The sequence below is a fragment of the Mixophyes fleayi genome, chromosome 2 (assembly GCF_038048845.1).
Source record: "Mixophyes fleayi isolate aMixFle1 chromosome 2, aMixFle1.hap1, whole genome shotgun sequence".
In the NCBI taxonomy this organism is placed as follows: Eukaryota; Metazoa; Chordata; class Amphibia; order Anura; family Limnodynastidae; genus Mixophyes; species Mixophyes fleayi.
In genome coordinates, this window is record NC_134403.1 from 40,189,187 (window position 1) to 40,243,960 (window position 54,774).

The 54,774-nt window shown below is 40.6% G+C and overlaps 1 protein-coding gene across 2 annotated transcripts; it reads left to right on the forward strand.

Annotated features, from left to right (window-relative positions):
* The first annotated feature begins 6,194 nt into the window (after nucleotides 1-6,194).
* On the forward strand, nucleotides 6,195-52,668 carry CUL5 (cullin 5). Of its 2 annotated transcripts, none has more exons than XM_075198835.1 (19): nucleotides 6,195-6,353; nucleotides 15,783-15,892; nucleotides 17,048-17,147; nucleotides 18,129-18,305; nucleotides 18,894-19,035; nucleotides 20,732-20,877; nucleotides 20,961-21,041; nucleotides 24,733-24,838; nucleotides 25,471-25,601; nucleotides 25,910-26,017; nucleotides 27,596-27,660; nucleotides 29,032-29,164; nucleotides 30,484-30,615; nucleotides 38,136-38,259; nucleotides 38,589-38,764; nucleotides 40,698-40,859; nucleotides 41,042-41,160; nucleotides 47,032-47,155; nucleotides 48,000-52,668. In XM_075198835.1, exons 1-19 carry the CDS (start codon nucleotides 6,330-6,332, stop codon nucleotides 48,192-48,194), a joined length of 2,355 nt encoding a protein of 784 aa, XP_075054936.1. In that variant the 5' UTR covers nucleotides 6,195-6,329; the 3' UTR covers nucleotides 48,195-52,668. The 2 variants fall into 2 exon arrangements, with proteins under 2 accessions (XP_075054936.1, XP_075054937.1); XM_075198836.1 differs by having other exon boundaries at nucleotides 6,196-6,353; nucleotides 24,733-24,826.
* Nucleotides 52,669-54,774: the final 2,106 nt, after the last annotated feature.

A 54,774-nucleotide genomic window follows, 5' to 3' on the forward strand; every position in this document is an offset into this window, starting at 1 on the left:
CTTGTTGATATTTTTTTAGCATAAGCTTCTGATTTTACCAAGAGCTTTCCATGAACTCGCTTCAAATGGCGTAACATGGATGAGGACCCTAGACGGTTAAGGTCCCTACCTCCACAGACTGTGGCTTTACAATGCTACAAATGGCTAGACAACTGTTGTCAGAATTTGGTTAAAATAATTCCACACATGAGGTGGATTTTTTGGTCTTATGCCTAGGCATGACAATGACCTTCTTATCACTGGCAAGAACTGCTGCAGTCTTTGTTTGAAAGTGTATGAAAATAATATTGTGACCTGTGAGGTGGTCAAAATTGCCTGCAAATGACTTGAAATTAGTGTTATTGAGGTTAATAATAATGTAGGAACAAAAGAAAAGCAATATTATGTAATTTTAGCATATTTTAGCAATTTTCCTAAAAAATACAGACCCAAAACCAAAAACAGATCATATGAGGGCGGTTTTGGCAAAATCAAAACACGAAGTTAATCCAGATCCAAAACCAGAACACGGGGGTCAGTGAACATTATAACTTGTCAAGTGACAGCTGCATGTTCTTGCCACTTCCCCCCTCCTCCTCTCTACGTTATTTAAACCTCCTGTGAGTATTAGTAAGGTGCCAGAGTGTTTATCTTAGATCTCTATCTCCATTGTATTATCTATACTTTGGTGCACTTCTGTATCGCTGGTTCCTGGCAGTTCAATATTGCTGGTATCCTGGTGCAGTTCATATACCGCTGTTATCTTGGTGCAGTTCTGTATTGATGGCATTATCCTGATGCAATCCATAAACCACTAGTATCCATGATAGAGTTCCTAAATCACTTACCTCTGGTGCTGCTCCCAGCTAGCTTCTCCTGGTGCTGTACCCTATTGGTTACCACTGTAGCACCTTATTTGACCAGTGTCTGGCCTATATCTAATCCAATACTTCTTTGTTTATACAACTTTGCTGTGGCTGTGTTCACACACACACAAGCCAAGCTCAATAACTACCCCAAGAGCTAAGACCTACGTGGTGCACGCAGCCTATTCTATCCCAGCTTTGCGGCGGGTTCTGGTGAATACCGGTGTCACGTTAGACTCCACATCCTGGAGATAGGTAGAGCAAACCTCGGCTGATTGTAGGATCGATCCTTATGCTTCCGGATACAACAGCTACAGGAGGACATTCATTTTAATGGCTGAAACACTCCTGAACAAAACTTAAAAAGCTTATTCCATTTAACTAAATCTGCTTTGATGGAGGTGTGGCCTGGCAGCCATACTGGTTGGACGCAGTTTCTTTGAGCTCCTCACCAAGAGGTTAAATATCCCTCTCCAACGGACTCTCTGGGCCCTCCACTCAGCCTGCAAGTTCAGCCATCAATTGGGGTTGCCCCCTCTTAACTCTGTGTTTTTTAATGTTGGCTGGGGAGGCTATATACCACAGCATTTTGAATAGGGCCTACTTGGGCGTGAAGACGCGGGCTGCCGTGATATAGTCCTGGAACTCTCACCCTGGCTTTTAACATCCCAGACATGTCACCAGTGGCCAAAGCTATACCCGTGGCCCACGGAAAGTAACTGGGTCTCCTTCAATCTACTAGTCGCCTCACATTGTCACATGGGGCAATGAATTTCAGTCGCCGGCTCTCACGCTCGAGCGCCCACTAGACTCACCTGTCTCCTGCCGACATCTGACTTCTTGTGCGGCAACCTTTTTCTTCCGGCTGAGGCTTCTCTATTGCATAGATTTCTCTGTCAGCAAATACGGAAGTACCCGGCCCTCCGCACTACTGGTAACTACCGCAAACTCCCAGTCAGTGGGACACCTTGAGATATCTCAAACGAAGCGCCTGTGAGCGTTAAGGTTCAGCCTGTCAAGACACCGTTTTATCCTTCTGTCCAGCGATGGTGGAAGCCTCGGCCTAATAAGCCAGTGTAAACATCCAGTGAACAGCTGGGGGAGTCTGTTTATCCGCTGTGTGGTCACTTCAGTGTCTGATTCTGTGCCCCATCTGCTACGCTAGACTTTCCAGTGCTGCTGATTCTCACAGCTTTATATTTAAGGTTCTGCTGCCAGCCTGTGGCGAAACTCAGAGTGCAGGCAACATTGTTATCTATCACATAAGCTTTGCAGAGTTCCACAGTTTGGTGTATGTTACAAATTACTTCAGGCTTCCTGGCCTGAGAGTGTAGCAGGTACGCCACCACACTCCTCACTGAACAAACTGAATCAACATTAACTACTAACCATGTTACAGTGAGCTCAGTCTGTAATCCACATGGCTCCCTAGGCCACTATGTGGGTAATGTGACTAAAGGTAACTACATACTTCGCTCCATCCATGTAACTTACGGCTGTCTTCTCTAATCTAACTAAGGTGCAACACCTGCCTCTCATGGGCAAAGATAGGAGAGGCCCTGCAAAAGGGGACTCCAGAAAACCTGTCGGCATGCCTCAATGCTCTGATCTCAGACAGTTCCTCAAGAGCTCCACACCTTCCACACCTTCCACTTCAGTTGCCTCACCTGCAGTCTCCTCCACAGCTTGATATCTCCTCTGTGGCTGACATGGCGACTTATGAATCTGCCTGTCAATCTAGCCAAGATCTGAGTACTATTCTGCAACTTATTAAGTCTCTTCCACAAAGGAAGAACTCCAGACAAAAAAAGACTTCCAAACCCTTAGAAACTAGACTAAATGAGACTATTCATAAAAAAGTGGCGCATCTCCAATAGGACTTTGCTCAACTTGCCTCAAGGTTGGCCATAGTGAAGGCCCACAGGGAGGAATGTCAAGACAGGCTTCAAGAAGTTCTGGAGAGGCAGGTCCAAGAGTTCCAATTGCTCCTACTAGAGTTGACGACTTAGATAGTAGAGGCCGCAGAAACAATCTACGGATTCGTGGCATCCCGGAAGATATCTCACTCCCGAATCTGGTCCCATTTCTAACTAAACTCTTCAACGAAATTCTAGCTCAGAACTATTAAAGTAATTTCATTGTTTTCCAATAAGCATTGTCTATGCGATTTGTGTGGTTCCAAAGCACAAGCAATTTATTTAGCAAAAGCAAAAGTAACCGTTCAAATAAATAAGTACAATACAGCCGATACATACGCTGCGCTCTGCTGGATAAAGCTACAGTCCTGAATACTGTGGTCGGAGTGACTGACTAGCTGATTCCAGGGAGCAGTATATATACATTTGGTGTTACAGTAAATACAATACAGGTGACTTGGCAAGTTTCCATAGGTTCAGGCTTCAGGAAGGTCCAGTGTAATGCAGTTCATAGGTCAGTTCAAACAACACCCTCCCAGGGTGGGGTTCAGAATTCCAAGGACTAGTTTAAACTGGTCTATTAGGATTACCGAGACAATATCATTCTAATAATTTATTCCCTATCATCTATAACTAGCATACGCAAGGAGCGATCCTTTCGGCGAATGAACCGGACGTATGTGAATAAATAGGGGATTAGAATGATACCAGACATATGTTTACTATGACAAATTCTATAGATTAATGGATGAATCAATATTCTCTTCAGCGAACAAATTTGCAGATTACTATGCCACATGGTGACTCTGGTTTGCATTCCAGGACGCAGGGAAACTAGTGCCGTTGACGTGGTCAAATCCCATCTTCTCAACTGATAATGCCCCATCCTAACTACAACCACAATCATAATCACAATGAGGTACCTCCTCTTATTCCCCCTTATTCCACCCTCCCCTCTCCTTCTCTTCTTCTTTACCTTTACGGGCGTTGCCTGAGTGGAGCCATCTTGTACACTCTCCTATTCTTACTTTCTCTTTTCTTTGGTAAAAATTATGTAACTGATATTCTCAGTAGAAACACATAACCACTCTAGTGCTGTGTTCAATTTGACTATGATGATACAATCCATTGTTAACCATACTTTACCATTTAATAAAAAAATATTACACTAAATCTGCTTTGATGGTAGTCAGGAACATAGAGATTCACTGCAAACAAGTCTGCATAGGAATTGGTAATTTTCACCCAAGGTATTTGGTCTTTGAAAAATGCCAATTAACGTTGAACTTTAGTTGAAGCAGTTTTTTTAATGGAGATGTTACAATGAGAGCCATGACCTCTGTTTTGTCTTCATTAATCTTATAGCCAGAGAGAGCGCTGTAGGTGCTGATTTCCAAGAGGTCTTCAGAGGGTGGGTCAGTTTTAGCAGGAAATTGTCAGGTTTATAGAGCAATTTAATGATGACTTCCATTCTAGTCTGGTAGAGGGCAATGATGCCTTGGAGAAATTCTCCATCAAAGTCCTCTCCGTAAGAGTGCACCCATCTGCCAAAAGTCATCTCTGTGTCTTAGGCTAACAATAAAGTTGGAAGGCCTGTCTGATTGGGAATTTAAATTAAATCTATTATTCTGTAGGTGCACCACCTAACTGGGGACAAATCCCACCTGGTCTGGATGGATAAATTAGGGCATGACTTGACCCAAACTTATTACCAGGACTTTTGAATTTAAATTCGACATTGAGAAACAAAATTGGCCTATTGCTTGAGCATAAATTGGGATCTTTCCCCAGCTTAAGCAGTACTATGATCTGGGCTTGTGTAGAAGTCAGGTTGAGCCGAGTCACCTCTAATAAATAGTTGAATGTGTCCATTAAATGGTATATTTTTTTTTGTATAATAAATGGAGGTAAATTCTTTTCAAACTGGGGTTGGGGTATCTATTAAGAATTCACTGGTCGCAAGGATCTCCTCACCCAAGATTTGCAAATTAGGCATGATCAGTTGGGCAGCTTTGATGCAGGAAGGTGACAATAGCCATCTATGTCCATCTTCGAAGATCTTCGTCATCTATTGCCGACACGGCAGAAGATTAATCTTGACTGGGAACTACTACATTGTAGTAAAGCCAAAAATATATGGGACTCCTCCACTATTTTATTAGGGTCATATGTCAAAGCATCTTCTCTAGTTTTATCACTTGCACATGGTTGCAGTAGTGCTTCACTTTTCGTTTCTCCACAATAAAGGAATCTGATTTGTCATAGAGCCTCTGCTGAAGCTGCTTGTTCTGATAAAATGGTATTAGCTTGTCCTCTAGGAGACAGCAACCTTCTGTAAGTTTTGTTCTTAAGCATTCGTTTGTGTAGGGCAGAGAGCTCTAAAATGTGCTACTCAAGAGCCGCAATTCTCTTCCTGGTGACCTTATCCGAGCAGGCCATAGACTGCTTGTTTTGTCATGCAATGTGGCTATGCACAATGTGTAAGCTCAAGCTTAATGGAAACAGATGAGTGATCTGACCTGATGACTTGAGTGATGTTGGCATCAGAAATATATTTAGTGAGGAGTGCCCCCCCCCCCAAAAAAAAGTTCAAAACTACCCCCCCTCCCCCTAAACAGCTTAAGACGCCAGCATTGCAACCACCAGCAATACAGTACAAAAAAAAAAGATCCATGTGCTGCCCCAATAATGTATTAACATACGTCAGGGGCAAACGCAGGATTTGTAGGGGGGGGGGGGGTTCCACACCAAGCTGCCAGTGGGCGTGACCAGCATGCATGGGGGCGTAGCTATAATTTTAGACAGTGCTCGGCTGCTCTCCAACTCTTCCTATCCCCATAATATACATGGGCAATGCTGCGTGCACTACTGTTAGATGCACGCAGCTCTCCTTTTCAAGCAGAGTTGTGTGAAACGGGAGCAGGTTCCTGCTACCTCAATTATACAATGCTCCATGCTTGGAGAGGGGTTTCCAGGCACTAGCACCCCCCCTCGGTTTGCCTATGTACGTATCTATTTGGGCAGGGATGATGTGAATGACTATATATCCCCTGTATGGTGCTGTGCAATATGACTGGGGCTATATAAATAATACATCACATTTGATGCTATAATGGGGTGTATAGAGGAATTGTATAAACACACAAAACAATAGTTACAAGACATAAGTATCCCTCTTCGGCTATTTCAAATTCTACAATGTACTTTTACCCTTTATGCCACAACAATGTAGTTCCTCTCTATAGGACCGCTTATATAACAGAACGGCGTCCTATCAGCCTCCCCCCCCTGCACAGCCGGGAACCTTCCCCTCACACGACGGATCACGGTCCGCTCTGGGATAACGTTCCCATCATCCCTGACGTCACCCGCTCTGTGCTCCAGTCCCCGCCCCCTCAGTCTGCCATCTGCCCAATAGCAGAGCCGCGGACCGTGATTGACGGCGCTGCGCCCTCGCGAGCCCTCCGCCATGGTCATGTGACCAGCGACCGCCGGAGTGCCTGGAGATCTCGCGGGGCCCGGTGAGGGACATCTCGCGGGATCCGGCGGGAGGACAAGTTGAGGGAACATGGCGACGTCTCATCTCTTAAAGGTAATAACCCCCCTCCTCTTCCCCCCCCCCTACAGCGCCCACAACTCGCGGCCTCGGAGCCGGTCCCTCCCTGCTCTGGTGACGGCCTCCGTCCCCCCCTCGGTTGGCACTGTCTCATCGTACTGTAATGTCACACACAGTCTGCTGTACCGGTGATGTCACTGACAGACCGGCCCTGAGCCGCACACAGACCCCCCCCATATCACTGGAGCTGTCATTGTGCCCGACCAGCAGGGATGGGCTTCTGTGTGTCACTGTAATGCCTGGATATGTGTAGTGCTGGTTATTAGGGTATAGTGAGTGTCCTCATGGTTGTGTGTATATATATATATATATATATATATATATATATATATATACACACATACACATACACATATAGCTAATACCTGTGTATCGTTATTCCCTTCCTTTGTCCTAATGCTGCTCTTCCTCTAGTATCTCTCTTTGCAGAACTGGGAGTTAAGCTGGGTACACACTACACAGTTTTCATCCAATAATCGGCTAAATCAGCCGACATACGACCGCTCGTTCATAAGTCGGGTCAGTGTGTGCAGTGACACAATGGTGGAAAGTCTGCCCAAATGGACGATTGTCGCCTCATTTAGTTGGTCGTACCGTTAAATATTTTCGTTCCAATCTCGTTTCCGCTGTGTAGTGTGTATAAACTTCCGACCGATCCACAACAGTGAGTACGAAATTACAGTCATCGCTCACGACAACATGGCTGTAAAAAGTCGCTAAAGGGACGTCAGCTCTTCCCTTTATCGTCCTAAACAAGGCTAGTGTGTATGCAGTCCATGGACCGAGCGATCGGACCATCGATTGCATGTAAAATCGATCGGCATAAAAAGTTGGTGGAAAATTCTGTAGTGTGTATCTAGCTTTACTAATCCCATAAAGTCACATTTCCTTAGAAACAGTGTTTACTTGTCACCCAGTAGTTCTGGGTGATGGGATTTTTGAGGTGTCCTCTAATATAATTACATTTTTATGTTGGGGGGCGGGGGGGGTAGGTTGTTATATTACATAAGTTTCAAATTCGAGCATAAACAAGTTGCATGTCTGAAGTGATCCTCTTCTCTTAGGTGTGTTTATTCCTCACCTGGCATGGGACACTTGAAATTGCCCAGCAAATATACGAACACTATAATTTATCATTAAAAATAAGGAGTTTTTATAGATATAGTCATGTATTAGAAGAACATTATTTATTATAATAGACTATATTTTCCAACAATGCATTTGTTTTTTATTTTATCTTTGAAAAAAGTGGTATTCAAACCACAACCCTCTTACAACAATTCCAAAAGACAACCACACTCACAGGACCCTTTCATAACTTTCAGGAAAATTTGTTGCATGCACACCCCAAAAAATGCATCTACATCTTGTCCCCAAAAGGACCTTTATTAAGTAATCAGGGGGTCAGAAACATACTTGTATTTTTTTAATACATATTTTTTTTTTCATGTTTTGAGTGCTCTTGCCTATTGAGGGGGGTGTACACACATATATGCAGCACAGTGGCCTAGTGGTTAGCACTTCTGCCTCACATCACTGGGGTCAAGTGTTAAATTCCCGACCATGGCCTTATCTATGTAGAGTTTGTTTGCTTGGGTTTTCTCCCACAATCCAAAAACATACTAGTAGGTTCATTGGCTGCTATCAAAATTGACTTTAGTATCTGTCTGTCTATGTATGTTAGGGAATTTAGACTGTAAGCTCCAATGGGGCAGGGACTGATGTGAATAAGTTCCTTGTACAGCGCTGTGGAATTAGTGGCGTTCTATAAATAAGTGATGATGATATATTAGTTTATTAGACTCATTGGTAACTTTGTTAGGTACACCTGCACAGTGATGCAAATATCCAATACCAGTCATGTAACAGCCACATAAAAGCATGCAGACAGGGTTGAAAGATTCAGTGGTTGTTCAGACTCAACACCAGAGTTTGGAAGAAGAGTGATTTTGGCCATGGAATGATTATTGGTGCCAGACAAGGGTGGTGTGAGTATCTCAGAGATTACTGATTTCCAGGGATCTAGACACACACAACAGTCTCTAGAGTTTACAGAAAATAATGTGCAAAATCAAAAAACAACCAGTGAGCGGCAGTTCTGTGGGTGAAGGCACAGAGATGAGAATGAACAGGAAGGCAACAGTAACTCAATGGTGGTATCCAAAAGATCAACTTTGAACGTACAGCACATCGAACCTTGAAGTGGATGGGCTACAGCAGCAGTAAACCACTTCGGGTGCCAGTCCTGTCAGCTAAGAACAGGAAATTGAAGCTACAGTGAGTATAGGCTCACCAGAGCTGTACAGATTGTAACATTCTTGTCAGGTCTAACGAATCTTGATTTGTACTGCAAAATGCAGATGCTAGGGTCAGAATTTAGCGTAAATAATATGAATCCATAGATCCATCAGGCTGGTGGAGCCAGTGTAATGATGTGAGGAATGTTTTCTTGCCACACATTTGGCCCCTTAATACCATTTAAGCATAATTTAAATGTCACAGCAGGATAACAAACCATGTCACAAAGCGCATCATCCCAAGCTGGTTCCACGAACATGATAATGAGTTCAGTGGACTTCAATTCCGTCCACAGATGTGGCAGAACTGGAGATGCGCAGCATGAATGGGCAGCTGACAAATCTGCGTCATGCTGTTATGTCAATATGGACTGTAATCTATAAGGAATGTTTCCAGCACTTTGTTTAATCCATGCCGCAAATAATTTGTTTTTGGGCAAAGGGTTCCTACCCAGTTCTAGAAAGGTGTGCTTAATAAAGTGGGCACTGAGTATATAGGTGTAAATAGCTATAGCTAGATAGACATATAAACTAACCAGTATTCCTTGAAGCAGACTAGCACCAGCATTTAAAAAAATTTCTTTAACAAATGTATTGAAACATTCAAAGAAGAATACAAACAACAAGTATAACAATCCCAACGATCGATTCAACCCTAGCTGACTTTTACCCTCTGCTGAATGTGATAAAATATTTTTTTGACGTGCGGGTTTGGTGAGTCTATTTCTATTTTTTTGGACCATGCACAGCAATATTTTTTTTTCTTTAAAAATGTGTGCAAATTTGCCATTGATTGTATGTATATGTGTGTGTGCGCGGAGAGATATATATATATATATATATATATATATATTTAGTTATTTAAAGCTGTACTGTATATTTACTAAAGTGAATTGAAGTTTAGAAGGAGTATACTCAGTGGATAAATAAGATTGTTTGTATTATATTTGTAGAAAGCCTTTTGTAAGTGTCATAAGCGCAGAGTTAAAAGTATTGGATTACATATATCGTTTAAATAGAGATGGTATAGTTGACTACTGCAGGCTTGAAGCATGGTTTCCTAGGATCAAAACTCATCTTGTCCTTCCGGTGTCCATAGAAACGCCTAACAGTAACACAACCACTGCTATGTAGCACCATTGTACCCAACTCATTCTGACACAAGCGCTTGTCTCCAAATATGACTTGAAAAAGACTACTTAAGAAAAACACCCGGCTAGGTGTATGTTTACATCTACTCATATATAGGGAATACTACTTGAACAAATAGTTACTTTGGGGCTATAGAGAAAAATATTGTTCCACAGTAGTCACTGTATCTAGTAAATATGTTTACAAGCCTTCTCTCATATCCATCATCTCCTCCTCCTTATATCTGCATACATAAACAGTAATAAAGTATACCTTGCATCAACATCACACACAATATATATTACACTATGCTATTGCACTCATGTATCATATATCTCATCATCTACGTTATGTTACACTTTCTATGCATGGAACACTGGGGCATTTTATTTTGCTACATCAAGTTTGAAGCAAGTTTACTTATGATCTGCTCCAAGTATGATTTCTTATTTTTTTTAAAGCTATATTTGGGGAATTCAATTCACTCTATTACCGTTATTACAGTAAATTTAACCCAGCTTTCTGCCCACAGCTCAGGCAGCTGCCAGCAGAAAGCTGACGTTGAAACTACTGTAGTAACAGTATTTAAGCGCACTATTACTGTAATAACGGTAATAGTGCTTAGGCCAACTGAATTCCCCCCCCCCCCCCCCCCCATGAGTCTGCATTTTTACAATATTTACAGTATGAGTTCATCAGTTTTACAGTGTCTTTAATTCCACTACTGTACTAACTACATCTTATTTTACTTTCACATTCGAAAGCAAGTTAACATTTTTATGTGATGCCTTATCTTTCACAGCTTACATTTTGGAATACAAATTATCTGTTGGAATGTGTCTGCATGTTCAGTGTTTATGGCTTACATAAATGTGTTGTACCTTGTAACATTTTTCAAGTGTTTACATTAGTTGGACAATAAGTGTTGTCATAGCCAATATGATATGAAGAACTGGTGACCACAAATCAATAAAATGAGACTGTTTGAACTTGTCACATGTAGAAATTGCAAAATCAGAATACATTTATTTAAAGTAGCTTCTCAAAATGTGTCCTTTTCCACTGACTAAAATCAAGGCCAAATCTGTGTGGAGTTTGTATGTTCTCCCCGTGTTTGCGTGGGTTTCCTCCGAGTGCTCCGGTTTCCTCCCACACTCCAAAAGCATACTAGTAGGTTAATTGGCTCCGATCAAAATTGACCCTTGTCTCTCTGTCTCTCTGTCTCTCTGTCTCTCTGTCTCTCTGTCTCTCTGTCTCTCTGTCTCTCTGTCTCTCTGTCTCTCTGTCTCTCTGTCTCTCTGTCTCTCTGTCTCTCTGTCTCTCTGTCTGTCTGTCTGTGTATGTTAGGGAATTTAGACTGTAAGCTCCAAAGGGGCAGGGACAGAAGTGAATGAGTTCTCTGTACAGCGCTGTGGAATCAGTGGCACTATATAAATAAATGATCATGATGAAGGCCTTCTGATGTCTGAAGTTGTTTTTAATTCAGTATGGCTTGCAGTATGTGAGCCATAACATATGTATCTCGGCACATGCAAAAGTTGTTATAAAGTGTACCAGGCTGGCAGTAGTTTATTTTTATCACCCCATGTTAATCTCCACATTTTTTAAATAATGTATTAAGTAGTATCTAACACACTGCATGATACCTATCTGTTACAGCTGACAGTCTGTGTATCTTTTTTTTCTTCATACTTTGTAAATGCATGATACCTGATTAATATTTGATTCCATGTGACAATATACAGTGATTGTGTTTATAGCATGAAACTTGTTGAAAGTGCATTGTAAGTGTGTGTAAAATCATTTATAAACAGTCAGGTTTTCTGTAATATACTGAAAAACACAATCAACACTCACAGGTGTATATGGATCTATATGCTCAGCTGTATGGCCATTGTCATGTCTGTTGAATTCTTTCTATATGCCATGCAATTTGTTCCGTCAATGGCATCCATGCATTTAGTACTCCGCTTCATGTATGTCTTTTCATGTCCATTATATCAGGCGCTACAAAATCTGTGGCAGCATACAAATAAATGATGATTGTTTACCAGTTGTACATAAGCACATACAAACTTGAAAGGAAAAAAGGCTTATTCCTAAGGGCTATACTACACTAGCATTTTGTGTTGCGAGACTACACTTATGACTGACATTTATGCTGTTGTGAGACACAGTCCAAGTTGTAGTATGCTACAGTCTTCTCATGTCACATAATCACATGCATTCAGCAGAGTGATGGTGACACCTTAACAGATGTCAGAAATATAACGGAAGACCATGTTAACTGCTATTTGTAGCCATTAGTTGAAGTCTCTGGCCATCAGTGAGGTATTGCCCCACCACAACACAAACCTCCAGCTTCTCCAGACAATTGATGGTTTAAATAGATTTTAATGGAACTAATAAACTATAAACTGATATGTGTACACTGAACTTTTTACACCTCTATTCGCACCACAAGAGAGGTAATTGTTTATATAAAAAATAAAAAAAAGGGAGATTACTATTATAAACGTAAGCCCTCATTGGGAATTTAGCAACCTTTTTAGATTGATTTTTATGCATTAAGTAAATAAATACTAAAAAGAAACTCTATCTAAACGTTTACGTTAGCACATTAAGCATCTGTTCACCCACCTAGCAAAACTACTGAGTTCCTATGCCCAAGATTCGACAGCTAAGAAAAAAATGACCCATGCCAAGGCTTAAAGCTACAGAGCACTCCACATTAAACTGATACCCGAACTGACAGTATAATTGGCCACTTTCTGGGCAGCTATGAATATTAATGAGCATTTGATATAGTAGCAGGAGCTTACTCTGGGGAATTCAATTCCCGGCAATGTGGCGTGTGGACATTGCGCCATGCACATTGCCGGATTGCTGTCAGTTACGTTAAAAATCTCCGCACTTTTTCGAGTGTGAGGGGAAAGATGAATGCAGATTATTGCCAAAATCTCCACCTTGAAGTGTCACCTGAACGTTTGTGAGACACTTTGTGGCTAATTGAATTCCCTCCTGTATGTTCCTGCAAACTCTGTGACATGTTTAAACTAGGAAGTAGTGTAACATTCAATACAGGCTTTTGGTTGGTTGTGATTGATCACATGATCTTCAGCCTACTCCAGCAGCTTCTCTTAAATAACACCTATGGCATTATTGCATTAAGACAAAGTGAGGGGCAGAGACCCATAGCTTATTTTATGAAAAATGTTGTATGTTCATAACTTTACATTGCAGTTTGGAGTTTACTCAAACTACTTCTTAGTAACCTTTACAAGAAGAAGTGCATATTTCCCATTTGTCTAAAAAAGGGGAGCTATTTGGCTAAATTAATTGCATGCTATCTGAATCTGTAATTTTATTTAACCTTGGCATGGATTATACAGTCAAAATATTGCATGAGCTGAAGGGCTTTCCATATTTGTTTGACTTCAATGTATTGTCTTGCAGTGCTTTCCTGCAGCAAATGCAACATAAATAGCTTCCTTTATGCTTCCGTCGTGTATGAATTATATCTTTGTGGTCCGTGCTGTTACCAGGCTACATGTGCTTCAAGGGGCGCCTCAATATTTTTCTTTATTTGTATTTTGCAGGAAATTAAATGTGATAATATTGTCTGTTTTTATATTCTATCTCTCCCTTCTGTGGGAGACTGTCCATTATAAAATAAGATTACTTTTGCGCAAATTTATTTTTATAGGGGTGCACCTGGATTTGTGGGCCTAGACGTCTGGTGAAAAAGTTAGTACCGTGAGAGGAGTTGGATGGATTGGAGGCATTACTTGCTAATTGCAGGTTATAAGTGCGTCTAGTTTTACACTTAGGTGGAAAAATTTGATTTTGATTTGGGGGGGGGGACAGGATTATTTATATGGTGAGGGTAAAGTTGATGTAGTTAAGGAAACCTTCTCCATTGCAAATGTAGATGATGAAGGTGAGGTTGGCACACAGATGAAGGAGAAGATTATATGAGGGCAGAGGGCAAGAATAATGGTGGTGATTCATATTGTCTGTTTACCTGCTGGTTTTAATATTCATTGTCCCATTACTTACTGAATATACACATTTGTTTACACATATATCCATAACTCCATTAGATAATATAGGAAAACTTTGCAGACAAATAGCTGGTGTGCCTTTAAATAGAGATTTATGTGACATGTTCTCATACTATGTATGGGAGTAGAGATGTGGGTTCCGTTCACGGCTAAAAGTCATCTCCCATATGTTTCAGATTTTGTAGTTCAACCAGGCAAACCAAAATAATGGCACACAATCCGTATGAAACATACACACTGCAGTGCTCTGTGCGCAGTATCCTAATCTGCAGTACTTAGTATTTATGTAGCTTACGATATCCTGTTTGATATATCGGAAGGAAAGCAATAACATACTATTAGCAGTTTGGTTTTTCAGAAAGCAGCTCTGTGCAGCGTAACTCAGGCATACATAAGAAATGTGTGTAAAGTCCTGATTACATGAGCACTTTATTCATCAGGTGTTTTGGGGGGTGATTTTTGTGCTTTGATTTTCAGTAGCAGCCTTTCTTGACTTTCATATGTGTTTGTTTTATTATTATTTTGACTCTGAGGGGGGAGAAAATGCAGACAAAGTCCTTGTGTATGTTTGTAGATTAAATGAACAAACTGTTAGGTGGGCTGCATTTGTAAAGTTATACCCTCAGCTAGCATTTGGCATGATGTGTTTTATTTATAGAAGAGTACGTGGCTTCTTGGTTCCTATTTCAGAAATTTGATAGGCAAGTCAATCAGAGATGTACGTTAAAGATGCTTTATACTGAAACATTTCTAATGCTTGTTGAATAAATCAGGGCTATCGCGATGTCTGATAGATTATTTGTTCAAAAATGGTCCTTTGATATATTCGGAAATTTAGTTATGATTTGTCCTCTGTTCTTCTGCCATTTAGGTCTCGCGCTGGTAACAACTTTAGATATTCAGAGGAATCTGCAGATTTATGTCTGTGTTTAATGAATATTTATACAAGTATAGACCACATTTTTATCTTTCTCTCCTCTTTATTCGTAGAATTTGTCTGTCTTGTATATTATTTGACAGCGATACATATCGCCTAAAAGTAAACAATTGTCTTTATTTCTATACTAATTTTCAGAAAAACATATGGACATAAGAGCCCATACATAGTTGTAAACATATAACCTCCATGCTTGGAGCAGCTGTTCTCTTAGACATAACTGACCTTTATGGTAAATGTATCCTCCGTACACGCTCAGAAGCCGGGCATAGGAGCGTTTACCATAGAACTCTATGATCACTGCAGTTACAGCTGCGTTCACCATACAGTGAACAAGTCTTCGAACATACAAGTAAAATGGTTGTCTTTTACGTGTGTAGGAGCTCAAACACAAGGATAACCCTTGTTTTAATATATTTTCCCTTTTTAAAAGTGTTGTGCACATTGAATAACCAATCCGACAATGCAGAGGCTGTTAAGTGCCCCACAATACACCATTTTAAGTATTGGAAGAGTAATTTATTTAAGGAAGAATTTCCATTGTACGTCATGAATAATAATTGTGTCTGAGCCCTCTGATGGGAGTATTGGATTGAATATTGAGTTAAGGCCAGAATGGATGGGCTAGTAGCATTTTATGACAGAAGTGTAAGTGCAGTGGGTACACTAAGGAGTGGTGGTTATCACAAAGTGGGCAATTCCTTTAAATCATTTCCAGGTGAATCACTTGAACTGGATTCTGTAATTCTCTTGATTTTGTAACCCATGCATATTCTACTTCTGTACAATTGGTTGTTTGTAAATGCTGTAAAAAGAATAAAATCCACTTTTTCTGTTTTTCATTTCCAACAATGTCTCTGCAGGTACCCATATTTAACCAAAATTTTGTCTTGGCAATTGGAAGAGACTGTGCAAAATCTACACATTACAAAGCACCCTTGTGTCCTAATAGAGTTTTTTCTTTGTTTTGTTACAGAATAAAGGTTCCCTTCAGTTTGAAGACAAATGGGATTTCATGAGACCTATAGTTCTGAAGCTTTTACGCCAGGAGTCTGTCACAAAGCAGCAGTGGTTCGATCTGTTCTCGTAAGTAATCAGATACCAGCACAATATATTGATGATGTTTTGGAAATGTGATAGAGAAGATTTTCAGCAAAGGGAGATAATGCCTCCCGCACATCTGTTCATCACATATGCTGCATGTTTTAGTTCATATAGTAAATGTTAAATGGTCCCTATACAGAAACCGTTTGATATAGCTTTGTGCAGCTTGATATATAAGGTGCGTGGACCAGGATATGAGCACCTTTTTCATATAGTGTTTCTTCAACTCCTGCTCGTCCGTGATGCCCCAGTTGTGAATTTGGTAGGCGTACAACACACCGTAGTCAATCAGCAGCCTCTTCACTTGTGTGATTGTAAATGAGGACAGGGCTGCATGTGGCATGGACATTGTCATAATGTGGCCAGGAAATTGAGGCAAATGGGAAGCTACAGGCTGATTTTTAGGTTGTGGAAGCAACAGGGCTCCCAATAGTACAGAGAAGTAATATTGAGCTGGTGGAGTAAGACAAACCTCGAAAAAGTTCATACATCCAACTTGTTTTTATATGGTCCTTTTGTAATTGATGGTCACGTTAGGGCTATGACTGCTTCTCTGTAAGTATCGGTGATCATTCTGGCAAGGGCTGTTGGATGTTTTATGTCTTTCATTTCATCCAACCTTCTATTTATCTAGAGACTGATGTCATGTGACTGTTGCATAAGTAATTCAAAATAAAGGACAACTCCACGGAAAAACTAAAATTTATTTAAGATTACGAAGTCGCAATTAAATGCAAACTGTGACTTGTGGTGCTGTGATCCAACGAGTCCAGAGCTAATTCGCTCTCTGCTTCAGTGGCTTACCTTTTTAAAGAGAGCTCTGTGTTCTCCCATGAATGGAAAGGCTCACGGGGATGAGACTTAAGTAACCACTGTTCAATGTTTGAATTCACAACGTAAGCAGAGACCGGAGTAGTGGTGGACTCTTGGAGCCTAAACGGAGTGGGGATCGGATGAAAGGATCGGCCTACCTTTGCAGATATATAACAACAAACCATTTGCACAAAGGATTTGTTTTTATATAGTTTTTCCTTGTCTTCTCCACTTATTTCTTTAGCGACGTTCTTATGCATTAAGTAGAAATTGTTCTGCTCCTCACTTGATGCATTATATAGGAGTTTGCCTCTTATGTTTTAGGGATGTGCATGCAGTTTGCCTATGGGATGACAAGGGTCCAGCAAAAATCCATCAGGCTTTAAAAGAGGACATCCTAGATTTTATCAAGCAAGCTCAAGCCGTGAGTGTTTGTATTTTTGTTTTTTCTTTGTCCTTTTACATCTGATTATAGCATGTAAATTGTTTTATTTGCCTTGGGAAAAGTATTTGCAGTATAATTTTGATAAGTTATCAGATATGATTTTTTTAGTGAAAGCTGAAGTGAAAGGTTACAGGTTCTTTGTCAAACCAAAATATTAGAATGCTTATGTGCTGCCCACCTACATGTTACATTACACAATCCTCCTCCCTCCCCTACTTGGTGCTTTATTGGCTTCACCATGCAACCATTTTATTTATGTCACAAAGCACACATCATCTTGAGCTGGTTCCGCGATATGTCAATGAGTCCAGTGTACATCAATGGCCTCCACAATCACCAGATCCCAATCCAATAGATCATCTTTGGGATGTGGTGTAACGGGAGATTTTCAGCATTAATATGCAGCAACTGGGGGGTCCTACACAGTACTAGAAATGTGTACCTAATAATATGACCACTGAGTGTATATTATTAGGCAGAGTTGCTTATTTGCATTGTCCTGGAATGCTATACAACTGTATCCATTGCAGATTCAACCGTATCCATTGCAGAGGGCAGCCAAGCTGTGTTCTAGTCCAGAGCAATGAAAATAAACAGCTCTGCCTAATGATATAGATACATGGCTCAAAAATACCGGAGAAAACTAGAAATAAAAGCTATGTGTTTAGTAAGGAAGTGCATATATAAACCAATAAATAAAGGCAGAGAGCCCTTGAATTCTGCTAAATTAGTGAGTAACAATGGAAGAAGAGCAATGTGACCCCATTGTAATGAGTCATTTAAGTCTGTATAGTCCTGTACTGTGTATTCATTGCTTGGTTAGAGTTGGATTGACCTTCTCTTCTTTTTGATTGCTAATATACTAAGCAATTTGCAGCAATTCCATGTATTGTTTTAGAGTAGTGCCTGGTGATTTCACAAATAAAATTTAACCTGTGCATTTCTTTTTCTGCCTTAAAGAGAGTATTGAGTCACCAGGATGACACTGCTTTACTTAAAGCTTATATCGTAGAATGGCGCAAGTTCTTCACCCAGTGCGACATTTTACCCAAACCCTTCTGTCAGCTAGAAATCACTTTAATGGGAAAGCAAGGAAGTAACAAGAAATCCAATGTAGAAGACAGTATTGTTAGAAAGGTAAGTCTGGTCCCTGTGGGAATGTTCGGCTGTACTTATATAATTATGTGTACTTTTCAGCAGACACTAGTCAAGTTAGTTTGTCATGCACTTACTGTATGTTATAATGTTAAATACCAACTTCTGTTCTAGCAACAATTCCTTATTTCATTATTGTGGCGGTATCGGTAATCCTATATAATGGAAATTAGAATACAGAGCATCTTATAATATTTACAGATATATAATTGTCACAGATCTGTATGTATGGCTGTTTGCTAATTCATGTTTAAATGCTTGAGTTATAGTCACTAGTGGGCAAAATACTGTAGAATTCCAGCACTGACTATTGTAGTTTTGATGTGTCGGTAGTATACAGATGATTAGTTTCACATGTATGAATAGATGACTTTCACATTGAGGTTTCAAATGGATATTTTTATTCAATTCTACTCTGAAGTTTTGATAACCTCTCAGGATACTGTGTTTGCATGCTTGGAACATACATCTTTTTACAGTTGCTTATGGGTTTTTTTTATGACTCTTATATTTGCTTAATGTTGTTGTACATTGACTTTTCACATGTGTTCTGTTTTTATTGTTGTGCAGCTAATGCTGGATACATGGAATGAGTCTATATTTTCAAATATAAAAAATCGACTTCAGGATAGTGCAATGAAACTGGTCCATGCGGAAAGATTAGGGGAAGCGTTTGACTCCCATCTAGTAATTGGTGTTCGAGAATCCTATGGTAAGGGTTACAAAATGTACCTGATTTAACAAGTGAGAGGTAGGAATACACAATCACTTGCTTGTATTTGCTCCTCTTCATACTTGGTGAATGTCATTGCCCGACTCTTTAATGCTAACAGAATGTGCTGAAGAAATGGCAGCATCTTCCTTACATTTTATTACTTTCTATCATCACTAGAAAAAATTTGTTACAACAAGCAAATATGGCTGCTAACATTAACATTGAAGTCTAAATTTGAGATGGGTCATATTTCTTACCAAAATATTTTAATTAGGAACTGACAATTTACCATTGTGCCGTGAAATTACATAAGTGTGCTCCCGCTTCCTTTATAAAACCCATGATGTGGAGTTATGAACTCTGTGACTCTAGTACAATGAAGTTCTCTATTTTTGAATGTGTAAACTATGATTTTATAGCTAAAGTGGCCCTGCCATCTGCTTGTGAAGCTTTGCTGGTGTCTTAAAGGACCACTAAACCCCAGAATTGCCATTTTCAGATATGAACCATGAACATAAAATGCATTGTTCAGTGTTAACCTGAGATTCCACAACAGCTCTGCTAAATAAGTATTCTCTCCCTCAGCCCAATACAGCAAGGTGAAGGTCGTACCACATCTTCAGGAAAATGTCTTCATGGGCTTGGTTAAAGTTAAAAAATTAAGAATAAAATGCTGTGAATTTGATTTGAGCTGTTGTCATCACTAGCTCTGCCCCATCCAGAGAACTTTTCTTTAGTCAAGTTTAAAAGTCTGTCTGTCACACTCTGTATGCTCAGGTAGAGCAGCATCTCCCTCCTAACATGGTAACCTGCTGCCTAGGAGTGAGAGAGAGCGAGCATGGAGGACAATGTTAATACCAAGTAGTGGTTTTACTTGTGTTTGTATGTAAATTGTGTTTATTGATGTTTTTACATGTAAATGTAGTCTTTCCAGACATATAGTGACAACACCTTGTGATAGACAAGGTTAGTAAAGACCAAAATAGATCCATAGTAACGTAAAGACGGACATAGACCCAAGAAATACATTTTCTTGCTAGTGTGTTTTAAAATCTTCAAATAAGCATCAGAGGTGCACAGCCTGTGGCTTGGTAGCTCAAGTGGGATCCCAAATCCATTTTGCAGTCCCGTATTTGCTAGATATGCCATACATTCAATTGGGAACACCACCACACTGGCACTTAGGGTACTGACTAAATTTGTGAGCACTGGTGCTCTAGATACCTGTGTCGGCACCAGAAAGGGAATTATTTTGCTATCAATGTTGCATTATTCATACATATTGATATGATTCATCAGACAGAAGCAAACAAAACATGAGCAGTTGTATCATAAAATTAATGTAAACTGGCTAGAAAATGCTTGTAGGATGGAATTGCTTGGTTATGAAAGAATATCCTAAGCTATAGGTTATTATAGAAACAGATTCACATAGTGGGGTCTATTTAAAACAAGAATTTTCAATAGAATTTTAATACCTACCGTGATGCTTTTTTGCACCCTGAGAGACACTTTAAAGCTTATGAGTGCTTTATAACTGCAATACTGAGACTATGAACTTGTTAGTATAGCATTGTATAGTATAAAGTAGACTAAAATGTTGGCCGGCATAATAAATATGAAAGTGTGTTGGTGTTTTTGTTTTTTTTCTCAATTAAGTCCATTTGTTTGGGTTTTTGGTTTTGGGTTGCAGTTAACCTTTGTTCGAATCCAGAGGACAAACTCCAGATCTACCGGGATAATTTTGAAAAAGCTTACTTGGATTCAACAGAGAGATTTTACCGTACCCAAGCTCCCTCCTACCTGCAACAAAACGGTGTACAGAATTATATGAAATACGTAAGACGATATCTTGTATATAGAATGTTTGTGTGTAATCTCGCCGCAATGGCAGTTTGTAACGGCTGTTTCACCCTGAACAGGCAGATGCTAAACTAAAGGAAGAGGACAATAGAGCACGGCGGTATTTAGAGACAAGACGGGAGTGCAGCTCTGTGCAGGCGGTGGGTATGCACATACACTTCTAAATAAATATATTATATTCTGTACATTAGCTCAGTGTAACATAGAAAGTGGCTATTTATTCTATTATCTATTAGGGCATATTCAATTGTTGCATAAATACAGAATATTCTGCGCTTGAACTTAAATAATGAGGTACCCTAATAAGTAAGGGATATAGTCTTTATCAAGGATATGTAAAATCATAGGTATACAACAGTATATATAAAAACATTAAATGCAGAATACACGCATGTCATGAAAAAAACCCAATGGACACAAAGAATCGTGACCATTGATATATATAGTGGTGTACTAATAGCCGATGGGATGATGCGATCCAGAGGGGGATCAGAATGGCAATCCTAAGAGATAGGAAATGTCCAGCAAGTTATACGAATGTCCAAATAATTTGAGTTAAATACTTGCGCTTGAAGGCAGTCCCAGATGTGACAACTGTTCGTGGAAATGTCCAGTTCAGTCCAAGTGTGGTGTAGATGATAGCGGGTCTTCCTAGCAATTGATGGTGAAGTGTCCGATAGGGCTGTTAACAAATCGGTGGTAGTCTGTAACTCCAAGTGTAGTGGAGCGCACGCTTCCTGGATGCCCAAAACCGGATGTGCACAAACCGGAAGTAGCGGGTTATAGGCCAACGCATTTCGTCACCTAGGTGACTTTCTAAAGGCGGTGATGTACGTATGCAGACGGGCGGATCTTTTATACGGTGTTCAGGAATGATTGACAATTTATGTTGGATGTTTACAAGAATATCATTCTGCTGCAGATCCTGAATGTTTAGCATATTGCGGCTTGTCACGCCGATCGATAGTACATTGAAAAGCGCATATATATGATGGTTGTCATCTTTGGTGGAATAAAATTGTTATAACATCATATATACTGACACATTGTTATTTGTTATGAATTTAACAGAGGTGGAAATAAACATATAGGATGCAGGGGAGCGGAGCGGATGAGGGATTCTGGTCTATTTACAATTACACGTAGGTGCATTTGACATGCATATATGTGTATATCTGAAAGGGTATATGTATATAGGGCCTCGTGTGCTGTGGAAGCTATATATCTTCATAGAGAAGCATATGAAATCCCTATGGGCTGTATATTATAGCACATTAATATTGTATATAGATCCAGGTTAAAATCAACTGAGTAGGGAGATAGTGTAATAATAAATGAAAAAGGATGTCCTAATATATAAAAACAGGCATATATACATTTTAATTAAGCAGATACTAGACTAATTGGCATCGGTACTATTGATTGAAGTCTTGTAGGGAGGGTTGAGTTGTACATTTTCCGTATATTGTGTGTGTGTGTGTCTGTTCTCTATCACTGGGTAGGGAGGTCAACTCTCCAGAATACGTACTATGCTGGACCTGATATTCCCCAATGTTCGCACATTGGGTACTGATCAGGCCCACCCAGTATCGCTTACGAGTTCGGAATGAGATCGGGCATGGACTGGGTGGTATTGCAGCACGGTGCGCATCTGACCTTGCCGTACGTGATACGAGTATTACAGACAGCTACATACATCAAACTCAATGTTAAGGTCTTTGGGAGTCTGAGTACCTAATTCGAAAATCCATCTGTGTTCTTCTTTGTTAATGATTCTGGTGAGATTCCCACCTCGCCAGTTCCTCTTGATTTTGGAAATTGCCATAAATGTGAGAGATGACGGATCACTGTTGTGTTTTAAGTGAAAGTGATTAGAGACACTGTGGGTGTGCAGACTCCGTTTGATGTTGCGTATATATTCTGCCATTCTTACTTTTAGTGGTCGGATTGTACGCCCTACGAACTGTAATTGACATGAACACTGGAAGAGATAGACTACCTCTTTAGTGTCGCAGGTGATAAAGTCCTTTATTTTGTATGTTTGATTGGTGGTGGTGGATTGAAAGGTGTGAGTTGGCTTAGTGCTTCTCATGCCGCATGTCCTGCATGCTATGCACTTGCCGCAGCTGTAGAATCCTGTCTGTTGTTGGTGTGGGATCAAGGTGGTTTGTATCGTTGTCTTGGGGAGGAAATGGTTCTGAACCAGTTTCTTTTTTTAAATCTGGGGCTTTACAAAAATGATACTTGGTTTCTGGGGAAGAATTGGATGCAGTTCGGGGTCTTGTTTCAGTATGTTCCAATGGGAATTAATGATTTTTTGGATTCTGAACGCTTGGTTATTGTAGTTAGTGATAAAAAATATTTTTCCTTCTTGTTGTGTTAATGTAGTTTGGGGGTTTTTGGATTGAAGTAAGGACTCTTTCCCTAGCTTCAGCTCGATTGTACGCCGATTCAATGGTATCTAGTGGGTATTTCTTCTCCAGAAATTGTTGTTTTAGCTGTTGTCCTTGTTCTGCAAAGTGATGTAATTGTGAGCAATTTCTCTTTATTCTTGTAAATTGACCGTATGGGATATTATTGAGCCATTGTGGATGGTGGTTGCTAGTGGCAAGGATGTAACTGTTTACATCCACGGGTTTTTGATATGTTTTGGTTTCTAGATGATTATTCTGGATGAAAATAAGTAGATCTAGAAATTCTACTTCATCATGACTGTGCTTAGTGGTGAATTGGAGATTGTAGGGATTGGTGTTTAGTTCCTGCAAAAAAAGGGTGAGCGATGTTTCATCGCCTCTCCAGATGGCAATTATGTTGTCTGTATACCTATGAAATCCGGTTTAGTATTACCGTAATAACGCTAATACTTTTTCCACAGTGGAAACCGCCAACAATTGAATATGCCCCATTGTGTAGGAAGCCCATGTATTAATGTTTTTTGTGTAATCTCTCATATATATATATATATATATATATATATATATATATATATATATATATATATATATATATATATATATATGTGTATATATATGTATATATATATATAATGTGTTACTCTGCCAATTGTTCAGTACTTTCATATTTCAACTAAAGCTGTTACAAACTGCAGCTACAACTGTCACCAAGTCAGTACAAATCACAATTGCTGATTGGAGGAATAATCTCTGTTTAAAACCAGCATTATAATTAAGTTTTGTCATTTAGGGGACAATTCATTTCCCCATCATGAGCTGCTGGACACATCACCGTGATGTCAGTCTGTGCTCATTTCCGGGTACTACGGTACCCGAACATCAGAGTTTTCCTGAGTACCTCTAATGGGGTACGAGTTACATCGCTGCGGAGTGCCCCTGCGACCACTCTGGAAACACTCCGCAGAGAATTGAATCCACCCCTTAGAGCAAAAATCTGTAAGTTGTATCCTTGTAAATGATGTACTCATTATGTTTACAAGGTGTAACATAACTCCTCCTGCTAATTAAAATATCTGAAATTATGTCTGAATTCTATGTATTATATTTGAATATAAATCTTTATGCGGACTTTAAATGGTTTTTTTTGTACAATGAGGATACATCCTGCTGTGCTTAAAAGTAGGATTTTATTTTAATTTTTTACAACGTGAAACTTTCCTTGTGTCATCACTTATTTTGTTATTTGATTAATTTATCACTCACACTTCCATGATACAGGTTTTATGGTAAGATGGCGTATCCATCCATATTTAATCTATTTTGCATCCTGTGGCAGTAGAGAAATTCTGAGCAATATGTTGTAATGGAGAGAGTGTCCATCCATGCAGTACAGTGACTTGTATTTTCCCCTTTACAGCTGATGGAGTGTTGCGTGAATGCCCTTGTGACGTCCTTCAAGGAGACCATTTTAGCGGAGTGCCAAGGAATGATCAAGCGCAATGAGACAGATAGTAAGTTTATAAGTAAAACTTGATGAATAATTGCCAGTTTGCTAATACACCACAATCTTTTTCTCCTCATACTTCTTCTCTTGGTTTGAAGTCAGTGGGGATAGAATAACCCGTAGTCCGATCATTGGAATACTCACAACAACGCAGATGGTTTTGGAAGATGGATGTGCTGACCAATCATGTAAATGTTAGTGAGGTAGATGTAATAGTGGCAGCCCTATAATGTGAGGTGGTGAATGAAGTCATGCAAGAAGCCGCAGACTGAGAGTTATACAATGGATGTGCAGGGTCTCCAGTATCACACAAGGGACGTGAGACTCCTGGTACATCTATGCAGAAAGATTATGGTGTCCAAACTCACCTTTATACGAAACAAAGTTCATACATCCAACTTGTTTTAAGTTTTCTCTCTGAGCCAAAATATGGGTTGTGGATGTGGTCCTCGATTCAGGTCCACAACAATGTGTGTGTCGTATATACAGCTCATCTTTTATACATGCCATTATATGGACTCCTATACTCTGCAGTACAGTTCAGGCCTTGGGCTACTGTTCAGTCTTGGATCCATATAGGCTTTTTATGTTTATTTATAAAGGAGTAATTTAATATCCATTTATTATATGTTTACTCTGGTTTCTTCTCAGAGTTGCACTTAATGTTTTCTCTCATGGATAAAGTTCCTAATGGCATTGAGCCAATGTTAAAAGACTTGGAAGAGCACATTGTTAGCGCTGGATTAGCGGACATGGTGGCAGCTGCAGAAACCATTACTACTGTAAGTATCTGACTCTGGCACATGTTCCAGGTAATGCTGGTAATGTTAGAACCGTCGTACCTACTTGTATTTGATGATGAACATCTCTTTATCTGTATGCAATATGTAAGACACTGGCGAGCAATCATTAGCAGAGGAGATTGTGCTGGGAAATGTAACTCAGCAGCCAGAGAGCCACCAGTTGTGGTCCACATGTTTAAATATGCTGAGCATGGCCATTATTTATTTATAAATGTTGGTTTTTTTTTTTCTCCTTTATTGAATATTGTTAGTAATTTTGTGTTTTCTCATGTTTCTCTCTTTAAAAGGATTCAGAAAAGTATGTAGAGCAATTACTGACATTGTTTAATAGATTTAGCAAACTAGTTAAAGAAGCTTTTCAAGATGATCCAAGATTTCTTACTGCTCGGGACAAGGTAAGTTCGTATCCTATCATGTCTTATGCTTTTGGTTAGCAGTTACTTATTTTATATATTTAAAGGCTCTGTGTAAATAATATTTAAGATAGAGATGGACAAGTATGTTTATTAGAAGCCTTTCTTATTTTGCCACTTGACTGGATTCGATCACTTTCTTAATTCCCCACTATACAAACAAAACGGCTTTTTAAATGGCTCTCGCATTCATCAGACACTAGAAGTAATGTATCATTTATATGGTTTTTTTTTTTAAATGGTCCATAGAACTTGTTCAGTTGTTGCCAGATTCTACCATCTTTTCCACATAAAATGACTGTTATTCTTGAGGTCCTTTGCATTTCCCATTAAACACAAGCTAAGGTTACTTGTTATGTCGTGGTACTCTGACATTTTATGTGGGGGTGCCAGTTACTCTCATACATGAACGCTACAGTGGCTCTAAAAGTACTTGCCCCCTCTGCAATTTTTTTATATTTTATTTTCTTACATCATGAAATTAAAATGATTTCGTACCAGTGATCAGCACAAAATACTCTTCTGTCAAGTAAACAAACTAAGGTATTTTTGTAATAACAGATAGAAATGGATAATTGATTATATAAGTATTTATACTCCATGTTTTAATACTTGGTAGAAGTAGCTTTCATTACATCTGGGAGACTCTTTGGCTTTGCACATTTGAACATTGCATTTTTGTTACCTTTTTTATTTTCGATATTGTTCAAGTTCCTTAAGGTTGGATAGGACTGTTGGTGAACAGTAATTTTCAAATAATTGTTGATGAGGTTGAGGTCTAGCCTTTGAGTGAGCAACTCCATGGGATGGGTGTAATATATCAAGATCTTGCATATCTTGCTTTATTCATGTTGCCTGAAACTGTGACAGTATTCCAGTCCCATCACGTCTCGTGGTAGGGATCGTGTTCTTGGGGTGATAAGCAGTGTAAGGCTTGCGTCAAACATAGGTCCTAGTGTTGAGGCCAAAAAAATCCAAGACCATAACATCTTGGTATGAGTCTCTACAGCCTCTAGTCAGTATTTCATGTGCATTTTCTACAACAATTGTCTTCTTTTTACCACCCTTCCACAAAGTACAGATTAGTGAAGTGCTCAGGCACATGTTGTCCCATCTATGAACAATTTATCCAATCTCTGCCATGGGAGACAGTAACTCTGTCACGGTTTCCATGGGTCTCTTGGTGGCCTCGTCTCTCGCACGGATATTCACTTTTTGAGGATCACCTGTTCTAGACATTCGGCTGTGTGACTTATTCTCAGTTTTTTTAATGATGGATTTGACAGGAAATATTCTTTTATGTATTAAAATTAAATGTGAATACATGCCACATGGGGGTTACTAGTTTTTCTAGCAATGTATATAGTAAAGATCAGACAGTAAAGGTTCATTTTTCAGTTGCTAGGAAGTGATATTGTGTTGGTTTCTGTATATGATTAGGAGAGAAAGGAAGGTATTTATGTGAGAAATAAACATTTTATTGGAATGTGAGTATTGTTCCTTTTTTATCTTTTAATGAAAAAATCCTGATTACAATGTATTTATTTTTTTCTTTTTCAGGCATATAAAGCTGTTGTAAATGATGCAACAATATTTAAACTTGAGTTACCACTGAAGCAGAAAGGGTAACTTTTTACATTGTATATTTTACATTTTCAGGTGCACAGTACACACTTGTTCTAAATTTAACTAACCGAGACAACTGAATCAGGATTTCTAGTTTAATTAGAAAATATAAATACATTTCTAAATGATGATATATGTATAAAAATATTTTTGGATACATTTATTCATACTCTTTGAGTATTAAAAGAATTGATGTCATGTAATGTGTTTTTATATTTATACATTTTATATATGATACATACATGCATGCATACATACATACATACATACATACATACATACATACATACATACACTCATACACTCAGTGGCCACTTTATTAGGTACACCTGCTTGTTACTTTAGATGTCTAATCAGTCATTCATGTGGCAGCAAGTCAATGCATAAAAGCATGCAGACATGGCCAAGAGGTTCAGTTGTTGTTCAGACCAAACACCAGAATGGAAGAAATGTAATCTAAGTGACTTTGACCATGGAATGATTTTTGATGCCAGACGGGGTTGTTTGAGTATCTCAGAATCTGCTGATCTCCTGCACAACAGTCTCTATAGAGTTTACAGAGAATAATGTGCAAGCCAAAAATCATCCAGTGAGCGTCCGTTCTATGGGAGAAAACGCTTTGTTAATGAGAGAGGACAGAGGTGACTGTCCAGAGTGGTTCAAGCTGACAAGAAGGTGACGATAATTCAAATAATTATGCGTCACAACAGCGATATGCAGAAGAGCAGCTCTGAATGCACAGCATGTTAAACCTTGAAGTGGATGGGCTACAGCAGCAGAAGACCACACTGTGTTCCACTCCTGTCAGTTAAGTAAAGGAAACTGAGGCTACAGTGGGCACTGGCTCGCCAAAACCGGACTGTTCAAGATTTGAAATATGTCGCCTGATCTCATGATTTTCAATTTCTGCTGCTTTCTGCAGATGGTAGACTATAGATAGTTTAGTGTAAACAACATGGATCCATTTTTCCTTGTGTCTGTGGTGTATGCTGCTGTTGGTGGTGTAAGGGTGTGGTGAATGTTTTCTTGACACACATTAGTCCAATTGAGCATCTTTAAATGCCACAGTCTACCTGAATATTGTTGCAGGCCATGTGCATCCCTTTTGGGCCCCTATCTACCCATCTTCTAGTGTCCTACTTCAAATCTGCAGCACCTTTGTGATGATATCCTGTGAACTGGTCCTGAATCTCTAAAGAATGTTTCTAGCACCTTGTTTAATCCCTTCCACAAAGGATTCAGGCTGTTCAGGGGGCAAAGTGGGGTCCTTCCCAGTACTAGAAAGCTTTATTGAATAACGTGGCCACTGAGTGTGTAGATCTAAACACAGATATTACAAATGTATTTATTTTGTTTAACATTTGTTACAGGGTGGGATTGAAAACGCAGCCAGAGTCAAAGTGTCCTGAATTACTCGCTAATTACTGTGATATGTTGTTGAGAAAAACGCCTCTGAGTAAAAAACTGACTTCTGAAGAAATTGAGGCAAAGCTCAAGGAAGTGGTAAGTTTGTCTCCAGTTACTATGGACAAATCAGTGCTTTAATGACTTATGAGGGCATGAATTTTGAACCCCATATTTGATTTCCCAAACAATTTTTTTTGGTCGCTGTTGTTCGCTTGAGCGTTGTTCCAATGAAAGGACTGAGCTTTGTCCTGGACTGATAAGTCATCATCAACATTTATTTATATTGCGCCAGCAAATTCCGTAGCACTCTACAATTGGGTCTCATTCTCTTTAATGTTTTCTTTAAGATAGTTGTAGTATGCCGTAGCTATTGAGCTATAAAAGAGTGTGTTTTCAATATTTGGATTTGTTCACAGAAAGGATCAACCAAAATCTTTTTGCAAATGTTTCAAAACTGCAACAGTCAAATGACGCTTTCTATTACCTCCTCTTCCAAGTTATTTATCAGTTGTTCTGTTATCTGATCAGAATCTTGCAGCTGACAGTTGTTGCATTCATCTAAATGGCATTCTGGAGTTGCAGATGTACACATTAGTTTTTGCTAGGGATACTTTGTAATCGGTCAGATTTGATCCCTCATCCAATACCATCTCTTTTAATTTGGCTCCACTTCTCATTAATTTTACATTCGGATGAGTGGTACACACGCAAACTGACCCCTTCCACCTGCTAAGGCACATTACTTTAAGTGCTTTATAGACACAGATATGAACATTTTCAAATGTGGTAATAACAAAAATTGCTAGAAATATCACATTTAGAATCCATCCTTTTAAATTTGGTATGGACAATCTTAAAACATAATAGAAACAAGTTTTTTAATTTTTCAATTCAAGTGCTATGGGTTTTTTTTTTTCCAAATCTGTTTTTCAAATTTGTGGGTTTGTAATCTTGAATGGTTTTGAAACATCCCATCACTTGTGTCCCCTACTGCATGTGAAGGAATATTCTGTACTTATCCTACAACCTTGGAGAAAAGGATTTAATGGTGAGTCAGACCAGCCCACACAGGAATACTTGGTTTCTTTTTGACTATGATCCTCTTGTTCGTGTCTCCTTGCCAGGCTTGTGGTAAAGTGAGGATGAGCAAGCAGGTTATAGGAAGGACCGTTTTTTACCACAGTGTCCTGCATTTTAGGCAGGGAAATATAAGCTATTGTCTGTCCCCCTCCATCCTCTGAGAAAAGAATGGTAAGCACAACAACATTTGGTGGTTTCCCAATGTTTTAGGTATAAGGTTTTAGCTGTTGCTATCATGTGTGTCTTGGTTTAATTTTTGGATAAAAGACCCAGAATGGGGGAGGTGGGAACCACGTGATTACCTTGAAATTGTAGGTAATTTCTGTTGTCCACAGCTGCTGGTGCTAAAGTATGTTCAGAACAAAGATGTCTTCATGAGATACCACAAAGCACATCTTACCAGGCGTCTAATTCTGGACATCTCCGCTGACAGTGAAATTGAAGAGAACATGGTTGAGTGGCTCAGGGTAAGAAACAAATTCTTTACCCATTGAATAGAAGTAAAATTGTATCTAGTATAGTTCCTGGAAACCTTTATGTACAGAGTACAGAAGTTTGTGAACTGCTTTGGACCAGCTTTGTGGAAAAGAAAAACATTTTAGGTTTCCTAATTGGCGACATTTCCTTTACCAAAACAGTGATTTGAACCGAACATTTATGCTAGCATGTTTTACAATAATGCACATCAGCTTAGCTGTAGTTTTAATCCATATTCTTACCACTACCCTTTCAGAAAATTGTTAGTTTGGACTGTCTTGAATATCAACTATTCATTTTAAGGTTTTACTGTAAGATCAGCAGATGCCACAGCAGGCACTTTTGGTGGTTACCTGAAATGACATGCTGCTTGCTTGATTATTAATAAATACAATCACGTTTGTGTTAAATTGACCCAAAAATGTGCTGATCCTTAATCTCCTGTACCAGATCAAGTCATTTTGTTTTTTGTCGTGCTGCCAGAACCACTACTTAAGCTTTGGCTACCAGATGGGTTACCTGACATTCTATGTTAGAATTTGTTAATATGACCCATTAGTATTTGTTCCCTAAATGTTTCCAATCAGTAAGGGTCATGGGATTACAAAGCAGACTGAAACCCTTGAGACTTCGACCACTGTATTTGATGGTTGGGTTAAGGAACTTTTGTGGAAACGCTGTGTTTCTTTTAATCCACTTTTATGTCTTCATCTCCTTAATTTTATAGCTGTTATAGTAGGGATCTTTGTGTACTACTGAGTATTCTTTACTCTAGGAGTGACCTTTGTTGACCACTCCTGTGTGTACTTGTGCACAAATGGAGAAAATCTGCTGTTCATGGAACACAACATCTTTGGCACTGGCTTTGGAGCCCTTTTCTAGTATCATGAGCATTGGCTACTATTTTTCTTACGTTTTCAGAAATCTATTTATTAAGGCACAGTTCACTTCCACAACCCTAAGCAGACACTGATGTATTTAATAGCTTCTGCCTCAAGTAACCCCTTTATAGGACTGATTATCCCGGAAGGCCACACCTTTTCCAGCAAATCCAGTAAATGAATCCAGTGTGTAGAATAAAGACATAGATAAGCACGGTTTTCAGTCTTGGGAAATTTTGAATCTCTGTATGTATAAGGACTTAAATCCATTCACATTTACATCTGATTATCGCAACAGTACAGAGAATTCCAAAAACATTTGCTCAGCTCTGTTACTAACAGTTTCTAGTACATTTGTAATGTATCTTTCTGGTAAAATACATTTCTCTCCCCTTGGGGGACACCGGGACTTTGGGGTATAGGGTAGAGCAGGCGAATGCTGGCACTTTAACTTTTAGTTAACTAAAACTCTGGCTCCACCCCTCTATACCCCACCCCCTGCTAGAGGCCAGTCTAGTTCAAGTGCCCGGCGAAGCGGGCTGTGCACAGGGCTGCTTAGCAGCCAGTTTTCCTTTTTTTTTCTTATTTTATTATTTTAATGACAGCGGAGACTGTGTCTCCGAGTTCTGACAGCCGGCGGCTCGCTGAGCCGCGTAGTCGGCTGTCAGTCAGACTCCTGGCTGCAGGTTTATCCATTTTCCTCTCCCGCGGCTGCGGCCGGCGAGGAGAGTGTGAGGCAGCGATGGGGGAGGTCTGTGGAGCGCACAGCACGGACGGCTGTGCGCTGGCTGCGGGGGGGGGGGGGGGGGAGCGGAGGTGCCGTGTAGGTCCTCCTTGCTGCCTGCTCCCCTTTGCCGATTATCTATCCCTCCATTGGAGCCAGACACAGTCTGTGGTGGCTGGGGTCTGTCCTCCAGGTACAGAGAGCATGCTGTCTGCACATACTGCGTCTGGAGGGTTGGCAGCAGGTAAGTAAACTCTCTCTCAGCATAGTGCTGTGAGAGAGATATTAGAAATCGCAGAAGGTTCTCTGAGCTGGCTGTTTTTTTCCTAAAATCAGTCTGTTTAATTGGTAGAGATAAGAGTTCTATTTTTAGCTCAGGGAACAGGGTCAGGCAAGGGTCACTGTCTCAGTGAGCCCTGCTAGGCTGTGGATTGGTTGAGTTGTTTGTCTGTCTTAGATGTTATCCAGTCCAGAGCTGGGCCCTGAGGGGAGGGGGGGTGGTGTTTTAATCCTCTGCACTTCCCCCGTGGTAGTCCTTCACTCCTCGTGTGTGGATACCTGAATAGGCAGCCATATCTAAAGCTCCTGCTTCTCCCCTTTTCTATCCTGTATACTGTAAGGAAAAGGGTTGGGGTTGGTGTGTTTAGCCTTTTGTACCTTTACACAGTTAGGAGCTTTTGGCTGTATTGCAGGCTCACTTTCTCTTGTAGTTTGTGTGCTGCTTGTTATCTGTATTGTGTGCATTTTACTGTACTGTTTTGTCCCATCTTTGAACATGTCTGAGAGGGAAAAATCTACACGTGGCAGGGCTGGTGCTACTATGTTATGTTTCACCTGTGCTGTATGTCATGTTAAGTTACCGTCTGGGCAGTCAGGAACACAGGCTCTGTGTGTGTCCTGTCGGCCCACGGAGACTACTCCTGGTGAAACAGTGGCTGTCTGTTCAAACACGGAGGAGCCTGCTTGGGCTCGGTCTCTATTTAATACAGTGGAACTGCTTGCTCAGAAGGTACAGTCTCAGGCTGCTCAATCTTCTGATTCTGCTTCCTTAGTTCAAGCTTTGCCTGTTGCTGCTCCAGTGCAGTCTGGAGAACCAGCCTGGGTGCAGGGTCTTGCATCCTCAGTACAGGGTCTGGTAGCGGTCTCTTCCTCCTTGGAGAGGATGATGCAGTCGGTCACTCCGCCTTCACTGAAGTAAACGGAGGCGGGTGGCCGCCTCTTTTCCGGAACATGAATCTGATTCTGATTGTGGTTCCCAGGAAGAGGGTGAGTTACCGCTGGGTTCTGACATAGATGCTGTTTCGTTGGTGGAGGTCCCAGCAGATCGTCAGAGTCTGGAAGAGTTAATTCAGGCGGTGCGTCAGGTACTTGAGATTCCTGGGGACCAAGTGCCTGAAGTTTCTGCATCCTCTTTTTGAAAGACGCAAAAAGAGGGAGGTGGTTTTTCCGGCCTCTCCCCACTTGGAGCAGTTGCTGTTGAAATCTTGGTCTTCTCCAGACAGAAAGTTTCAGGTGACTAAGCGACTGCAGTCATGTTATCCATTTCCTCCTGAGGTTCTCGCTAAATGGGAGACGCTTCCTCAGGTGGATGCAGCTGTGGCGAGGTTGGCAAAGGTAACTACTATTCCTCTGCCTTACCAGGCCACTCTTAAGGATGGTGCACACCGGATGGTTGAGACCGTTCTTAAGTCCATTTATTTGGCAGCGGGTGCTTCTTTGAGGCCTGCTTTAGCATCAGCTTGGGTTAACAAAGCTGTTGATCGCTGGTCGGAACAATTGTCTGAGGGTTTGTTGGTTGGCAGGCCATCCTCTGAATTGATTCTTTTAGTGGAACAGATTCAGAGGGCTACTGATTATTTAGGTGAAGCTGCTATGGAAGCAGGGACGATGGCAGCGCGCATTTCTGCTTCGGCAGTGGCAGCGCTTCGCACTCTCTGGTTAAAGTCCTGGGAGGCGGACGTAGAGTCCAAAAAGGCTCTGGAGTCCATTCCCTTTTCAGGAGGTGTTCTGTTTGGTCCTCAGCTGGATTCCTTTATCAGTCAGGCATCAGGAAGTAAGAGCACTTTCCTCCCGGTTAGTGTTCCCCAGCAGAGGATGTCTAGATTTCGGGCCTTTCGTTCCTTAGGTAGGTCTAGAGGACAGTATTCCTCAGGACAATCCTCCAGAGGTCAGACATCCAACCCTAGAGGTGCTTTGCAGCGGGGACGTCAGGCCTGGTCGGCGCGTCATCCAGCTGCTAGGCCAGCAGACAAACAGTCTGCATGACGGGGATTTTGCTCCTCCATTGTCGTCAGTGGCTGGAGCCCGCCTTCTGCGGTTCAGGGATCGGTGGTGTCATTCCACCACCGATGTCTGGATTCGGGGAGTGGTGAGTCAGGGTTACAGGATCGATCTGCTCGGTCTCCCTCCCAGACGGTTTTTCACCACGGGGCTTCCATCGTGTCCAAGGAAACGGTTGGCTTTAACAGAGGCGATTCAATCCCTTCTGTCGGCCGGAGTGGTTATTCCGGTTCCTCATTCTCAAAAAGGTTTGGGGTTTTATTTCAATCTTTTTCTTGTGACAAAACCCGACGGCTCCTTCAGACCGATTCTCAATCTAAAGGCTTTGAACACTCAGATAAGAGTGCCCAGCTTCAAGATGGAATCTTTACGCTCGGTAATTCTCGGCATGGAACAGGGAGAATTTATGGTGGCTCTAGACATCAAGGATGCATATCTCCATGTGCCCATTTGGAGGGGTCATCAGTCCCTGCTGAGGTTTGCGGTTCAGTCAGAGCACTTCCAGTTTCAGGCTCTTCCATTCGATCTCGCCACAGCTCCACGAATCTTTACCAAGATCATGGCGGTGATGGCTGCTTTGCTAAGAGCCAAGGGGATTACAATCATCTCCTACCTGGACGATCTGCTTCTAAAGGCAGACTCTTCGCAGAAGCTTCTGTTACACATTCAGATGGCAATCCAAACCCTGGAGTTGCACGGTTGGATTATCAACTTCAAGAAATCCAAGTTGATCCCATCACAGCAGATGGTATTTCTGGGTCTTCTATTCGATACCTGTCGGAGACGGGTATTTTTTCCTCAGGACAAGGTTTTAGCCTTACAGGGGATGGTGAAATCCCTGTTGATGGCAAGGAGACCCTCCATTCATTTTGCGATCAGGCTTCTGGGCAAGATGGTATCGTCATTCGAGGCGATCCAGTTTGCTCAGTTTCATGCACGGCAGTTTCAGTTGGAACTTCTGTCGCAATGGAACAAATCTCATCGAAATCTGGTGAGTCAGGTGTTACGCCTATCTCCACAGACGCGCCAGTCACTGATCTGGTGGTTACACAGGCAGAATCTCTCCAGGGGTCGCTTGTTCTCCATTTGGGATTGGATTCTAATTACAACAGACGCCAGTCCAAGCTTCCAATAAATGTCTTGGAACTGCGCGCAGTGTTTCACGCTCTAAAAGGTGCGCAACATTTGCTGCAGGGAAAGCCAGTAAAGACAATGTCACAAAAGTGGCATATCTAAATCATCAGGGCGGCACCAGGAGTCTTCTGGCCATGAGAGAGACTCACAGGATATTTCTGTGGGCAGAAGCTCACGTTTCGGCAATCATGGCCGTGTTCATTCCCGGAATAGAAAATTGGGAGGCAGACTTCCTAAGTCTGCAGACTCTACACCCAGGGGAATGGTCTCTCCATCCGGAGGTGTTTCAACAGTTGGTGATGAAATGGGGTCAACCGGATGTCGACATGATGGCATCTCGGTTGAATCACAAAGTTCTCCACTACTGTTCCTGTGCAAGAGATCCCGGGGCAGTCGCGGTAGACGCTATGTCGGTGCCTTGGAAGTACCGCTTAGTGTACCTTTTTCCTCCGATAGCCATGCTTCCTCGAGTACTGCAAAAGGTGGAGAGAGGGTGTTCCAGTGCTTCTGGTAGCGCCGGATTGGCCGCGCAGAGCTTGGTACACCGACGTGCTCTTCATGGCAGGAGGTCGGTCGTGGCGGTTGCCAATTCGCTCAGATCTTCTAACTCAGGGTCCCTTTTGTCATCAGGGTTTGCATCGTCTGGCTTTAACGGCGTGGCTGTTGAAGCCAGGATCTTAAGAGCTAAGGGTTTTTCGAGACGGGTGGTTCAGACCATACTTCGTGCTCGAAAGCCGGCTTCAGCCAAAATATATCATCGTGTTTGGAGGACATATATTGGTTGGTATGAAAAGGAGTATCCTACATCTTCTTTTCGTTTGGCCAGGTTACTGAGGTTCCTGCAGGACGGCTTGGATGCAGGTTAGCGTCTTAATTCTCTTAAGGGTCAGGTGTCAGCTCTTTCAATTTTCTTTCAGAGAAGACTTGCTGTTATACCTGATGTGCAGACTTTCATTCAGGGTGTTCTTCATGTTCAACCTCCTTATATTCCTCCGGTTCCACCATGGGATTTGAATTTGGTATTGAGGGCTTTACAGCATCCTCCATTTGAGCCTTTGAATTCAGTAGATTTCAAGTTTCTTACTTTGAAAACGGTTTTTCTTTTAGCCATTTCAACGGCACGCAGAGTTTCAGAGCTTGCGGCTTTGTCTTGTAAGTCTCCTCTGCTAGTTTTTCATGAGGATAGGGCAGTTCTTCGAACTAAACCACCCTTCCTTCCAAAGGTTGTTGTTTCCACTTTTCATCTGAATCAGGATATTGTCATTCCGGCTCTAACTGATTCCTCGTCTTCTGATAACGATGATTCTATTCGTTATCTTGATGTTGTTCGTGCTTTGAGAATTTATGTTAAAAGATCGCAGAAGTTTCGTAAAACTAAGGATCTTTTGATTCTTTATGATGCTCACAAAAGAGGCTGGCCAGCTTCTAAGGTGACCATTGCTAGGTGGATTACGGCTGTTATCCGCCAGGCTTACAACGGGGCTGGGGAGCCTGTCCCTGCTAATCTGCGGGCGCATTCTACAAGATCTGTAAGTGCTTCCTGGGCGGCACGCCATGGTGCCTCCAGTGAACAGTTGTGTAAAGCGGCCACGTGGTCTTTTGTACACACTTTCACAAAGTTTTACAGATTTAATGTGTTTGCCTCTAGGGATGCAAGTTTCGGGCCGTTTCTTCTGAGCGTTCCCTCCTGTGAGACAGCTTTGGGATGTCCCCAAGGTCCCGGTGTCCCCCAAAGGAATGTGAGAGAAAATGGGATTTTTATACTTACGTAAAATCCGTTTCTCTTAATCCGTTGGGGGACACCGGGACCTTGGGCTATAGGGTAGAGCAGGCGAATGCTGGCACTTTAACTTTTAGTTAACTAAAACTCTGGCTCCACCCCCTCTATACCCCACCTCCTGCTAGAGGCCAGTCTATGTTTAACCAAGCCCGCAGAAAGGGAGATAGAGAGAACCAAAGAAAAGAGAATAAACTTAACACAACTTTTCTTTGGTTCTCTCTCTCTCCCTTTCTGCGGGCTTGGTTAAACATAGACTGGCCTCTAGCAGGAGGTGGGGTATAGAGCGGGTGGAGCCAGAGTTTTAGTTAACTAAAAGTTAAAGTGCCAGCATTCGCCTGCTCTACCCTATAGCCCAAGGTCCCGGTGTCCCCCAACGGATTAAGAGAAACGGATTTTACGTAAGTATAAAAATCCCATTTCTACATACAAAGGAGTTCTCTCATGTAAGTTCAATTTTGCTTTAGATGTGCGTACTTTTTACAATGCCGCTGCTTTAAATTAGCAAGAGGTGCAGATATGAAGTCAAGCAAAATAGCTCTTTGAAGAGTTATACTATAGGACATGTCCACACCAGACATAAAGGAAAAATTATTTTACATTTATTTTGAGAAATGACTGGAATACTCTTAGAACTAAAAAAACAATAACTAGACTAAATTTCTATCAGTAGAGGGTTCTGTTTCCTAATTGCCTATTTGGTGTTTCTTTCAGGAAGTGGGAATGCCTGCAGATTACGTCAACAAACTGGCCCGAATGTTCCAAGACATTAAAGTATCTGAAGATTTAAACCAGGCATTCAAAGAAATGCATAAAAACAATAAGTTGGCACTTCCAGGTAGGAGTTCTGTATTTAACCTGCAGACGTGACTTATGTTTCTTGGCTTTATACAATATGCATCCTGCAGAGTAAGCTTCCAATTGAACACTACATAAATCCTTTGTAACCGATTTGTCTTAACTGTCAGTAATGTTCAGCTAAACGGTGGCAACATTCTGGATGTGAACATATATATTACTGTCTGATGGTCTGTGTTGTTTGGTGACAGCATAATGGAATATTAGAGTGGTGGCTACAGACACTGTGACTTCATACAGACATATCTTCTGCTTTTATCATTAACCCAGTACTGTTTTTTTATTTGTATTCATTCTTTGTCATCTCAGCTGATTCTGTGAATATTAAGATTTTAAATGCTGGCGCATGGTCGAGGAGCTCAGAAAAGGTCTTTGTGTCCCTCCCCACTGAACTGGAGGACCTCATCCCTGAAGTGGAGGAGTTCTACAAGAAGAACCACAGTGGTAGAAAGCTACATTGGCATCATTTGATGTCTAACGGCATTGTGAGTATTGTGTTTGTGTGTAGTCTAGTACCTCAGTCTTATTAAGAACAGGTGTGCCATATTTGTGAGAGGGCAGGGGAGGTTAGGAAATAGTTGGATAAATAGGTCACATGGGGAACAGGGGTTTGTGGTGGGAGTTAATGGGTAAGGGTTTACAAACCACAAAAAATACCAAATCTACAATATAAATCTAGATCAAGCTAATAGCCATCTTCAGTTTCCAAGTTGGCTAAAGGGGAGAGCTGGATTTGTTGGCATTTGACCGACATTATTTGATGGGGTGAAACATGACTGGGCTGCTAATATATTCATTGCTGTATTCTCTTCACAACCGAGAGAGCGGAAATGTGGAGGGCTATGTTTGTTTGGTAGAAGTGACAGTGAGTGTGACGGATGATTGGAGCATGTGATGGTGATGAAACCATGTAGGTGCTGCTCCAAACAGATAAGGACGGACACAGGGCGGTACTACCATTGGTGCAACAGGTGCAGTGCACCGGGGCCCATCGATATAATGGGGTCCCGTTGCATGGCTCAGGGTCGGGCCCCGGTTCCCTCCTCCCTGCATCGGAGCCCACAGCTCGTTAGTTCCGCTTCTGATCGGACAAAATAATTGTTGGAGTATGTTATAAGCCCCTTTGTATAAATGAGGATGAGTCTCTGCGCCAACCACTGACAGACAAGGTAGCAGAACTGGGAAATGTTGTCATTGTAGGGGATTTTAATTAGCCTGAAATTGATTGGTTCAATGGGACTTCTAGCACTGGAAAGGGGCAAATGTTTGTAGGCTTTCTGTGGGACAATTCCACGGGTCATTTAGTAGAAACTACAATTAGAAAATGTTCTGTTGTATCTTGTAATCTTAAGCAATCATTAACGAATGTTCAAATCAAGGTGAGGCTGGGAAATGGTGATCATATTGTAGTCTACTTTACTTTAAGCGATAGGGAAGAAGTGCATGTTGGTTTGACAAATCCTCTTAAGGCTGAGGTCATCATTTCGACTCTGACTGGGGTGACCCACCATAAATGGAAGTCCTTTTAAACCGATTTCAATGAACTGCATTTGCTAATTTATACAATTGGAGAGAATGCAACAAGAGTTGCCCAAAAAAAAAAACTGGATTGGCTAAAAAAAGAAAATGAAAAGCAGGTTACTAAAGAGAACAAGTCCAATCCCTAAAATTAATGTATGTATGTCAATAGAAAAAAGGACACTGAAAGATTATGTTGCTCCTCTGAAAAATGAAAATAACAGTTTGGTGACAAGTGAGCAGTGAAAATGCATTGTTCTACCCCTGTGTATACAAAGGAACATGTTGATATGTTGTATGATAATTCTGCAGACGCCATATCAAAAACGTACATACTGGCTGACCAAAATCTTGGTCCAGAAAAGCTTAAAACAATTTAATGTGAATAAATCGCCTGCACCAGGTGGCTTTTATCTGTGTTTAAGCAGAGAAATTGTATGACACAAAGGCACCAGTTGCTGCTAGAAGTAGAGATTTAATCTCCAAGTACAAAAATGGGTTCTGTACGGTAAGAGCTGTGAAACTCTGAAATGTGCTTCCATACGAACTGGTATTGGGAGACACTACAAAAATTTAGGAAACAAACTAAAGAAAATGTACAGGGCTATTGTTATTAATAACATACTATTGTCCAATTTGCCATTATGCGGTTAGGATTGATTTTTATCCCTATTAAGGCCTATTACACTCTGCTATACAAGATGTTTTTTTGGAGGAAGTAGGGTTTTGTGGATGAAAAGTTGAACTTGAAGGTTTAACTTTTTAACCTAAATAACCATGGCCCATCTTTTATTTCTTTTATGTTATTTTAATACACCAAAGTAAAAAAAAAAATGATTTGTGGAACATGAACAAAAATACTACTATAATACAATTAAATGCTGCTGTTATATCTTGCAGATAACATTTAAGAATGAAGTAGGTCAGTACGACCTGGAGGTGACTACATTTCAGCTGGCGGTTTTGTTTGCCTGGAACCAAAGACCTAAAGAGAAAATAAGTTTTGAAAACCTCAAATTGGCAACTGAATTACCTGACGCAGAGCTGAGGAGGACTCTGTGGGTACGTGTCCATGGTTTACTGGTAGCAACAATCAAGTACATCATTCTTGTTTGCATTTTCTCCTGTATGTTGCACTGTATTTTATTGCAATGAATGGATGGCTTTAAATGATCTCATGATTTTGTGCATTAATGCCTGCCTTGGGAAATGTTAATGTATTGTTCTGTTAATCTTTTTTTTAGTCTCTAGTAGCTTTTCCAAAACTGAAACGGCAAGTTTTATCCTATGAACCACCAGTAAACTCCCCTAAAGACTTTACAGAGGGAACCTTGTTTTCTGTGAACCAGGAATTCAGTTTAATGTAAGTGGTTTAAGATTTCTTGATATTTTCCCACTGGGTAGATTTGATTTGTTTGTTTGAATTCTCGTTATATGCTTATGTAAATAAAGCAACACGTAGCGCTGTTTTGTAAAATGTAATATTTATCATCGTTTATTAGCGCCAGTCTGTCGGCATACAGGTTCATGAATACGTTAAAGAAAACACCTCAATACACACAAGTGTAATAACAAATACAATCAAGTATAATAGCCGACGTGGTACAAAACCCAAGTATGAATAATGCTCCAGCAATTACACGTAGCACAAAACTATTACTCATTTCGTGTGTGAGTAAAGACAATCAGAGCATTGAAAAAGAATTCCGAGTAGGACATCACAGGGGCAAATAGTCAGACATGAGACATAGGGTAGAGAGGTCCCTGCCTGTGACAGCTTAATCTCACATTATTTATTAGTCACTTTAGCACTAAGGGCTAAAGTGACGTTTGTAATTATTCTAATGGGAATATTTTTAAGTTCGCCATAGTGGACACCGCTTCTCTTCCTTTCTTAACCTAAACTGACTGGTAGAATAAGGGATTGTTTGGGGGGTTTTTTTACATTGATTTTCCTTGCCTTTGGTATATAGAGTTTTAGAAGCTGGGTCTTAATCATACCTATGAAGTATCTCTCTGTTGTCTTCTCCCAGCTTGGTATCCCCCTTCCCCTTTGTTTCCTTCTCTCTCCATTCTGCGGGAGTCTTGGATGCAGGTTGCCTGCTGGAGGATGGTGGAACCTGGTGATTTCTGTGTGCTCGGCACTGTGTACTCCTATCTTATATATATATATAAGCCTAGCGGCGTGTGTGTGTGTGTGTGTGTGTGTGTGGAAAAAAGGATTTTCTCAGGAAGGGCTAATCCAATTGACCTGAAATTTGGTATACTGACATTATTTGACAAAATAATTATAATAGTGAAGTCAGTTAACTTCCATCATCCCCCCTTCCCCCCGTGGGAGGGGTGGTAAAGGCTAAATTTACCAGTTGAGGGCTCAAACTCTTGACCGTGTGTGTATTTATTTACCAGAGCCTGTGTTTGCTCATGGACAATTGTATGTCGCATTTTCACGAGTACAGAGAAGCAGTGATGTGAAAGTGCAGGTTATGAATACTGCCCTTCAAGGAAGACTGATTGAGCACAGCGATAAGGTGTTTAGCAGAAACGTTGTGTATCGAGAGGTTTTAGAACAGTAAGACGATGGAGATTAAGCATGTGGCGATGAAGATGAAAGATGAGGTGATGGAGAAGAATGATGAGGTGGTGACATGTGGACAAAACCACGTTAAAAAAGGGCGCTTGCGTCGGGAAGTAACGCTCTTCCCCTGAGGAGGCCTGGCCTAGCCCCAAATGCATGACCAGAACCTTTTTAACACCTTAAGTAGCTTGATTTGACTAGAATGCATGAGTATCATGCACGGGTTAACTTGTAGCAAATATTGCACAAGTTATAATGTAGCCAGGGTTCTTCTGCACATCCTACTCTGCTCCGCTGGACTGTCTGTGAAATGTAATGGAAGTGGCGAGGAATCCTCATTTAGTTGCCTCAGCTGCACAGTACAACATCTTTTTACCCACAGAAGGGTGGACACAGATGTGTTGTATTCCAGCCAGGCAGGGCACTGCATAGAGAACTTCTCTCCTTTATGACCCCCTGCTTCCATGTTTATTCCAGTTCCCTGCACTAAGCCGTTTTGCTTTTTTTCCTTATTTTATTTATGTATGATTATTGAGCGTTGGCTTTGTCTGTCCACTGAAGCATGGAAAAAGGGGTGCTTTGCAACCCTGCAAGATGTTGATTACTTCCCCCCCATCTTTGTACTTTGCCACAACTGTAAGTTAATTGGACCCACCTACGTGGAAGAGGGAATACCACTGCTGTGATTCCAGCAGCAAATCCCGTACTTGCATCCCAGACACAGTGTCACGGGCAAGGATGGCTGTATGCACCCTATTTTTTTCTTCGGTGGCCTGTCTGTCATGTAAACAGCCTGCTGATTAAGCGGTTTGTCTGTCATGCCAGCAGCCTGTTGCCCTTAAGCCTCATACCCACTGACGTTTTATTAAAAGTATTTTAAGCATGGTTTTTAAAAGCATCAAGAAAACTACAGTGATCTCTAAAACACTAGTAACAATGCATTTTTTGGGGGAGCAAAACACCAGATGAAACTACCTGCAGGGCATTCAGGGGTCCCCGCTATACCACATTCACTGCCCTGCAGTCCAAGGCAGCACTCTTCCAGGGGAGAAGCCTCTTCAGTTGTTTCCTGCCTCCCAATTCATGCAGGGAAGGCCATGACAGACATAAATATTGGAACCCACAATGAGTCTTTTCAGTTCATTATAGACCTGTCAACTGGGGTCGCTAGCGTCCATTATCCCACTCATTGAAGTGTCGTCCTGTTAAATTTTTGAAGTGTTTCAGATACGCCGGTAGTGGACACCTCCTTGAGTGCAGAGAACCTCTTCTGGTTCTCCCCTGCCCCCTTTCTCTCTCCACGTTGCTTCACTGGCTCCCTTATGTACCTGATTCTGTTTACCCTCCCTTAGGGTGTAAGCTCGTATGAGCAGGGCCCATCTTCCCTCCTGTCTCCATACCTGTTCTTCTGCTCCGTCTCTACTGTATTTGCCTGCCTGGAGTTTCTGAAGTACTGGTACTTTGTGTTTATTGTTCTGTACTGTTTTACCCTGTATAGTCTATTGTTTGTACCATGTACAGCGCTGCGGAAACCTTGTGGCGCCTTACAAATAAACGATAATAATAATAGGCTACCTTCAGGGCAACTCAGGACAGCACACCCAGAGCAGAGCTGATACATCTGACTTTCTATATCAAGGATGCATTATCTTATGTCAAAAAGATGGCCTTGGATGAGAAAATGATGCACAAGGTCCTGTGGCTAAAATCTTGGGCAGCAGACAATACAATAAAGCCAACAACCATGCATTACATTTAGGATAGGCCTTTTTCAGGTCTGAGGGGTAAAAGATAATTGAAAACGCCTTTGTCAAAGGAAGTTGTACTTCTAGTCTTCAAAATGGATAGACACCAAATCCTCGTGCCTCAGCAAGTGTTTCTGACTGCCAGCTGAGTCCCCTGTTCTTAGAGGGGGTAGTGGTAAACCTCCTCTTCAGTCTCTTTCTGTGTCCACCCCCATAATATACCAGCCAGTGCTTTTGAATGTCCTTATGTGATCTGCCAGAGGCCTGGAGCACAGGAAAGCCTTTCATTCTACAGGGGTTACTGAATACCACAGTCATCTGTCCTGTCTCGGGGAATCACCTGGGATTTTATTCCAATCCCTTTATTGATGCCGGCAGAAACAATCCTTTAACTTTTAACCCCTCAGCAAATTCCTTCCCTGTGGATGAAGGGTGTATATTTATCTAGGAGAACCATCAATGCTTCAGCAGTTTTGCTTTCCATGGTGCACAATTTTGAATGCTCCCCTTTGGCTTGTCTTCATCATTGTTGGTCTTGCCAAGGTCATGACCAATCTTGTTATGCCATAAGTTCATAATTATCCCATATTTGGAAACAACCCCAATGAATGCCTAGCTCATGGAGCTGATTATTCAACATCTCAAGCTGACCATGGCTGGGTTAAAAACAGACAAGTCTCTGGTATCATCGACCTTCATGTTATTCCTGGGCTTTTTTTTCGACACTGGCAACAGAGCATATTCCCTCTGTTCTATATGTTTAATAATTCCACATACTCTCCATCTTCAAAGCTCACTATAGTGCTCATGGTAAAGACATCTAAAATCAACTCTGAAGTCCCACACAGCTATTTCCCAGGGTTGTAGGAAGTGGATGGGACTGATCCTACTGTTTAGCAAATGGTCCCCACAAATGCCCACCTTCGAAGCAGTGTACCTTCACCTCTGGGTCAAGGGATATGGTCTTTTCTCGATTCTTTCTTATCCATCATTGTCTTGGAACTTTGGGCCATTTATCTGGCATTGAGCACCGAAAGGTCACTCCTGAACGGGTGATTTGTTGCAGCCACCTCGTCAGTCTACATCCCAGGGGTAATCAACTTGGATTCATACTTTTGAGATCGCCAGGACCTTGACCCAATGAATGGTCCCTTCATCCTGAGGTTTTCAGGATTATTAGCTAAGGCTGGGATGAGAACAGGTGTCCAAAAATCATTTGTGAGGGGATATGTCGAATGGACAGGTAGTAGAGTGGTAGAAGAAAAGGATAGAGACTTAATTTACGTTTCTGGGATATAGTGAAGAGAACGTACCTGATGGTGCAGGAAAGGAATTGAGTAAGTTATTACTATGAAAATATATTTCATATGGGATCTTCTTGAAGTTGGAAGCAAGCTCTTGAGCAGTGATGCTTTACAGAGGGGTTGGTGTGGAAGGGTTGAAACGAGATTTATTGAAGAGGCATTTAGGGTTAGAAGCCCAAGTGCCTATGAGTGATTGAAAGTATATTTGGCAGTGTCATAAGCATTTTGGTAGGAGTAGTAAATATTAGTATGTTTTAAGGATGTCATCAGAAGTATGAGACTTTCACCAGTGACGTTCTAATTTGTGGGAGAGTTTTTGAAGGCGGCACATTTTGTGTGCCCGTCTGAGATGTGGTCGAAGCTAAGAAGAGTGTTTTTGAAGCCACTTGATCAGTGGCTGTTGCTATGATGTGGTTAGGATGTTGGACTGCCAGGTCAAGATGGGAGAATGTTGAAATTGGTGAGAGAAGTTGTTACACATTGGTGAAAGTTGTTGAAAATTTACAGAGCTTCAATTTCTGTAGGTATGAGGAGGCTTGGTTGAGTTAAAGCAGTTAAAGTGATGGAGGAGATCTTGCAGGTAATTAATTAGCTGATGGTCTGAGAGATGGAAATGAATGTAAAGAAATTACATAAAAGATCTTGAAAGTGACTTAAACGGTCTTGTTTGTTCTGACAGGTTGGGGATAAGCTATAGAGGAATAGTAAGAGACTATTTGTTAAACTTTAAGAGATTTGAAAGGGGTTTGAAAATGAGCTGCAAGAGACAAAAGCAAATGGAAAAAAAAAAAAAAGTGATCTGCAGCCGCTCCATTCAGTTGCTCCTTGGTAACTTAACCTTGTTCTGAAGATCCTACATGCTACCTCCTATGTGAGTCCTCTGTTCTGTCTCCTTGTCCTTCCTCCCTTTGCAAATGTCTGGTTTTTCTTGGCTGCTGTCTTGGTTAGGCATAGCTCTGACCTGATTTGCGTCCCACATTTCACGAGGACAAAATGGTTCATTCAAATGGTGTCTTCCTTTAAACCATGGGTCTTTGGGAGACAGCTCAGCAGAGCAGCAACATTGTCATCCATACATAATTTTTCCAAGTTCTACAATGTGGATTTTAACTCTTCTGGGAGCGTTAAAATGTTATTTAAGTGTTTCTTCCTCTCAGCAAAAACAGTTATCCAAATTTCTTCCTATATAAGATGCTTCATACCTATAGTGTGCAGTAGCAGGCTTTTATTTACCTTTCATATGACCATGTATTTGAGTCACTGCCCTTAGACTTCTTCAGTAATGCACGTTCCTAGCTCTCAACAGGTGTCAGAAAACATTGGAGAAACAATCCACTTACATGGTAAATGAATTATCGTTATCTCCTTTCCTTACCACTAGTAAAGTTATATTCTGCTAGTAAAGTTATATTCTGCATGGCACTACATTTGTAAGAGCAATTTTGACATTTATCCAAGCAAGACCAATAAATAAAAGGTACTGCCAAAGTCTTGGCAGCATCCCTGACAATTGCCAGTAATTCCAAATAAATCAATAACCCAAGTATACAATCCTCTTGTCAATAATTATACAATTGTTACAACTTAATATGGTTTTCTTCTTTTAGAAAAAATGCAAAAGTTCAAAAAAGAGGAAAGATCAATTTAATTGGACGGTTACAGCTGACCACTGAGAGGATGAGGGAGGAAGAGAACGAAGGCATTGTGCAGTTGCGGATACTGAGGACACAGGTATGTGACATCTTCTGTGTTTTGTACATAGCTGTAGAAATCCATACTCGTGTTTTGCATTGTGTTTATTGGGTAACCACATTGCTCAAATTGGCAGCATGAACATTCATTTAATGTAATTCAAAACTAGTACTGAAAAACTAACTAATCCAAATCAGTTAAGTAACCTGGTTTAATCTTTTGTCTCTATGTAAAAAATCTTTTTTTATTTCAAAATCTGTTTTCTCTATAAATAGTCATCCTACTGAACTTAACTTACTTGACTGATTTAAAGAGGGTGGGCCTTGTAATCTTATTCTACTCCGAATTGGAGGCATCGACCTTTATATTTAAATGTTTTATTACTGTGAGGTGCCATCATCTCTGCAAGCTCAATAATCTTTCTGAGGACAGAGCAACGTTATGATAACATTGTCAGAATCCATGACTGGTGAAGCTCAGTAACATTGTACTAGACCAGCGGTTCCCAATGTGTGCAGGGGTGCCGCGACCAGCCAGTGGGAAAAAATAAAAAAACTTGCCAATCCACGCGCCGCCTGGGACCCAGCATCCTCCTCTCTTCCACAGCGCGCCCGACATTCAGGGACAAGCTGCGGGAGAGAGGAGGATGCTGGTACCCGGGCGACGCGCATATTGGTAAGTTTTTGTTTTTTTAACTCGTTATGTTTTTTTGACCCAGCTACTTCTAACACAGGACTGCTCGGTAATTATTTGGAGGGGTGCCTTGAAAAAAATTACGGAGTCACTAAGGGGTGCCACAAACTTCAAAAGTTTGGGTACCACTGTACTAGACTATCCTTCTTTTTTTAAAAATTTTATGTAACATCCGTCATTTTCTTTCTAGGAGGCTATTATTCAAATCATGAAGATGAGGAAGAAAATTACTAACGCTCAGCTCCAAACGGAACTTGTAGAAATTTTGAAAAATATGTTCTTGCCACAGAAAAAAATGATAAAGGAACAAATTGAATGGCTTATAGAACACAAGTACATCCGAAGAGACGAGTGCGATATCAACACCTTCATATACATGGCATAATGCGGAGAGCCTGCCTGACCCATCTGGGTAACCCGAGTGCTGGAAGCCGGCCATGTCAAATATTTATGCTGAAAGCGAACTCATTCTGGACTTTTGTATTGCATAAATATTCCAGTCCCCCTGCCTTACCTTACTAAAGGACAGAAGTATATTGCCAATGTCGTTCTGCCAGCATGACAGCATTTTTCACATCGCTTCTACTAGCATGCTGTTTTAATGGAAAAATCGTTTTGGAAGAACTTGTGAGCTTGTAAAGTAGGTTTAATTTGTTCCAACCAGAGAATCTAAGCGTTCTTTTTTGTTTGTTTTTTTTTGTTTAACAATATCTATTTGCCCCAGGGGAGGGGAAATCACAATTTCCTGCACTGATACATTTGCTGTTACTGTTGGACTTTGTTTATATAAAAAGAAAATGCCAAAAACAAAATACCCCAAATAGCACTTTCATATCTCTTAAGTATTGCATTAATTTAACATATGCTAATGTTCGTTCCTGCACAACATTTGTGAAGCTTTTATGCATATCATTAATCTGAAACAGGTTTGGTATTAATGAGTGGACATGTTGACTTGTAAGCACTGCTTTTACTGTTGATTTTTAAAGGTGTGATCAATGTAAGGATGTCTTGTAGGGGCACAGAGTAGCCAAGTCTAGAAGTTCTAACCACAAAAAGAATCTCTCATCCCATGTTCTATCCTCTCCTCTCATTGGTTATTTGGAGTAATACAATTGGACAGCCAAATAGAATGATGCATATTACGAGGCACTAAACAGGCGAGGGAAAAGGTGAGAAGGTGTATTCCTAAAAAAAAGTGCACAATATTTTTTGAAAATGTATTATGGAAGAATCAGCAGAATTTAATAAGTATTAGCAAAAGCAAAATGGTAATAATTAGAATTGGGTAAGTGACACTTTTTACCTTTTTTTAAAGGATTATTTCACCTTCCTAAGTTTGAGACCTACTTCTACAGCAGAGACTGCCAACAAAAAGATACTGCATATGATGCATTTGTATATACATACGTCTAGATATCTGCTCATGTATCTAGTTATATATTTTGTGTATTAATCTTTACATATACTCACACATCTGTGTGTATCATAGATAGATATCTATCTATCTCTCTCTCTACACTTTGTACATATGTATATGTGTGTGTTTGTACATACTCAGAATTTTCTCAAAGCCAACACAATCATCTTTAGGATGTATATCTAAATAAATGAAATATTTACACCTGATATTTTTATATAGTTTTAAACTTCATTTTCACATAATTATTTCCGAACGTTGTTATTCTCTTTATCCATTCAGGTGTCTTCGTGGCCTCGTTAACCACACCTCAGCTGAAAGAATGTTTTATGTTTAATTACATTTCTTCCTCTAAAAATAATGTGATGATGCCGATGTTTATACATAGATGTGCACAAGTGGACTATTATACACCACAGCGTTATATAATGATCTCTTCGAGGGCAATGTAATACAGTGAGGGTTATAAACGAACATCGCTCAAATCTGCTATAAGACCATAGCAATCAATCAGCAATTAGATTTGTGGGTCTACGGAATGTTAGAGAATGGCAGCAAATGTCATGTTTATTGAGTTTTTGGGCAGACTTTCAAGCATTGTTGGTAAATAATCCTCAGTGTTTTGTTAACATAGACTCCTCTCACCCTCTCACACAGGTTCAGTTGAGTCAAAAAATAAAAACAATTGCTGATGGGAATACAAACACACATTGTGTGACTAGTCCTGACACTAAACACCGTACTTCTGAGCATTAAACGTTGACATATATAAAAAATGCAGGTCACCAGACAACACTACATACAGGCATGCCAGAAACCGGCCTTGTAGGGATCAATTAGTTCAGTGTGCTGAACACATTAAATATTATTTAGAAAATTTAATTTTCTTAATGAAAATGTTCCTTCAAACAGGATATGGTTTTGAATTTATATCCATATCATTAAAACTGCCAATGTATTAAGATAATTTGAGGAAATCGGACTCCTTTTAATGCGATTTATTTTAACTGGTCAGGAGCTATGTTTAAATTTGTGCTCTATAGATGTGTCCACACTTTGGTACCTCATCTGTCAAAGCGTGGCAAGCCATAACGCTTCACATGAGTGTTAAACCGAATCAGTAAAATAGCACACGGCGTATTACATGTATGTATTTGTGTATCCAGACTATATCTAAATTATTCACGACTGTAGACTTGAATTAGCAATTGTGTGTATATAAAACAGTGATCCAAAACAGACATTTTCTACACACAGTTGCATCACAAACATGCATGTAAAATGCGAGCCTCAAAATATTGTGTATTTGGTTATGTCGTGTTAAGACAAGTGCAACTCGACATAATGGTTAGATGGCGGCCACATCAAGTTATGCTTTATTTCAGTCATCCTGATGATGATGATCGAAGTTTTGTGTTTAAAAATGAAAACAATCATCTGACCCCCCCCCCAAAAAAAAGTGAGGCGCTGTTTAACCCACACAGGACAAGCCTTCTTGCACTTCCTACTAGCTTACAAGAATAGGTATCTGTTTTCTGTAGGACTTGTCACACAAGTGCAGTGACATTCATTCTATCAATGTGCAGCTCATGTGACTGTTTATTCTAGTGTCCTTTTAAAAGGCCTCAACAATGTGCTTCTGTCCTTTAATGATTTCTTCAAAACAATTTTAATTATATACTAAGATCCTACAAATAGGAAATAAACTACCAAAAATTTGAATTTGCTGTATTATTTTGGAATATCTATAGTCACAGCAATTCATAGTTAAAGTGTCCCAGAGAAGTTCTTAGACGTATTTTGTCATTTGTGATCAGTTCAACACTTCTAATATAAAGGTGTTAAATCAATACTACCTGTTGGGCTGAACGTTAGCGAATAGTGAAACTTTGACAGATTTGTACCATTGTGTTGAGATGTAAAAATAAACCAACATGACAATTGGTATTTAATGGAATGCTCTACTGTGAATTTCATTTTGAATCTTCATTCTATTTGCCATGTCCCTGTGGCCTATGTCAAACAGCTATCGAACGTATCATTGATAATGTATTAATTGTCCTCATTGTGGAATTATGAAGACTATTTTTTACAATGCAATTTTCCAAAGGAAAGCTGTTCTAGTCTAAAAGTTATGATGGTTTAAATTTTTACTGTGAGTTTAATTGGTTCTCCCCATGTTTATAGTTGTTCTCTGTACAGTGCTGCGGAATTAGTGGCGCTATATAAATAGATGATTCTTTTAGGGTGTGTCGCACGAATGAATTTTGTGCAAGTAACAGTGACTCTGCCAAATGTAACTAGTTGCATCTGAACAATGGTACAAATGTGCGATAATGTGTCATTGATTGCAAGGGTTATTGTTGCGAACTATATTGTACACTTAACAGTTTACATTCAGTCTTGGCAAAGTTCAAACAGTTGTGTACATGGGAAAGCTATACCCTATCGCTAATGACCTCTACATCGGTAATGGTGGAAGATGCTACATTTAAATAACTGTTTAAATAAATCACTAAGTTTCTTTAATGAACATACCATGATAGCATCAGCTTAAAGTCTGAAATGATGTACTGTATAACATGCTACCCCTTTCTGAAGGTATTCTGATTTTTTTCAATGTGACATTGTGTATGTCGAAATATAATGTGGGTGCAGGCATTTATGACTATGGGGAATTTTTCAATATATTAAACTTGTCATCCCCCCACCCATCCCACCCTCTCTCAAAAAGACTTGTAAAGCGTGTGAGTACTTTGGGAACTGGAAAATGTGCACCACCTATTTTTAATATGTTGGATGTATGACTGTACAAGAAAGGAACAAAAAAAATTGCCTTGAACCCTACTCTCAGCACCCATGAAAGATTAGCTGCTCAAATTGTCTTCCGCTTTGTTTATTTCAATATTGTCTGTAGTTTTTAAAACTTGCAAATCATGCATTCATTTTACGAATGACCTAATGAAGTTTTTGGGGTTTTTTCTTTCTTTCCCCCTCTTTACAATTTTTTTTTTTTCTGAAACTCTTTATTGACTTTATAGTCTTTTTATTGTGCAAATTTTATCAATACAAAAGTGAGGCAGGTTTATAAAGTTTTACAGAATGTTTCCTATCCTAAAAAAATTGGCTGAGAACGCAGTCTGTGTAAACGGGTGCCAGGTGACCTCTGTGAAACTGTGACACGCTTTCTTGTATGCACACTATTTGTAGTCTTTGAGTGTTGGGAAAAACATGATTAGTTTGTAAATATATATATATATTTAGTACAGTATTTACAATTTTTGAATGTGTGCCACTACAAAAAGATGGAAAATGCTGTGCAGTCTCGACATGAAGCAGTTCTGTGTGGCGGTTCAGCAATGTACTGCTTTCTGAATTTTATTTTTTAAGTTGTATAATTTATTTTCCTTCCAAATAAAAATAAATTGATTAAAGTCTACTTGTATCAAGTTTACCTTTTTGTTACGCTTTTTGTCGAAATACCAAATAATTCCAATTTTTAATGAAGTGGGGCTAGTAGGGTAATATTGTTGTATTCTCTACTTGCCAAAAAAATAACATTGTTTATTTAAAAGAATGTACAAGTACAACTTTTATTATAGATCAGTTGATTTACTTGTGTTTTCTCTGTCTCTCTCACTCTCTCTCAAGTCTTTCCTTCGTAAAATGACAGATAAAGAAAGAGGTCCTATGGCTAAATATTTTACACAAGTTAACCCGTGCATGATACTCATGCATTCTAGTCAAATCAAGCTACTTAAGGTGTTAAAAAGGTTCTTGTCATGCATTTGAGCCTAGCCCAGGCCTCCTCAGGGGAAGAGCGTTACTTCCCGACGCAAGCTCCCTTTTTTAACGTGGTTTTGTCCACATGTCACCACCTCATCATTTTTCTCCATCACCTCATCCTTCATCTTCATCGCCACATCCTTCATCAAGCTACTTAAGGTGTTAAAAACTCCCCACTGTCACCCTCGGCAACCACCAACCACTCCCAACTGTCACTTCTCCTTCAAGAAATATATAGGTCAGTGTATAACTCTGCCCAGCAGGTGGCGCTGCAGCTTGTTGGGTTTTTTTCCCCACGCCACTAGGCATTTATATAGTAGATGTTCTAGATGTAAGGTTAAATTACCATATGGACAGAGGGACCCGTTGGCACTTTCTTCCGATTGCGAGGAGGGATCCCCCATCTGCGCAAACCAAACTGCAGACTTTTCTGACATAGTCAGTTTACTCGTTAGCTCAGCTTCTCACTAAATCTACTTAGTTATTGACAAGCTCGGCACCACTTTCTTCTATATTGGATAATGCTGTCACAAAGGTGGGGGGTCCTGCTGCGGCTGCTTCTACTGGGACGGCTATAGCAGGCGCCCCCCTTCTTCTTTCATAACGGATCAAACCCCTGTCTCGACAGAACCAACAGGATCCATCTTCATTAAAGGGTTTAGACAGGCTAAGCCAGTTTCTAAATCCCCATATTTGGGCCCTACTAAAAGAAAGCGGTGTAGATCCGCTAATCCTTTTCTAAAGAAGGGAAAACATTTTGATCCTGAAAAAGGTTCACGTGTCTAATCAGGAAGAGGCCACCAGATATCAGGCCATTAATGATTGCTATTAGTGGTAAGGCAGGCCTTGGACCTCCCAGAGTCAGAGGATCCTAGTCCTATAAACAAGTCTATTTACAAAAGCCAGAAGAAAGGTTATTCGTTTCCTTCTTTGGTGGAATTGAGAGATATTTCTGAGGGAATAAAGAAACAACTGATTAAAAGTTTTCTATTCCAAAAGATTCTCCTCCTTAGATCCATTACAGGAAGAGGATCTGGCTCACTGGGAAGGAATCCCTAAGGTGGATACTCCTGTAGGCCGTTTAGCCCGCCACACTACCCTGCCGGTCCTGGACACTGCAACTCTGCAGAACACACGGACCGCAGAATTGAATCTTAAATAAGTCTATATTGTAGCAATGGGTTCTTCCTTTAGACCCACATTGCTTCGGCTTGGGTCACTAGGGCCATGGAGGCATAGCTGGCTGAGGCATTGCAGAACTCAGAATTGCTTCCCCTGGTTTTACATTTGAAAGCGGCGTCTGGGTATGTTTACGAGGCAGCTCAGAACACCGTGTCTGTGTCCTCCTCTATTCAGGCTTCGGAATGTTCAGCAAGAAGAACATTATGGCTGAAATCCTTGAAGCCGGATTCGGAATCTGAGAAATCCCTAGAAACCATTTCTTTTTTAGCATCAGGTTTGTTCGGGCCGGAATTAGACAGTTTGTTTTCTCAGGCAACCGGTGGCAAAAGCACCTTTTTGCCAGTGAATGTGGGCAGAGCCCGCGTTTCAGCTCCTTTAGGCAGTCTTTTCGGGGGACCTCCTTTCCTAGGGGCCAGTCATCCAGGGGCAGACCACACAAATTCTAGAAGCTTCTCAGTCCGAGGTAGATCCTCTTTCTCAGTTAGACGTCAGGCCTCCAGGGTTCAGGAGAAGCCTGCACCCCGACTGCCATTCTACCCGCCAGGAGGTGTCGAGAGTGGGGGGGGGCCTGTCTCCT

Coding starts and splice junctions, on each gene's coding strand:
- CUL5 (XM_075198835.1), top strand. CDS start 6,330: ATGGCGACGTCTCATCTCTTAAAG. Junction 17,148..18,128: donor TTATCAAGCAAGCTCAAGCC/GTGAGTGTTTGT, acceptor TCTGCCTTAAAG/AGAGTATTGAGTCACCAGGA. Junction 40,860..41,041: donor AGCTGAGGAGGACTCTGTGG/GTACGTGTCCAT, acceptor TCTTTTTTTTAG/TCTCTAGTAGCTTTTCCAAA.